A 72,089-nucleotide genomic window follows, 5' to 3' on the forward strand; every position below is an offset into this window, starting at 1 on the left:
CTTCACCGTCAATGGTGAACTAATTACAGTAGAGAATAGAAGATGGGGTAGACGAGTGAAGGGGGAGAGAGAGAGAGAGAGAGAGAGAGAGAGAGAGAGAGAGAGAGAGAGAGAGAGAGAGAGAGAGAGAGAGAGAGAGAGAGAGAGAGAGAGAGAGAGAGAGAGAGAGAGAGAGAGAGAGAGAGAGAGAGAGAGAGAGAGAGAGAGAGAGAGAGAGAGAGAGAGAGAGTGAGTTAGTTAGTTTGTACATATATTGAGAATAACACTAACGTTACAGAAGTGTATCTATTGATCAGCTGCAGCAAGAGAATGCATTCAAACAATGCATGTACTTGTATATAATATAGGTTAGGTAAATAAAAACAAATCTTTATTTCAATTTCTGGCGCTGTCGTCGTGCACCGAAAACGTATATATAGTTAATAATAATAATGTTGGTTTCTTATATAGCGCTTTCCCACTCCGTGCTCAAAGCGCTTTACAATTATTACCCCTGGCTCGGATCAGAATGGCACAACGGCCCTTTAGTCTTCCTCAACTCCCCGGGGAGCATACAATCCATTGCAGCCATTTAAGCGCATAGGATTAAAGCCTTCACATTGCAACCTACATCCTACCAGGTCCCCAGTTATACAGCTGGGTTGACTGAGGCACAGTCGTGGTTCAAATCTTGCCCAAGGACTTTAGCCACTCAGAAACAAACAGCAGGCAGCGACGGGACTCGAACCTGCAACCTGTAGATTCCAAGCCGGTCACGCTAGCCATTCACCCATCATGACTCCACTTATAGTTGTAGTTGTATTGCTAGTACTCACAATGTTCCCAAAGATCCTTTGAAATGTTGTGCAAATTAAACTAATGATAATCAGAAGATTGGTAATCTAACTTATACATTTGCTATTATAATGATAAGCCGAGCAGAGTACCTTAATTACGGGGGTACGGGCGGGAGGGAGGGGGGGGGGGAAAAACACATATTGGAAAAAACAAGAGGGAATATATGTATTCACAATTGTTGTGTTTCCTGTATAATATATATGCAATACTTACACAAAATGCAATGCCATCCCAAGGTAGAGCCCAAAAACAGGGATCAAAACACAGTTGCGCCAAATATCAAACCGCTTTTGTTTCATCTTGTGTTTGTAAGCCTCTTTTGTTGGAAAGTTGTCTATAATTGGGAAGTAAACCACACAATAGATTTAGTATAAAGTAAGTGCAGGTGAGACACTTTAAGAACCACACAGATATAAAACTCTTGAAAAACTTACAACACAAGGAATACACAGTAGTGTTGCAGTTAAGCTATATGAATTTGGAAATGTAATGGTTCAAATCATGAGCAAACATTTCCCCCTTTCAGATCATCAGAATTTTAACTCCACCCCGACATGTTTTCGTACGTCACCTCCACTTTCTAGTCAGCCCCTCTTCGTTAATTCTGCTTTCCCCTTATTTTGCCCCCCGCTACTTGATTTTTTCAGACAAGAAAATCAATATTATAGCATTGAATTGAACTTTTGTTCCAAACACAAATTTGAAAATTTTATCTTTACTAGTTTCGACTGCACGGTTGTCTTTGTCAATAGATTGATCCAATGTGAAAAGTTGTCAAAGACTGAAGTGTGTAGTCGAAAATTTCAAGTAAAATTTTCAAGTTTATGTTTGTAACAAAAGTACATTTCAATACTATGGTTTACCAAAACATATGAATTTGAAAATATTATAGACTATATATCATAGTGTTTTACCCAAATTTAGGAGCAACATATTTCTTTCTTGAAAGGTTTAAAGAGGTACATATAGCGCCGAGTCGTAAATTGTTTTTCAGACAGCAGATCTCTTCTATGGCAGATTTCTAATACATGTGATATAGTTTTAGATGTATCAAGGTCTTAATCCTGGTCTTGGTAGCGAGTCGACCGGTGTTTGGCCGTAGTGGGTAAGGAAAGATAACCAGAGCCGTACTACTGACACCATGTTATTGTCTGTAGACTGACATATTCAGTTGTACACATATACAGACAGGAGTAACGACTTATTACATTATTGTCTATGATATAGTTATATATACATTTCTATTTTATACAGGTCGTGCGATGCAGGGTTGTTGAAATTAACTTGCTAGTCTTGTTTTTGCCCCCCCCCCTTTTAATACAGTGGCATGTCCATGCATGGAAAGCTTTATCCAGTAGTAAAAGTGCTGTACAATCTTACCCATAAATAGGGAAATTCTTGTCAAAAACTCGATAAATACAAAATCCATAGCCAGGTTTCGGAAAACAACGGGTAATCCAAACTTAACAGCTCCTTCTGTCTTGTTAGGTGTCTGTGCCAACATAAGTGACAATGCGATTATCTTGACCGATTCGTACATCAGACGTGTGATAATAGGAAAACCCTGTACAGATAAAGATACAAATGAAACAAGGTTGTCAGTTAAGGTGTGATACTAGACTGATAAAGTCAGGTTTTTGTGATTTTTATAAGCATGCTTTCGAATAAAAACAATTCGTAAACAGTTTTTATAAACGCCGGTGAGATTTTGTGGTCATGCGAGTTTTCTCTTTTTGTTTAAGAAATAAAAACAATTTGATGGTCAAAAAAATCCCCAAAGTCTTAATTTTACCAGTATACTTCACAACCAAATATTTTGTTTGAATTGATCTACACCAATCGGACCACCCATAGCTTTTGTTAGGTATTTTGGTTGGCTTGAGCACACAATTGGCTTTGTTTTGAGGGACTTGGAAAGGCCTTGTTGAAAAAAAATGATGGTCATAATCAAACATGAAACATTGAGTTATTATGTTGGATGCTTTTAATTTATTTGGAATCATCGTTGTTATCAGATTCACGAAAATAATTGATCACAATGTTTACTAGGTTCCTCTTTGACGCGACTGTAAGGGTTTCAATGGTCAATGGTATAACAATAAGCTCCGTGATTTGTTCATAATGAACGCCAGCGATAAAATGAGAGACGCATTTTCAACTAGGTAGCTTATTATTAGATATACTATGATATCGATACTTATTAGGATAGCAATTTGACGGCTACAGTTTACATGTACACAGTTTCTACCAATGAGTGTGGAAGAAATAAATATCTTACCATAATACATGCGATATATTTCATCGTAAAAATCATATTTTTGGCAAAATCTACCCCTTCTTCATCGAACGCGATGAAACACCATTGTAGGAAGATGTTGTCTCCGGCGGCAGCTTCCGCGGCTTTTTGGGTACACTCAGGACAACGCTAAAATTCAAAGAAAGATATTTTTTATTTTGACCGAAATTGTTCACGGTATAAGGTCAAAGGTTATAGCACTATATAACGTTATAACAAAGGTTAGCTTTATGTTATTGTACAATTACTAAATGTATGGATTATAACAATCGACATTTCGCTTAGAAAAATATAACCACGTGGTTTGCAGGTGCAATATGTTATACAAATAATTGGTTATTTGAGTATTCACCGTTGTGATCGGATCGAGTGTGCTTCCCCGAATAAACCAACTTATTTAGGTGAAATAACGAAATCGAAAATCACAACCGTGTTGTACACTGTTACTACTACGAAGAAGTTTGAAACCTGAAAACCAATGACACTATAACGACAGCGTGTACGGTTGTTATTTGTGTATCACATTATATTTTAACTTTAGGAGTGCAAAAGTAATGAGTAGAAAGGTCCTAATAAATAAATTCAATCCGACGTTTCAAATGAATATACTTTTACAAAGGATACCAAGGCAAAATATAAGAAAATCACCGATCACCACCTGACATTATATCTATGTGTTTAAACTTTTCAAACTTTAAATTGGTGCTCCATTCGAGACAAACTTTGGGATCGAACGACACAAAGACGATTTCAGAATGAAACAGTACTCTGAACAGAATGTTTTTTCCTAGCTCTGAACATGGACCGGAAAATGTTATAGCGCTGTCTTCAGTAACCATCCGGTGACCACCGTAACAGTAATCCCAGTAAACTTACAGCTCATTATCTATGGCCTACATATGGGTATAGATAAACAGGCCTACTAGTTGCCAGTGATAAAAACAACATGTAAAATAACATTCTCCTTACCCACTTCCGACCTCTTCTTTTACACATCCTGTTATTTTACTTTTATAGTTCGATACAGCGAATACAGGTACATTCAGGTATGTGAGGTGACGTTATGTGTTCGTACGAAGATCTCTGTTGGACGGATGTAAAGCCAAATTTTGCACAACGAGAAAAGTCCAGTGGTTCCATATACTGCTGATGCAGCACTGTGTTTGTGTTTGTAGAACAATTCCTATGATACCACGTGACAGACGTTCTTTTCTTCCATATGCTCTGCCTCCCATGGGGTGCGTTCACAAATGATGATACGCACAATCTGATGAATTTTCGGCGCGCATTTCGAATAGAATCTCCGGAAACTACTCTCGAATGAGGGTGGTCCGCTGTTAATCCTCCGTGTTTCTACCAGGGGGATATTTGTTTGTGTAAATAAAAAAAAAAACAAGTTGAGTAAAGCAGGATTTTAACCACAAGACAGACATGAATATGAAAAATCGCTACACCAGTCTGTTGGTTAGACAGTTAGACTACCCGTGCATGTTAATGTTTCATAGGCCATAGGGCGTCTACAGATGCATGTGTGACGCTTTTGGATTTAATTAACACCAAACGTTATTCAGCTAGCTATACGCTACATCAAGTTCCACTCGTACCGGGTCACACAAGCACACTGTGAATAGCTCAACATACATAGTCATAGATTTATGGTTCTCTCCAAACAAGATGGTTGCATCTTCTCTTCTAAATCCTTTCTGGCCTTTATAAACCGAACTCTTACTTTTAAGAAAGTTTACATTTCTATTATTAAACAATGATGTCATATCTTATATGCGATTGGATGTAAGTAAACGATGAAGTCATCGGTAATTAACATAACTGACGAAATGCTAACTGACCGTACTCTAAGACCCCATGTTCACATCAATCTACTCTTTAACACTCTATACTTTACACTCAAATGATCACAATATGTCAATGCCTATAGTCCTCTCAGTCTCATCATTCAACCGATAAGAGCCAGGGTTAAAACTATTTGTCTCGTTGCTTAATTCGAGAAGTGAATTTCACAAATTGTTAAGACAATAGAAAGAAATCGCCGAAATAGTAAATATTCAAATATTGGTCAGTGACACATACTGGGCGCAACATAACGATTACTGGAATTTACCCAGTCTGTTTGCAAATCACTTGCATTCGGTCAATTGCAAACAGTTGATAAATTTGTTCATTTTGTTTTGCAATCATTAAGTTACGAATACGGACTTGGGCTACGTTTTGTCCCCTTCACATTGCGGTTTCAAGTTAAAATACACGTTTACTTAATGTTTCATTAACCAAAACCTAATATAAAAAAACAATTTCTCATCTATGGAAACTTTAAAGATACTATTTCAACAACTGTAAAATACAAACTATATTGCAAATTAAGACCAAAATTATTCTAACAAACATGTCGAATTTGTGTAAAGAATTTCTAGACACGGGACAGTACAAAAGTAATGTTAAAGGAGAAGGCAACCCCGCCAGACAAAAGCATTTTCATAAACTTTGGGTTCTGGAAAGTCATTAGGAATCATGAATATTAATTGTTCATCCGATATATATGTATATCTGCTGCTGAATCCCCTGAGGCAACACTGCTAGAACGATGAAAGTGAAAAAGTTAGGTGTATCTTGGCAATCACACACAATTTATGTAATCTTAAATTGTAAAATGATTTTCCAGAAACCAAACTTTCGAAAATGTCTTTATTTCTTGGAGAGGAATTAAGTCTCACCTATACTACAACATACACAATTGCAGTCAACACGATTGAGGTGAAAGCCACGGAGTGTACGGAGAAAGTGCACGTGGTAAGTACTTTTTTAAAATATTTTTTTTTATACATATTACAGTGAACATTAAACAGTTGATTACGCAGTGTACACGCAGACCACTGAATTACGGTTTTATGGACTTTATTCAACGGTTTACAATGTATTAAAAATGAAATGGTGCGATTACGAAATAATTGTACCCCTTGCCCCTACCCTCTTTTATATAACCAATGGAAATGGCGCATTATGCATGGCAGTGGATTATGGGGATATGGTGATTTAGCGGAGACAGTGGAATGTGCCAGAGAGTCTAGAAGATATTCGATTTCTCAAACCTCATCCCAGTGTATGCTACAATACATCGTTGAAGTAAAACATTGATACTTATATGGGTATTGGATGTAAATTCTCATTAAATAGGTATATAACGCCTCATTGAACCTCAGCAGACCACTGAGATTGAACGACGGTGACAACGCAGGCGCAAGCGCAGTTCATATATTAGTTCAATTTGAATGATATACATGTATCGATGCGATTTAATATTCTAAATTAAAATAAAAATAAAATATACGATACACAAGTGATATCTTCACTGGGAAATTATTGATACATATACACAGGGCACGAAAAAGGGACAGTTTCTCTTTTGCTTCAAATTTGACTAACTAAGCATTTCCATGTGTGTTATTAATAGATGATGACGTCATATTCGGGGAAATCCCATGACTTATTGTATATGCCGTATAAAAACACAGGACGTAAAGCCTTTGTTGTCACTGCAGCCACATACATACATACGCACTGTAGTGTCTATTGTCACTGTGTGAAAATACAATCGTTCAAGTTCATATATATATGTTATCATTTGAAGGATTCCAGCTGCAGTGTCTGACCCTATTTTCAATCATTCTTCAAGGTGAGTCTTCTTGCTATTTGTCTCCCTTTAGAGCCCCAGTCACAAATCGCTTACTTTACAGTTAAATGAACCTACTCGGATGATCGCAAATGTACAAAGAACCAAATAACCTTCATATATGTTAACTATGTATCATCAATATATTTTTTCATTAATTTATTGTCATAAGCAACATATGACAGTTTGTCAGATATTAGGTGGTATATATATTATATACATAATTACATATATATATATAATTACACACACACACACACACACACACACACACACACACACACACACACCTACACTGTACCGTACTTGTCAACATGCATATAAAATATCACGAAACTATTACATAAAAAATTAAATATGCGAATTTGTATAATATATCAAATTCGATTTCATTCCAGAAACAGATCATAAGAGAACAGACTGAGAACAGAGACAGATAGTTATATACAGACAGACAGACAGACAGACACACAGACACACAGACATACCCCCCCCCCCCCCCCACACACACACAAATATATATTCCACTGGCACTGGCACTAATGGCACAACAAATAGAGTAAATTATTTTGATCGTACTGAAATTGTAATATTGACACAAACCCAAACACAAGTCATTCTAGTTGTGCATACATTACGACTCCGAGTATCGATCTCTCTTTTACTAGGATTGACTGTCACTTAATTTTTTTCATATTTATAAAATGTAATTAAGTCGAAGAATATTATCTACGAAGATGAATAAGCACTATGCCCAATGGCTGAGCTCATGTTAGCATTTCATATTCAGAGCAACCTTTTTGTTTTTTAGTGATTTTGAGTTATCGATCATGTCTATACGTTAAGGGGCGAGATCAACAGTTCAATGTACGATAAAAAACTGAATTTGTTTAGTTTTGGGTGGGGTGGGGTTTGAAACATTTTAGTTGTCATCCTACAAAAAACCCCGATTTTACTCAAATGTCACTAAATTGAGAATTGGAATTTTCGTTATAGCAAATACATGTACACGCCATTCTAATACTAGTATATAAAGTGTCAATAAAACAACTATTTTTTTCCTCACCTCTTACTGGCTTTGTATTCACAGTACTACATACTTCTACATGCTCACTTGAAATTGATTGTGCGGTCTGAGGCCTAACTAAATAATCTAATTTGTTAATACTAAACTGAACTATTAATCTGGTCCCAATACAAATGTATTCTGTACTGTTTAGATTTGTTAAGCACTCGTTTGATTTGGAATTTGCTATTTCTATTGTCAATACAACTTAAATAACCATTGTAATACCTGAAACAATGTAGATATTTCAGATTTCTTGAGGAAACAATACCACTTTAGTAGGTACCAAATTTTCCTTTTAACTTTCGTTTCTTTCCTGGTAATCAGCCAACATCTTGAAAAACTCCATTTTGTATACGACGTATATTCTGTGATCGTCTGTGAACAACAATAGGTTGTGGATTGCCGTGTAAACACTGCATGGGGTATTGTTTGCGAGTTCTCGGTAAAACGCGATCACCACATTTGTAATTGGTAGTCCGCACAGGTGCTATTTTTATCTCTCTGAGCCTTGTTTTCAAAGAATCGCATAAAGAAAGGGCAAAGCATAAGTGCGTCTTCATGCGCATGCGCAAACTAATTATTGAAAATTGTCGTAAAATCCGTTTCTCAGATAATGTTTCAGTCACAATAACGTGTGTCATTTTCATTAATAGAAATATACACAAACATTGTTATCAGACCATGTCACAATTCATTGTTTGTTTATCACTATACGATCTATCAAAATATGTGTTATCAACAAAAGCATTGTTTCCGCATTCCACGGTGTCTGTTTAGTCTCTACTATGCAATGACCTTAACGAGTTCACAGGTTTAAAGATGTATCGTATTTGTTGACTATAACGATGACACAGCTTAAATACCAGAAAATGCAGACATTGACGGACTACGCAATTCTATGAAACCTGACCGATAAACCCCCCCCCCCCCATTTAACAACACGGGGAAACCTCCACTTATAGTAGAATATGCATGATCATTCATTCTTAGTACATGTATATCTAATCACATCGGTGGAAAATGATCTAAGACTTTGGTGAGCGTAATTTTTTGAGGCATATACTGCGGTTGAATATTTCAGCACAAGATGGGTTTAGACTGTAAGATTCGTCGTTGTGGGCGCTCTATCGTGACTTTAAGCGAGATGAGGACAAAAAGAAAACATTATGTTCACGAGGGAATAATGAAATCCACATTACAACTGGAGCATGATTTCAAGCCTAAAGTTATGACAAAAATTACGGTTGCAGTTCTAAGGATATCGTCCTATTCATACAAAGTGTTATCTCAGGCCTTGTTTTTTTTTGCTATATCACATTAACCTGTAAGTTTGTCTTAGCTTCTCTAAATAAGATAACTCGTCAGCAGACAATATTGTTCCAACCCGAGTATGACTCATGCTAAGGTCAAAGGTTGGTCAAATGTATCACTTCATCGTGTTCTTTCATTTTTGTCAAAAGAGGTTTCCGATAGTGTAATGGTATAACCCAGCACACCCTTTGACATCAGGTTAAATGTGCGAAGCCAAGCGTATTTTCGCTTACTCTGATTTAGTCATATAGGTAATTACCAGTAGACATCTTATCCTTGTTTAGTCTGTTTGGTACAAACAACGCTGATATCCCTGAAAATGAAATTCAATGAATTCTCAATAAAACAGGTGGCTGCTATCCATCATTGGAGCATCATCATATTCGCTTGGTTTCTGGACCAATAAGTTGTCTGACTGGATAAGATGATAACTTAACTTTGTTTTATTATTATTTAGGATACAGGACTTTCCCGTTATCTGACAGCAACAATGGAGGATGAGTTACGTCTCCAGAGATTATTTACATTAGCCCAAGATGTCTTGCTGTTAAAGTAAGCTATATTATTACATTAAATGTGGTTTAAATTTCTCTCTCTCTCTCTCTCTCTCTCTCTCTCTCTCTCTCTCTCTCTCTCTCTCTCTCTCTCTCTCTCTCTCTCTCTCTCTCTCTCTCTCTCTCTCTCTCTCTCTCCCTCTCTCCCCCCCCCTCTCTCTCTCTCTCTCTCTCTCTCTCTCTCAATTCATGTGTCTGTCTGTCTGTCTGTCTGTCTGTCTGTCTGTCTGTCTGTCTGTCTGTCTGTCTGTCTGTCTGTCCCTCTCTCTCTCCCTCCCTCCCTCCCTCTCTCTCTCTCTCTCTCAATTCATGTGTCTGTCTGTCTGTCTGTCTGTCTGTCTGTCTGTCTGTCTGTCTGTCTGTCTGTCTGTCTCTTCTCTCTCTCTCTCTCTCAATTCATGTGTCTGTCTGTCTGTCTGTCTGTCTGTCTGTCTGTCTGTCTCTCTCTCTCTCTCTCTCTCTCTCTCTCTCTCTCTCTCTCTCTCTCTCTCTCTCTCATTTTCAGTGACAAACAGTTGAGTGCTTATATATATCGATGATCACTAACCACATGTTCTCAGTTGATGTGTATATTCTTATATCTGTCCCATGTTTTTATTGGCTTTGATATCTGCTAATCAGAAATGACATTAATCGATAATTGTTATCTCCAAAATTAGCATAACCATACAAAATTGCATCCTACAATAACTATTTCTGTCTTAGACATCCAAATGTATGTAATTACGGAATTGATAACAACGTTTTTTTCCTATTTCCCGGCCCTGTATAGAATGGGAGAGGTACAACGCTGGAAACCGAACGAGGCAAGTATTAGTTGTTGTTGAATACACACGAAAAACATGTACACGTAACTATTATATATCGTAAGCACACGTTATGAACGTAGGCCTATAGTTATTTTGGATTCAAATATACATTCACAGGGAGCCCGGCCAGGAACCGTGTTAAAACAAAAAAACAACAATGCATGGGTGAATGAAATGTCAATTAAACTAATGTACATCTATCTATAAACATGCATATATGGGCCTGTATACTATCGACATAATATACAATGTTTATATATATACTATCAATACAAACAACCGCGTTGGTTGTATAGATAGTATATATAGAAACATTTTATATTATTTTGAGTATACAGGTCCGTATATACATACATTGCTGTCGACAGTAGCGTTAAATCGTCTTTTTAACACTGTTACATTGAGAAATACATGTATATACATTGTATGTTTGAATGACAAATCTATTATCATGTTTCTTTATTTGATTATAGATTGTTAGGTTTTTAGAGGACCTTGATTATAGGATTAAGGAAGAAGGAGATTTCTTCTACTCGGAAGGCTTAATTCCAGTTGCCTGGCGTCTCTATACCGATGCAGCATGGGTTTGCTTCAATGTGAAGGGATCTCTTGGGATTAAAACAACCGAGACATTCGAACACTCACTCCAAATACAACGTGTTAAATGCTATCTTCAAATACAACCAGTGAGTACTTCTTCTTCTTCTACAAGTCCATACACAATTCTGTTCATAATAATTTAAAAGTGAACGTTGGTTTGAAACGTGAATTTGCTTTCAAATTGAAAATTAATTCTATGTAACCGTGAGAATTAGATGACTTAATACTTCCATCATTACTGACGATTTTGTTATCGATCCCAATTCAATTCATTAGGACGCAGATGAACACACGTGGTTTCAAAATCTAAAAGAGGCTTGTAAAGACTGTAACCTTGGTGAGTTGAATAATTATTATATTATATTAAGTTTAAGAGTCATCAGTGACGTTTCGTCGTGACTTGCAGACCACCCTCAAGCGCCGTGAAGACCCCCCCCCCCCAGTTACGCGGATAAGCACGACGATTGTGCACGTTTGGGTAGAATTTTGAAATTTGGCGTGCATGTATAACTTTTGAATGGAAATGTATTCTTCTACAGTGCCACTTCAATAATGCCCTCCTGTGGCCTACAAAACCACACAGTGGTTTATTATATTTTCACATTGTTTCAATTTGTAGTTCTCATGAAGGATCCCCGAAACAGAGACGCCCTTCTATCGGTGGCAAGAATACTCAACTATCTAGGACATGTAAAAATAGCAGTTGCTTATATCAGGAAATGTGAAGGAATATATGGAGTAGTAAGTAATTTTTTTAGGCCTTCTTGTGTGTTCTAATGTGTTCCTTTGTGTGTACATTTGAAGCTTCGGAATGGCCATCAGAATAATTTGTACACAGAAAAAGTACATATTCAGATGAAAGTAGCCACTTTTTAGGTCTCTTTTGCATAATACAATATGAAATACTCATATACAAGATGTATGTGTTACCTGGTGCAAGAAATTGGTCTTCAGTTTTGAAATATATCTAGGAAAGTAAGAAAACATCTTGAAAAAATCTGTGAAGGGTTATTTTTAAGGCATGACAAAAAGTTCTGAGAACATTAGATGAATGGAAACGTATAGTGGTATGATGGGGTTCAGTGACTTTGTACAACACTTTTACAGTGATATCTTTGTGGCTAATAAGTCCTTTTTATTACACCATGCTTGTATTTTGTTGATAGGATGAAGAAATACAGGAAATCAAGGACGAAATAAGTGAAATCTACCAATACAACACAAGGGATATATTGAACTGGGAAACATATGGCAAAGATGTAAAACACAAAGATATCAAAGATACTATAGAATCTAAAATCGAAGAAAATGTAGAAGACGATGAGTTGATAAAACGACATAAATTGATGGTTAGTAGGACCCTCATATCAACATTTAAAATGCTGCTTGGATGGCAATTGAATGTTTGTTAACATCAGACCATATATTTCATGTAATCCGAGTTTGTGTTCGTTGCAATGCCTTTACACGGAGAACGTGTACAGAACTGATACATATTACTAAGGTAATGTTATGTAACGTAACTCGAAAAGCAACCAATGTATTCCATAATTCGACTACATAATGCACTTTGAAATGCATCTTAAATATACATGATTAGTTGTGAGGGATATGGCTCCTGGACAAGTGTCATGTCAATAAACGAAAATATTCTCCTGAATTCTATGTACAGATTGAACATTGCAAAAATGAGGAGGAAAGGAGGGCTGCTCGAGCACGCCGAAAGCAAAAGAATGTGACACCACGTGAAACATCTGCAATCAAAATAAGTAAGTATTGAACTAAGGATGAATACACATGCAAATATTGGAAAGATATAAGCATATTTTTGGGAAGGTCTACATCATCGTTTACTTACAACCAAACCAGTCAAGAGCTGATTGTCTCCTCTAATGATCTGAAGTTTGGCATATCTTCTAATGATATTTTTTTTACAAGACTTGTATTACACTGTAAAGCAAGATAAGGCTCAGCCTTTACATCGAAATATGAAGGAAATATCTCATGGGAAAAGTGGGATACTCAAATGAACTTTCACTAAATATTGTGTTTTGACCATGGTAATAATTCCGAACTAGAGCAGCAACTCGTTGGAAATGAAAGTGGACTTAAAGAGTACGGATATCACAGCACAGGCATTCTACATAATGACATTTCATGATTGTAAAACCTTCCTTACTATTTCTACTCAGCAGTAAAGTTAAATACAAAACATATGTCGTTTAAAATCAGCATTTAACATGGTTAATCAATAGATGTAATCTCGTACATTGTTGCATGAAAACATTTTACATTGAAAAAAGGATGACAGCGAGCAGATCGTTTGCAAGACATTTTGAAAACATAATAAACATGGGCATTCACTTGACTAAGTTTGAGCGCTATAAAACTTAAACAATGGAGAATTTACGACATTATTTGAAAGCATTGGATAGTATTGTATACGTGACTAAGTTGCATACTTCCTATATTAGACATTCCAGCTGATGGAAAGATATGTGATAATTTACCCACGACAGAAGATGACACTTCGGCTGGTGGTGCGTCATCAGCCTCCATTGGTGTGAAGGGTAAGTTGATTACTACAGCACATTTATAGAAAAATAGTGTTTGTTATTATATACACCATTAGTCTGTTTAAACACATGATGTGTGTACTCTTTAAACAACATCTCAAGCTCATGAATCACGCATCTTTTGATGTCTGTCAGTATTCAGAATGAAAATATTGTCAAACTAAGTTCACCATTTATTGTTTCATTTCTGTTTTAGAGAAGAGTTCATTGAATGGTGAAAGCAAGGAAAAAATATACCACAATGGATGTGAATATAAACAACCGCAAGGTACAATTGCTTAAAAACAATATATATCTTCATATTTAAGCACTTCCAATATATATATTATCTTTACAAAATTCATCATTCCATGTTTAATTGTTGATAATTCTGCACTATACGACCTTATTGTGAAATGCGCCTCGATAATAATTGCTGTTACTTTGTTAATGACATCACACCATCATATCCTCAGTTAAAACAAATAAAAAAACTACGGGGTCACTGTACCCATTTTTGAAATAGAGATGAAAACGATATCAAAATTTAATCATTTTAGAGTCCAATATGGCCGCCGAATACTATGTTAACTCTATGGGAATAAAACAAGTTAGCGATTTTATATATCGATAGCAAACATGCATTGTATCCATTCTTTGGTTTGGTAAATTAAACCCAGCTTATTTTGTTCCTGTAGTTGTGAACCGACCTCCATTAAAATCCACACCTGAAAGAATTACGGATATTCTTGTAAAAGCTTCCCCAAAGAAAACCACATCAACTGCAAATGGTCATCCACCATACGAAAGTGCAAATTCTATAAAGAGGTAAAATATCGGAATGTACATTAGAGGACACTTTGTACTGGCTGTGTGCGTGTTATTGATAATAGTATTTGTCAACTTGAATCTCGTACTTTTCATTTCAAACAGTTTAGAATCTGATTTTGACAGAAAAATCAAAATATTTAATGCGGATGTATCTTACAAATTCTATAAATGAGTATGTTGTTCTGATGAGTTGGATACATACATAATTATCTTCAAATCTCTCCCTTATCCGAAGTTTGTAATTACTACGTTTGTTTGTTTGTTTTTGATATGCGTTACAAAATGCTTTGATGAGCAGATCATCCCGGCAGAATTGTCGCAACGTTTGAGAAAACATAATGATGTTTGATGAAATAATCATTGAAGTTACATATAAGTGAAGATTGTCTGCACATATACTTACTGTAACAATGTGTATTTATAGAATAAATGGCAGAAGGGGAGTTCATTCAGTCAAAGGTCGACAACCGTCTCCAAAGAAGCACAGTGATGAGTATGACTCTGACGAAGATGAACCGCCAGAGAACCCATATACTGACGAAGAATTTGATGCATTTGAAAATGAGGACGCCTTGATAAAAGAACTTCCAAGACATGAACTCGAACGACTTTTACGAGAGAGTCCAGATATCTATAAACTCTGTACACTTGAATGTAGAATGCAAGATAAGGATAAGGCAATACCGTGCTGTGAGGACCTCGACTTTGATATACGCATACCAACCAAACTTGACAGAGGTAGAGCACTAAACCTAGATAATGTGGTTATTGAACTGTTGGAAGATGATGCTGATGAAAGGGAGATAGCTCTTGATGATTTAAATGGAAAGAACAATCCATTCAGATATGGTAAAGTTGCTGGTATCATCAGGCGGGCTGAAGAACCACGGATGAAAAAGGTTGCTTGCACTCTTGACGAATACAGCGATAACCTGATGGTCCCCATCAATGGCAACTTTCCAAAGATGATGTGGCTGAAAGGAAAAGGCTGGAAGAAGAGTGATGACAATTACGTTTGCATACCAATGTACAGAGTCAGTAACAAACCAGGACACACTTTTATATTTAAAGAGATGGTGGAGATATCAAATGATGAAAGACAACACATAGTGTTCTTAACACGGTTTCTGAATTGGGATGTGAACAAACGATATCCACTTTGCATAGTGGTAGACGTACTCCAGGGTGTCGAAGATCTCACATCAGGTCTCAAGTATCTCAGAGCTAAGTATGGTGTAAAGGATACGTTTAACGGTGCTTTGGAAAAGCCAGTAGTGGAATCCGTGTCAACAACACATGAGTATGAAGACTGTAGAAACCTACTTACTTTTACAATCGACCCTCCTGAATCGCAAGATTTAGACGATGCTATAAGTATTGAAGAGTTAGCTAATGGTAACTATAGAGTAGGAGTACATATCGCAGACGTAGCGTCACGTGTTCCACAAGATTCTGAGTTGGATAGGGCTGCATTCAAGAGAGGAACGTCCTATTATCCACCAGATGGCAAGCCTATATATATGTTACCGAGCTGGTTAAGTACAGAAACTTGCAGTCTACTGCAAAACAAGGACAGACGTGCACTTTCGTTCTTCATCGAATTGGACATCAACATGAATATAGTGCATCAACATACAGAAGTCAAGAGGACATTGATCAAATCAAAACATCGACTTTCCTATGAAGAAGTACAGGGTGTAATTTCTGAAGACGCCACCCCAAAGACAGAGGTATCTAAAGAATTGGAAAAGAAGCTCAGAATTCTACACAAACTAGCACAAGATAGACGAAGACATAGGCTGGGAAAGGCATACTTCCTAGCTCAACCTTGCAATTATGGTGAGGATACTGATAAAGCGACCGAAGCCCACCACCTTGTGGAAGAAATGATGGTGTTGGCTAATGAAAATGTAGCTGAGTGGTTATTGCTCAGATTTCCAGATTGCACGCCATTGAGAAGACAGTGTAAACCACCTGATGAAGAAATGGAATGGTTTCTTGGACAGTTCGGTCAGTTCCTTCGTTGTAGTGTCAACATGTCGGCAAAGCTTACCTCCAGTGAAAATAGGCCTGGTAGACAATCTTCTGGAAACATACGAATTTTGAGTTCAGTGTTTGATAAATTGGTGAGTGACAGAGAATGCAGGGATCAACAGATGCTAAGGCAACTTGTTTGTGATGATAACAACCATCCAGAACTATTTGTTATGTTGATGAATTATTACAAAATTCAAGAAAGGGCAGAGTATACCTGTTCTGATCCACAGAAGCAGAGTGAACATTTTGGGCTGAAGGCTAATGGGTATGTCAGATGCACCTCACCAATCAGACGTTATATAGATCTCGTCATTCAGAGGTTCATCATTGCTGGCATACAAAACGCACCATCCCCATACGACAAGGACGAGATCAGTAGGCTGTGCTCTATGTGTAACCAGACGGAAGACAAACAACGTTGCTTTGCCCAAGATTGCAAGAAGTTATCCCTGGCTCTGAAGTTACAGCAAAATCCCGTAAAGGCTTATGCTGTTGTGGAGAAAGCAAATGAGAAGGCTCTGAATTTCCAGATTATGCACATGACAAAGCTATCTGCTGATGATAGGAAGTTAACTCTGTCAATGCTGAAGGTTTGCGACAAACCACATGAGGATTTGGAAAAGCAGCAGTTGAAGTTGAAATGGAGTGAACACATGTACGACTGCCAAGTTGATGAATCTGACTTTACGTTGGTAGGTGCACAAAGGAAGGTGCTTTCTCTTAACAAAGATCAATGCTGTGTTACTATTACTTCACGGAAATGGGAAAAATTAGCATCAGCTGTACTTTACTGTCGTGAAAAGAAGACCCAGAAATCGTTTCAAGACTTGAATGAAGTGAAAACTAAATTGTCAATGACTAAACCACAACGAATCACATCTGAAGTGCGAGACAACAAAAGAAACAGAATTGATCCATGCCAGTTCGAGCGAAGCTTTGAATTAGGAGATATGCTGCAAATTCAGCTTGGTATGAAGTTCCATAAGGGTTTCATGACTCCTGTTATTGACCTACTTCAAGTGGCAGAAGGATTCGATATATGCTGTATTCATAGACGTGATCCTATACATTGTTTCTCTGAAGTTGCCGAGGATAAAGTACCGAGTCTCTCATCAAGAAAAGAATGGGAAGTAGGCGAATACCAACAAACATGGCTACCATTGCTCTCTATGTCCTCAGCCGATGCCGCTGTTCGGCATTATGATAACTATTCGATTAAGAATGTGGATATTGAATGGTCTTCACAAGGAAGTGGAATCGAAGGAAGATTCACTTTGACCAGAGGCTTCTGTGACAGCAGGGATATCAAAATATATGCGAAAACACAGTATGGGGACGATTATGTGTGTGTAAGATACCAGCAATCTTCCGATGAAACAGTGGCAACGACCTCGAACTGGAGGGACAATCTTTTCGTCGACCAAACCTTCCGATGGATTGGCCACTGTGTTGTTACAAAAGTAGACGAAAGAGGGCATAATAAGACCCGCGGCGATGAGAATATGGTTATCCATCTGAGACTGAAAGACAACAAGGAGTTTCTTCGCCAACGATTAAGATCACACAATCACTGCACTAAAGGTTGTGTGGTTGAAATCGTTCAAAAGTCAATACCTTACAGGTAACTATTTGTTTCTCCCCTTGTGTTCTTTAAATGAATACGGATGGCAATCTGGCATATTTGAATGATAAAATACATGTTTGCATTATCAAAATCAACCGCCTAAAACGAAGTGTGGTTTCAGTGAAAGCATTCCAGAAAAATGATTTGCAAAATGAATTCGAAATGAAGCAACAACACTATATAATTCTTTTTAACGTATTTTAAGCGTGCTGTTTCCGTTAATTGATAGACGCTTAAAATTTTATTGCAAGATGTTTTTTGTGTTAATCAAATATGATTCATATTTTATGTCACAGACCGGGCTTGATTCCCCTGGCCCTCTCCATTGCAATTACTGAAGGCTCCCTTATATTCTACTAAACTAAGACAGTATAATATTATTACAGGAGAATGGAAGAAGCTGTTCTCAACTTGGATGATGCCTCAGAGCTCGTTGTCGACACGTGTCTCGGAAGGGTGGACTCAAATTCAGGTATACACTAATTTCAGATTCATGGGGTGAATCTGAACAAATATATATATATATATATATATATATATATATATATATATATATATATATATATATATATATATATATATATATATATACACATGTATGTATATATGTGTATATATTATATATAGTAGTAGTTTTTGAGATGAATGATGATTATTATATACCTTTAATTGCCAAATAATGACGACGACAGAAATCATTGTTGCACCATATCGATGATAACCAATATTCTCAACACCATGTTATAATCATAATGTTCATGAACTGAGCGACGGTTGTCATATCGTATTACTTATAAGTGTTTTAACTACTTTGTTTTATCGTATTGTTATTATTTGACAGTTGTGCGTGAGCAAAGTGTGAGGCAAATCCTTCTTTCAGTTGTTTCGAAGAGAGGGGATGGGTTACCATCTCTAAATCCAGATCAGGCGTCGGCAATAAAAAAAGCGTTGGAACAAAAGATCACTGTCATTCAAGGTCCACCAGGTAAGGTTTAATTTAGTTGTGATCGTTAAAGTAGTTTAGACTAAGACCTTCACTAACTAGTTCATGTAAATACGTCTACACAAAGTCAAAGATTACGAATTCAGTTATTGTCCATAGTGATAAATTGATCACATCAATATTCAGTTATCATCGATAGTGTTAAATTGACCACATCAATGAGAGGATATAGTAATCTTGTCAACATAGCTATATCCCTAACAGTATAAGCTTAACGTTTATTATACCCTTCAGCTGTCAAAATGTTGACTCTATAGTTTTTGACATGTACAGGATTAGCAGTCCTCTAACGTAACTTATATTTTTACATACATGCTAATTATAGGTACTGGGAAATCGTATACAGCTGCTAATCTGGGAAATGCCTTTGTTAAAACAAACAAGGGAGACGGTAAAAATGGTGGAAGGGTACTATATTGTGCGCCTTCAAATAAGGCAGTTGATGTTGCTGCAGGTTAGTTTATTAGTCTTTGTGTATCACATGTGTATGTTGTGCTGTGCGTCAGTGTATGTGATTTAAAAAATCCTTATTTTCACATTTCTATTTTCCAAATGTACTTTTATGACAACTTGGAAGACCGTACAACAGCATACTGAAATCATGAGCGACTGAATTTACCTGAGCTTACTCACGCAAACAGATTACTTAAAGAGATTCGATTTGAAAATTGTTCGTATGTACAGCAAGAACATCGAAAACAAAGATTTCCCGCTGCCAGGATGGAGTGGTAATTTACATAGTAGACCTCGGCACAGTGTTGAAAGCAATCCAGCTCACGGCAATATAGCTCTCCATCATCTGATTCGAACATCTACTTCGTATGGTAAACGGATTAGAGATATGGAAAAACAGTTCAGAAAAAATCGTGGATCGATATCACGAAGTGATTACAAGGCATACAGAGGGTTAATTTCCAAAGCAGAGAAAGACATCCTGGGCAACTGCGATGTCATATTATGTACGTGTTCTGAAGCAGCAAGTAAGAGACTTACGGATATCAACATATCGCAATGTATAATCGACGAAGCCGGTATGTGTACAGAACCAGAGACACTGGTACCGTTGGTTAGATCAAATCCGAAGCAAATTGTTCTGATTGGTGACCACCGTCAACTTCAACCAATCGTGCCTCACAACTTATCGAAGCAACTTGGCCTAGCAATATCTCTATTGGAACGGTACTGTTTTGAAAAACGATTCGAAATGTTGAAGATACAGTATAGAATGGTAAGTGTTAGAAATAGTTATGGAGTTCTTTAGCTCCAGTGTAATTACTGAGAATTACCACTGTACATGGATATAAAGCACTACACTGTAAAATCTGGCGTTTTGTATTGTTGTACTATGGAGGGCGCACAAAAAGACTGATAGACCTCTCGACGAAATTGAAGTTACCATCAAACACATACACACCCACACACACTGACATACACAGACACATATATAAAACTTATATCAGAATGGAAAAAATAAAGTTCCAGTGGCAACATTCCTCAGATTTATGATGCAATCAAAAAGTAAACATCATGCGAAGATACCATTTCTTTAAACAGATCACCGTACTGAGAAGAAAGTAACATCAACTCTAATTGTGCTCTATTTGGTTGTTTTCAGCATCCATGCATCTGTATTTTTCCAAGCAAACAGTTTTATGACAATGAACTTCAAACTGATGATAGAGTCCGCAGTAGAAAGAGCATTCCTAAACTAAATAGTATCTGGCCGGGTGGACCACAGCATCCAGTGGTATTTTGCCACAGTGTTGGCAGGGAAGAAACCCTGACTGTATCAACAGAGGAAGGTAGTGAACAGTCAAAGAAAAACATGCAAGAAATTCAAGATGTTGTAAGTATCGCCTAATATAGGTTGTAGGAATGTTTTGGAAGTTATCGCAAAATTTGTAACATAAAATCGAAAAATAGTGTGCTTCCAATAACTCGGCCGACCCTTAACATTTTTATGCATGCAGAAAGGTAAAATGGCAACAATTAAGTTCTATTTCCGCGTACACGTCACCTTCATGCTTTTATCGCCACTGTGGTCACTTCTTCCAGAGGGAAATCAGGTCTTCTAGACTATAATAGTACAGTCTGCATAACGTGTTCATCTACGTAAACGAAAAATTGTCTTCATTATATTTACTTCTTTACTCTCACGGAAGTAATTGTGACCGACGAGTATTTTATATTTGGGTCGGATTTATAAAAGAAATTAAATTAAATTAAAATTCTGAGCAAACTACCCTATTTTCTGAAGATATGTTATCGGAAACAAATATTTCATTTTGCCTTACATGGATTTATAAATAAACAAATCTATCTATCTTAACAGGTTCGTATTTTGACATCATTGACGTCAGATTATGGGATATATGGCAGCCATATACAAGTATTGTCTCAGTACCAGGCACAATGTTCTCAAATCAAGAAGGAACTGAAAAGCAAAGAAAGACTCAAGGATGTTGATGTCAGTTCAGTTATAGGATCTCAAGGTAAGAACTAAACTTCAGCATCAACCCCCGTTGTATGTGGAATATTCGGTAACGAGTTTCCCTAAAGGACACGTTTGAGAGCCCCAAATATGTCAAACTGACAACTCGGAGAATCTACAAGATCATATGTATAACAATCGGAAGGCAGTTGCCTCTAAATACTCACATGTACTGTGCTTTGAAGTCTGTTCACGCGACTTATGCCACAGTATCGTTTTGTCATGATGAAAGTACTGTATTGAATTCAGACTGCGGGAAATGTTTAAGAATTGCACTTGTGTATACAAGTAAAAAGTTATTCAAGAAATTAGAAGGTGTAGAGGATAAGACGGGAGGAATTTATTCCCAGTTTAACAGTTTAAGTTTGATGACTTAGTTCACTCTCTTTATGGTTTATCAGGGAGTGAGAAAGACTACGTTGTATTGAGCACGGTACGTTCATTACCGAGGAGAGAGATCGAAGAATCGCCTACTAAAGGATGGCTGAACAAGAATTTAGGATTCGTGACTGATGACCATCAAATCAATGTTGCAATCACTAGGGCTCGAAAAGGTCTTATTATTGTTGGTAAGCACTTTAATGGAAATACCCAAGTCCTGTAAATTCAGGATCGAATGGCTACAACATCAAGTAATTTGTGAGTAAATGGCGGAATTTGAGTTATGATCTTACCATTGAAAACAATCAACACAACAATACTTGTCAACTTTCAGCACCAAAGTGTGATAATGCTTCCATGTAAGTGTATACAAGAAACGCATGATTAAAAAAATGGTGAATGTAAATGGCGCAAATCTGTTCTTGTTAAAGTTCAAAATTAAAGATGCGATACCTGTATGTCCTTTGCATCACCGACGATATAATGGCAGTCCCAACATATCTTTTGCTTAGCACTGGATCGTATTAAGACGCTGAAAATAATTACAAAATTAACGATTGAAAAAATTCAATTAATTTACAGGTAATAAGAACCTCCTGAGGACTGACAAGACGTGGAGGAAGCTATTACAAGACTACGATCGACAAAAGTGTGTTGTGTACGCTCGCGAATTTCTACTGACACGGGCACGCCAACACAGACGCTGAACACTTTATTTGCGTTTTTCGACAGCGCATTACCAGGAGAAGTTCCCATACCAACGCAAGGGGGACTAACGAGCGATTTTGTCAAGTTAGCGTGACCAGAACGCATACTAATAATACTATCATTAGATTTTGTATAGCAACTCAGAAACGATTACAATTTTGTTGTCATTCAAATGTGTCATTCAAATGTGATGACGTCATTCAAATGTGATGACAGTTTTCATCAATAACATTGAAACCTTTAAGGTCCTATGTTATGAATAATTTCTATGTAAGAATGGTTTAATAAGATTTAAATTGGTTTTAGTTGTTCATTCCTACCTTTACAAGCTGATGGTATATGAAAAGACGTGTACTATCACTCTAAACTAGTCAATTCATAACCATAAATGATATAATTATTTCACTTCTGGCGACATTTGTATCCACACTTCTTATTCTTGCCAAGAAAATGTTTATTATAGAATCAATTAACTCTTGTATATACCCAAGGAAATATTTCACTGTTTTTTTTTAAAGTTTTGATAAAAAAGAATGTAATTTTATTATTAAGAAATACTATATATATTGTAATAATGTATGACTACTGTGCCGTCCATCTCGAGGAAAATGATTTCATACATTCCACAAATGTAAGTATCTATAGCAACCACTGTTTTGTGGACCAAGCCGACTGTACGTTGCAAATAATATAAGTATCATATGTAAATATTTATTAATATCACCAAAACAAGTTATATAGTATGGGTACTTTGTAAAGTGATTTAAATTTAGTTTAGTCATCGTATGCTCGGCCTAGCTTCTTACCCACGGGTATATAATCCAGAATTGTTTATACACAGTGGCAAACATAAGGTTTAACTACAAGATTTGTACAATTTTAAGTATAACATTTTATATCATTGTAATTCATTAGTGAACACAATTAATAAAGAATGACATATCACATAAATGCTCCTTGCAGTGTGAAATGTTTTATTTGAAGTATGGCAGCGAGAGTTTGAATAAACATAAACTACTAAACGAAATTGTTCATTGACAAAAGTAATAATTTTGAAGCACAACTTATTTAGCTGAGAGGTATTTACATTTAAATCAGCGAATTCTTTTTTCTTCAAATTTTATGAAATATGCCCTTCGTTAAAACGATACAAGGTGGCAATGTGCTTTAGAAGGGCTTCAAAAAGATTTGCCGTATTAATTTCCCATAGCGTTATCTGTAGATGAGCAATCGAATCGTTAGATACATTTTAAAACAGACCTTTGGATGCTACATACCTTTTCACACGCATATTTAAATTAAGAAAAACTTATCATCGAAATTTTATTTTTTATAAACCCATATTATTTATATTAGATATTATTTATTCTGCTACACTATTAAACACCACGTCTCTAGTTAATTATTAGCTCTCAATTCTCTAACTTTTAATATGTATTTCTCTTTTACACTGTATGGAGAAAACGGTGAGTGCTTTTTTCACTGGTTATAGTGAAAATAAACAGTTGATTACGCAGTGTACACGCAGACAACTTTATTTCAACGTTTTACAGTTTATTAACAATGAAATGGTGCGATGATGAAATAAAAGTACCCCTTGGCTATCCTCTTTTATGTAACCACGGGAATGGCGCATCATACATGACACGGGATTATGGTGATTTATAATTAGTGGAGACAGCGGAATGTGCCAGAGAGTCTAAAAGAGTTTAGCTTACTCAAACCCCACTCCATTCTCGCAAACCAGAGTTGCTATTTCTTCCGCGACACTGCGGTGTGGCTTGGATGGTGCCGTAAAACAGGCTGTTGTTTACGACGATGACCCCCACACCACTGTGTATGCTTCAATACGTCATTGAGGTAAACATTCATATTTATAAGGGTACCGGCTGTAAATTCTAAACTTGAATACTAGTAGGTACTTAACCTCAGCAGGTCACTAAGATTGAACGATGGTCACAACGCACGCGCAGATCATATATTAACTCAATTTGAATGGTATCAAATACGATTTAATATATAGTTTGAAATGCAATAAAATTCGATAAAAACGATACACAAGTGATATTTTCACTGGGAAAATTATTAGAACACATACACAGGGTACGACAAAGGGGTAGTTTCTCTTTTGCATCAAATTGACTAACTATTGTAAGCATTTCTACAGTGTTATTTATAGATGATGACATCTTCGGGAAAATCCGTAACCGATTGTATCATGCCCCAAACATAGAACGTAACGCCTTTGTTGTCACCAAAGCTACAAACATAAACACTAGTACTGCAGTGTGTATTGTCGTTCTGTGAAAATATAATCGTTCAAGTTTATATATATATTAGCAAATGAAGGATTTTACTTTGTGACCATATTTTGCAATCAGTCGTCAAGGTAAGTATTTCACTTTTCTCCTTTTAGAGCCGCCGTCACAAATCGTTTACATTGCAGTTAAATTGACCTACTCGGATCAGTGGCGCAAATGTACAAAGAACCAAACAATATTCAGACTTAGTGCAACTTTTTTTTCGATGATGTCTATACGTTAAGGGGCGAGATCATTTGTTCAATCTAGGATAAAAAACTGAATTTGTTTAGGGGGGGGGGGTTTGAACCATTTTAGTTCTAATCCTAAAAAAACCCCGATTTTACTTTTAATGGAGTCTGTTTTGACCCCTTAAAAATGTCAGTAAATTGGGAATTGGAATTTTCGTTATACTAAAATACAATACAGTGTAAATAAAACAACTTTTTTTTCCACACCACTTACTGGCTTTATATTCACAGTACTGCAGGTACATACCTTCTACATACTAATCTGAAATTGATTGTGCGATGTGATGCTGCCTGAAACAATTTTTAAATGTTGGCCAATTTAATTAGAAGGGAGTGGAGATGGGGTCTGAGGCCTAAATGAAGAATCTGATTTGTCATACTACACTGAACTTCTGATCTCGCCCCAATACAGATGTAGAGTTCTGTAGATTTGTATTACTTTGCTTTATTTTGAGACCAATTGCTGTGTGGTTCAGCACTCGTTAACAAACAGAAGACAAAATCTGGAATTTACTATTGTCAATACAACTTGAAGAACCATTATAATACTTAAAACAATGTGAATATTTCAGATTTCTTAAGAAAAAAATACCACTGTAGTAGGTACCCAATTTTCCTATTAACTTTCGTTTCTTTCCTGGTAATCAGCCAACATCTTGAATAACCCCATTTTATATATGATCTATTCTGTGACCGTCTGTGAACTAACAACAATAGGCTGTGGCATTTCTATGGACACATTGTCGTGTAAACACCGTAGAGCCCATGCATGGGCTGTATTGTTTGTGAGTTCTCGGTAAAACGCAGTCATTACAGTTAGTCCGCACACACATGCTATTTTCCTCTCACCGAGCCTTGTTTTCAAAGAATCGCATAAAGAAAGTGCAAAGCATAAGTGTGTCTTCATGCGCATGCGCAAGTTAATCATTGGAAATTGTCGTAAAATCAACAGCACACCAGAATTTCAGGAGAATGCTGAAAGTGCTGTTCATTTTCATGCGTATCCTCTGGGATATCTTAAGTAAACTCTACAAATACATCAAAGTGAATATATTGAACTGGGAAACAGATGGTTTAGAAGATGAGTTGGTAAAACGACATAGACTGATGGTGAGTGGAAACTTGTACTCAAGTTGGACAATCATATCAACATTTAGAGTAAATGTCGCTTGGATGACACATTGAAAGTTTGTTAAAACATACATTTCATGTAATCCAAGTTTGTGTTGGTTGCAATGCCTTTACACGGAGAACATATACAGAGCTGATACATATTACTAAGGTAATGTTATATATGGTTATTAAACGTAACTCGAAAAGCACTCAATGTAATGAGTATTCCATAATTCGACTGCATAATGCACTTTGAAATGCACCTTAAAATACATAATTAGTTGTGAGAGATATGGCTCCTGGACAAATGTAACGTCAATAAACGAAAACATTCTCCTGAATTCTATGTACAGAGTGAACATTGCAAAAATGAGGAGGAAAGGAGGGCTGCTCGAGCACGCCCAAAGCAAAAGAATGTGACACCACGTGAAACATCTGCAATCAAAATAAGTAAGTATTGAACTAAGGATGAATACACATGCAAATATTGCAAAGACAGTTATATTGTATATTGTATCATATTGTTTGGGAAGGTCTACATCATCGTTTTGAGACGTGTATTTAGAACGAAAACCAATAAAGAGCAGATAGTCTAATGATCTTAAGTTTAGCATATCTTCTAATGATTATTTACAAGGCTTGCATTATACTGCACAGCAAGTTAAGTCTCAGCCTTTTCATCGAAATATGAAGGAAATATCTAAAAAATAGTGACATGCCCGGATTAGCTGGAGGTTAGTGAACTTTCAAAAAATGTGTTTTGAACATGGTAATAACTCTGTTTAAAATCAGAGTTTAAATTGGTTAATCGGTAGATGTAATCTCGTACATTGTTGCATGGAAATTTTTTACATTTATTTAATTTGAAAAAAAAAGTACGTCGATCGCAATCTAAACAGCGAATGGATCGCTTGCAAGTCATTTTAAAAACATAACAAACATGGGCATTCACTAGTTTGAGGTCAGTCCTATAAAACGCAAACAAGGAGAATTATTTGAAAGCATTGGATAGTATTGTATACGTGACTAAGTTACATAATTCCTATCTTAGACATTCCAGCTGATGGAAAGATATGTGATAATTTACCAACAACAGAAGATGACACTTCGACTGGTGGTGCGTCATCAGCCTCCATTGGTGTGAAGGGTAAGTTGACTTACTAGTACTACAGCAAATTTATAGAAAATAGTGCTCGTTATTATATACACCACTAGTCTGTTTCAACACATGATGTGTGTACTCTTTAAACAACATCTCAAGCTCATGAATCACGCGAAAAGTGTTATCTTTTGATGTCTGTCAGTGTTCACAATATATTGAAATTATTCAAAATGTTGTCGTTGTATTAATCATGGTGAAATAACAGTCGTTAAGTTAGCAGTAGCTTGTATCCAAAGTGTAAATCAATACACTGCTTGTGTTCATATATTGGACAAGATTATATTCACATGCCATCGTTCAAATATTTCCTATTACGTCAGATCAAGACACATCAAGTGACAAACCCTTTCTATTCAACATTTAGACAGTGACATATGTTGTCGTTATCATTTCGTCTCCCTGTGGAAATGGATGATGAGGGTGCCCACAACGGCCGATCTTTCAGTTTTTCAGTCTATTCAACATTGTGACCAAATTATCTTTTCAGTTTTTCATCTGATGTACTTATTTCGAGCCCAGTTCACCATTTATTGTTTCATTTCTGTTTTAGAGAATAGTTCATTGAATGGTGAAAGCAAGGAAAGAATATACCGCAAAAGATGTGAATATAAACAACTACAAGGTACAATATCTTAAACACAATATATATCTTCATAATTTAGTACTTCCAATATATGTATTATCTTTACAAAATTTGTCATACCATGTTTAATTCATGACAATTATGCCCTACACGACCTTATTGTGAAAAGCGCCTCGGAAATAATTACTGTTACTTTGTTAATAAAAACACCATCATATTCTCACTTAAAACCAATAAAAAACTCCGGTGGTCATGAACACTGTAGTCAGTTTTGAAATAGAGGTGAAAATGTTATCAAACCTTAGTCATTTTAGAATCCAGTATGGTGGCCTTTTAGAATTCAATATGGTGGCCATATATACTTTGTTAACTCTATGGGAAAATAAATATTGATGATTTCATTTATCGATAGCAAACATACATTGTATCCAGTCTTTGATTTGATGAATTAAACCCAGTTTATTTTGTTCCGATCCTGTAGTGGTGAATGGACCCCCATTAAAATCCACACCTGAACGAATTACGGATATTCTTGGAAAAGCTTCCCCAAGGAAAACCAAATCAACTACAAATGGTCATCCACCACACGAAAGTACAAATTCTATAAAGAGGTAAAATGTCGGATTGCTACTTAGAGACTGTTTTGTATTGGCCGTTTGAGTGCTATTGATAATAGTATTTTCCTACTTGAATGTCGTACTTTTCATTTTAATTTTTTTTTATAAAAATAGAAAAATCTGATGCGGATGTATCATACAAAGTCTATAAATGAGTATAACATTTGGTCTGATCAGTTGGATACATACATCATTAACTTCAAATATCTCCTGTATCTGAAGTTTGCAATTACTACGTTTGTTTGTTTTTTTATATGGCTTACACAATGTTTTGATGAGCAGATCACCCCGGTAGAATTGTCACAACCTTTGAGAAAACATAGTGATGTTTGATGAAATAATAATAATTGAATTTACACTTATAAGTGAAGAATTTCTGCATGGATACTTACTGCAACAATGCGTATTTACAGAATAAATGGCAGAAGGGGAGTTCATTCGGTCAAAGGTCGACAAACGTCTCCAAAGAAGCACAGTGATGAGTATAACTCTGACGAAGATGAACCGCCAGACAACCCATATACTGACGAAGAATTTGATGCATTTGAAAATGAGGACGCCTTGATAAAAGAACTTCCAAGAAATGAACTCGAACGACTTTTACGAGAGAGTCCAGATATCTATAAACTTTGTACACTGGAATGCAGAATGCAAGATAAGGATAAGGCAATACCGTGCTGTGAGGACCTCGACTTTGATATACGCATACCAACCAAACTTGACAGAGGTAGAGCACTAAACCTAGATAATGTGGTTATTGAACTGCTGGAAGATGATGCTGATGAAAGGGAGATAGCTCTTGATGATTTAAATGGAAAGAACAATCCATTCAGATACGGTAAAGTTGCGGGTATAATCAGACGGGCTGAAGAACCATGGATGAAGAAAGTTGCTTGCACTCTTGACGAATACAGTGATAATCTGATGGTCCCCATTAATGGCAACTTTCCAAAGATGATGTGGCTGAAAGGAAAAGGCTGGAAGAAGAGTGATGACAATTACGTTTGCATACCAATGTACAGAGTCAGTAACAAACCAGGACACACTTTTATCTTGAAAATGATGGTGGAGATATCAAATGATGAAAGACAACACATAGTGTTCTTAACACGGTTTCTGAATTGGGATGTGAACAAACGATATCCACTGTGCATAGTGGTAGACGTACTCCAGGGTGTCGAAGATCTCACATCAGGTCTCAAGTATCTCAGAGCTAAGTATGGTGTAAAGGATACGTTTAACGGTGCTTTGGAAAAGCCAGTAGTGCAATCCGTGCCAACAACACATGAGTATGAAGACTGCAGAAACCTACTTACTTTTACAATCGACCCTCCTGAATCGCAAGATTTAGACGATGCTATAAGTATTGAAGAGTTAGATAATGGTAACTATAGAGTAGGAGTACATATTGCAGACGTAGCGTCACGTGTTCCACAAGATTCTGAGTTGGATAGGGCTGCATTCAAGAGAGGAACGTCCTATTATCCACCAGATGGCAAGCCTATATATATGTTACCGAGCTGGTTAAGTACAGAAACTTGCAGTCTACTGCAAAACAAGGACAGACGTGCACTTTCGTTCTTCTTCGAATTGGACATCAACATGAATGTAGTGCATCAACATACAGAAGTCAAGAGGACATTGATCAAATCAAAACATCGACTTTCCTATGAAGAAGTACAGGGTGTAATTTCTGAAGACTCTACCCCAAAGACAGAGTTATCTAAAGAATTGGAAAAGAAGCTCAGAATTCTACACAAACTAGCACAAGATAGACGAAGACATAGGCTGGGAAAGGCATACTTCCTAGCTCAACCTTGCAATTATGGCGGGGATACTGATAAAGCGACCGAAGCCCATCACCTTGTGGAAGAAATGATGGTGTTGGCTAATGAAAATGTAGCTGAATGGTTATTGCTAAGATTTCCAGATTGCACGCCATTGAGAAGGCAGTGTAAACCACGTGAGGAAGAAATGGAGTGGTTTCTTAGACAGTTCGGTCAGTTCCTTCGTTGCAGTGTCAACATGTCGGCAAAGCTTATCTCCAATGAAAATGGGCCTGGTAGACAATCTTCTGGTAACATACGAATTTTGAGTTCCCTGTTAGATAAATTGGTGAGTGACAGAGAATGCAGTGATCAAGAGATGCTAAGGCAACTTGTTTGTGATGATAACAACCACCCAGAGCTATTTATTATGTTGATGAATTATTACAAAATTCAAGAAAGGGCAGAGTATACCTGTTCTGATCCACAGAAACAGAGTGAACATTTTGGGCTGAAGACTAATGGGTATGTCAGATGCACCTCACCAATCAGACGTTACATAGATCTCGTCATTCAGAGGTTTGTCATTGCTGGCATTCAAAACGCACAAGCCCCATACGACAAGGACGAGGTCAGTAGACTGTGCTCTATGTGTAACCAGACAGAAGACAAACAACGTTGCTTTGCCCAAGATTGCAAGAAGTTATCATTGGCTCTGAAGTTACAGCAAAATCCCGTAAAGGCTTATGCTGTTGTGGAGAAAGCAAATGAGAAGGCTCTGAATTTCCAGATTATGCACATGACAAAGCTATCTGCTGATGATAGGAAGTTAACTCTGTCAATGCTGAAGGTTTGCGACAAACCGCATGAGGATTTGGAAAAGCAGCAGTTGAAGTTGAAATGGAGTGAACACATGTACGACTGCCAAGTTGATGTATCTGACTTTACGTTAGTAGGTGCACAAAGGAAGGTGCTTTCTCTCAACAAAGATCAATACTGTGTTACTATTACTTCACGGAAATGGGAAAAAGTAACATCAACTGTACTTTACTGTCGCGAAAAGAACACCCAGAAATCTTTCCAAGATTTGGATGAACTGAAAACTAAATTGCCAATGACTAAACCACAACGAATCACGTCTGAAGTGCAAGACAACAAGAGAAACAGAATTGATCCATGCCAGTTCGAGCGAAGCTTTGGATTAGGAGACACGCTGCAAATTCAGCTTGGTATGAAGTTCCGTAAGGGTTTCATGACTCCTGGTATTGACCTACTTCAAGTGGCAGAAGGATTCGATATCTGCTGTATTCATAGACGTGATCCTATACATTGTTTCTCTGAAGTTGCCGAGGATAAAGTACCGAGTCTCTCATCAAGAAAAGAATGGGAAGTAGGCGAATACCAACAAACATGGCTACCATTGCTCTCTATGTCCTCAGCCGATGCCGCTGTTCGGCATTATGATAACTATTCGATTAAGAATGTGGATATTGAATGGTCTTCACAAGGAAGTGGAATCGAGGGAAGATTCACTTTGACCAGAGGCTTCTGTGACAGCAGGGATATCAAAATATATGCGAAAACACAGTATGGGGACGATTATGTGTGTGTAAGATACCAGCAATCTTCCGATGAAACAGTGGCAACGACCTCGAACTGGAGGGACAATCTTTTCGTCGACCAAACCTTCCGATGGATTGGCCACTGTGTTGTTACAAAAGTAGACGAAAGAGGGCATAATAAGACCTGCGGCGATGAGAATATGGTTATCCATGTAAGACTGAAAGACAACAAGGAGTTTCTTCGCCAACGGTTAAGATCACAAATTCACTGCACTAAGGGCTGTGTGGTTGAAATCGTTCAAAAGTCAATACCATACAGGTAATTATTTGTTTTTCTCCTTGTGTTCCTTAAATGAATACGAATGGCAATCTAGCACATTTGAATGATAAAATACGTGTTTGTATTATCACAATCAACCGGTTTCATTGAAAGTATTCCAGGAAAATGATTCTCAAAATGAATTCGAAATGAAGCAACAACATTATAATTTTTTTAAAGTATTTTATTCCTGCTGTTTTCTTTCATTGATAGACGCTTAACATTTTATTGCAGGATTGTTTCTATCAAATATGATTCACATTTTATGTCACAGACCGGGCTTGATTTCCCCTGGCCCTCCCCATTGCAATTACTGAAGGCTCTCTTATATGCTACTAAAGTAAGACAGTATGATGTGATTACAGGAGAATGGAAGAAGCTGTTCTCAACCTGGATGATGCTTCAGAGCTCGTTGTCGACACGTGTCTCGGAAGAATGGACTCAAATTCAGGTATACACTAATTTCAGACTCATGGGGGGAATCTGAACATTATATATAATATATATATATATATATATATATATATATATATATATATATATATATATATATATATATATATATATATATATATATATATATATATAGTTTTGGTAGTTCTGGAACTCTTTCAATATTATATATATATATTATATATATATATATATACATATAAAAACATATATATATATATATATATATATATATATATATATATATATATATATATATATATATAACTCGGTGAGTATCAATCTGCTACTTGGTGAGTATCAATCTGATATATATAATATATATATATATATATATATATATATATATATATATATATATGTGTGTGTGTGTGTATGTATGTGTGTGTGTGTATGCCATATACATTAGTTGTTTTTGAGATGAATGATAATTACTTTATACCTTTAATTGCCAATTAAACATATTGTCAGAAATCGATGATAACCAATATTCTCATCACCGTTGTATAATCATAATGTTCGTGAGCTTAGAAGCCACAATTGTTTAACTACTTATTATTGTTTGACAGTTGTGCGTGAGCAAAGTGTGAGGCAAATCCTTCTTTCAGTTGTTTCGAAGAGAGGGGATGGGTTACCATCTCTAAATCCAGATCAGGCGTCGGCAATAAAAAAAGCGTTGGAACAAAAGATCACTGTCATTCAAGGTCCACCAGGTAAGGATTAATTTAGTTGTGATCGTTAAAGTAGTTTAGACTAAGACCTTCACTAACTAGTGCATGTAAATACGTCTACACAAAGTCAAAGATTACGAATTCAGTTATCATCAAGTGTTAAATTGACCACATCAATGAGAGGACATAACAATCTTGTCAACATAGCTTTCTCCCTAATAGCATAAGCTTAGAGTTTATTGTATCCTTTAGCTGTCAAAATGTTGACCTAATGTTTGCCTCTAACTTATCTTATATTTTTACATACATGTTATTGATAGGTACTGGGAAATCGTATACAGCTGCTAATCTGGGAAATGCCTTTGTTAAAACAAACAAGAGAGACGGTAAAAATGATGGACGGGTACTACACTGTGCGCCTTCAAATAAAGCAGTTGATGTTGCTGCAGGTTAGTTTATTGGTCTTTGTGTATCACATGTGTATGTTATGTTGTGTTGTGCTTCAGTTTATGTGATTTATCAAATTCTTATTTTCGCGTTTCTATTTTCCAAAAGCACTTCCATGACAACCTGGAACTAAATTTACGTGAGCTTAAAAAGTACAATTGCCCTATGCAATGAAACAACCTTTATATTAACAGATTACTTAAAGAGATTCGACTTGAAAATTATTCGTATGTACAGCAAGAACATCGAAGCCAAAGATTTCCCGCTGCCAGGATGGAGAGGTAATTTACATAGTAGACCTCGCCACAGTGTTGAAAGCAATCCAGCTCACGGCAATATAGCTCTCCATCATCTGATTCGAACATCTGCTTCGTATGGTAAACGGATTACAGATATGGAAAAACAGTTCAGAAAAAATGGTGGATCGATATCACGAAGTGATTACAAGGCATACAGAGGGTTAATTTTCAAAGCAGAAAAAGCCATCCTAGGCAACTGTGATGTCATATTATGTACGTGTTCGGAAGCAGCAAGTAAGAGACTTGCTGGTATCAACATATCGCAATGTATAATCGACGAAGCCGGTATGTGTACAGAACCAGAGACACTGGTGCCGTTGGTTAGATCAAATCCGAAGCAAATTGTTCTGATTGGTGACCACCGTCAACTTCAACCAATCGTACCTCACAACTTATCGAAACAACTTGGCCTAGCAATATCTCTATTGGAACGGTACTGTTTTGAAAAACGATTCGAAATGTTGAAGATACAGTATAGAATGGTAAGTGTTAGAAATAGTTATGGAGTTCTTTAGCTCCAGTGCAATTACTGAGAGTTACATGGATATTTAGTACTACACTGTAAAAACGTGCGTATTGTATTTATGTACTATGGAGGGCGCACTACAAGACTGTTAGACCTCGCGACGAAATTGAAGTTATCATCAAACACAAATACACACACACACACACACACACACACACACACACACACACACACTTATATACGCACAGAGACACACATACACATACACAGACACAGACACAGACACAGACATATATAAATATTACATTAGAACGAAACAAAAATAAATTTAAAGTTCTAGTTGCAACTTTCCCCAAAAGTACAGATCATGCGAAGATAACATTTTCAGATCACCGTACTGAGAATAAAATAACATGAACACTAATTGTGCTCTATTTGGTTGTTTTCAGCATCCATGCATCTGTAATTTTCCAAGCAAACAGTTTTATGACAATGAACTTCAAACTGATGATAGAGTCCGCAGTAGAAGGACCATTCCTAAACTAAACAGTATTTGGCCGGGTGGACCACAGCATCCAGTGGTATTTTGCCACAGTGTTGGAAGAGAAGAAACCCTGACTGTATCAACAGAGGAAGGTAGTGAACAGTCAAAGAAAAACATGCAAGAAATTCAAGATGTTGTAAGTAGCGCATGTTAAAAGACTAAAAACCAAATATAGGTTGTTGGAATGTTTGGAAGTTAACGCAAAATTCATAACATAAAATTGCTTCGTATGATATCGTTTAGAGTCATTTCGTGTCGTGTCGTGTCGTGTCGTGCTACATGCATGTTGTCATGTTATATCCTCTTGTATCAAATGACATTGTATATCATGTGACGTCATATCTTATCTTTCATTAATCTTGTCACATCACACTTGTTTACTAAACCAGTTCGCATCACCTGCTATAACTTATTATAACAACAGAAATACTATTAAAAGGCCTGGGATTACACCAGACTACAGATCTACATCACTAAATACAACATACACATACTCTCTGAAAAGAATGTCTTCCATCATATATCATCGACGCAGGTATGGTACACCAATATTACATCACTCCATATCATATCATATCATATCATTTCAAATCAAATCAAATCATTTCAATTCAAATTGTAACATCGTATTACTGTAACATCAAACACGTCACTTCAAATCACTTGCTATAATAGAATATCGTACCCAAGCAAAACATTGGTCATTATGCCACATTAAAAAATAGTGTGCTTCCAATAACCCGACCGACCCTAGTTGAAGGCCCAACCATAAACATATTTTTGCATGCAAAAAGGTAAAATGGTAACAACTTACTTCTATTTCTGTGTAAACCTTCATGCCTTTGTCTCATCTGTAGTCACTTCTTCTAGAGAGAAGCCAGGTCTTTTAGACTATAATAATAGTACAGTCTGCATAACGTGTTCATGTACCTAACGAAAAATTGTCTTCATTATATTTACTTCTTTACTCTTCTGGAAAGATTGTGACTGACGAGTATCTTATATTTGGGTCGAAGGGATTTATATAAAAAAATTAAATTAAATTAAATTAAAATTCTGATCTAACTACCCTATTTTCTGAAGACATGTTATCAGAAACAAAGTTACATTTGTTTTAAATTTTGCCTTGCATGGATTTATAAACAAATCTATCTATCTTAACAGGTTCGTATTTTGACATCATTGACGTCAGATTATGGGATATATGGCAGCCATATACAAGTATTGTCTCAGTACCAGGCACAATGTTCTCAAATCAAGAAGGAACTGAAAAGCAAAGTAAGACTCAAGGATATTGATGTCAGTTCAGTTATAGGATCTCAAGGTAAGAACTAAACTTCAACATCAACCCCCATTGATGGCATTGTCTGTGGAATATTCGGTAACGAGTTTCCCTAAAAGGACGCGTTTTGAGAGCTCCAAATGTCAAACTGACAACTCGGAGAATCTACAATATCATATGTATACAAATCGGAAGGCATTTGCCTTTAAATACTCATATGTACGGTGCTTTGAAGTTTTTGCACGCGACTTATGTCACAGTATCGTTTTGTCATGATGAAAGTCCTGTATTGAATTCAGACTGCGGGAAATTTGTAAGACTTGCACTTGTGAATTCAAGAAATCACACACAGCTACCTTTCAAAAGTTGGTTTTCCATGGCAACCGATGAATATGACACTTCTATCTGTTTGAAAAAAGTTCTGAATGCAACACTATTTTAATCTAGTACATGTGTGTTGAACTCTTACATTTAAAATCATATGCCAAGATACTTTGATAAAGCGAAAACAAGTCAATATATTACGTCTATATGACGTAGACTCCCTACTGTGTTAGTATGTGTACAGTGGGAATGCTTCTTACATCGAATTCAGCGACATTTCACTTACCAAGTGTTACAACTAATACACACTTTATATACTATTATTAAGGCTAAGGGTCTAACTATGGTAGTCTACTTCAACTGATAAAGCTTAGTGTAGATGACCAGTTCAATCTAAGTGTAGGATTATTGGAGGAATTATAGATTATGTCATATTTATCTCTCTCAAAAATGTATTACTGATATTTTATGACGATGTCGTATATTATTTATGTACATATGGATTGTCTTCTTTAGATACACATAGCCGCTAGGCGTATATTTTTTATCTGCTCAGAGTGCCACATTGAAACTTGATAACATAGATTTTCTTGACTACGTTTTGGTTGCTAAGTAACCATACTAAAAGTTGTAGGGAATGTATCAGCTTAGGGCCAGAAGGAAAATGTGCTAAGTATATGTGACTGTAGAAGCAGTTTGAACATAATGTTTTCACCACAAAATTTAAACCTACACGAGCTGCAAATGAGATATTTTATTATCAAATAACTAACGAGCTATTCACTAAATATTGTTCAATTATTTATAAAAAGACATTGTATTTGTTAACTAATTGTCTATATTATCTGTAGGTAGTGCAGTTGCAAGTTTAAATCTTGAGCGAAAACGCTTGATTTTGAATCTGTCATCATGCATGTTAAAACTATATTGGTGTAACTGCAGAATCGTTTTTCGATCACCAATAATTAGACATTGTACAAGTCAGCCAGTAGACGATATTATCCATAAGCTGTAGAGAAACGGGTTCAAATCGTGAACGCCGTTGAGGGCGCCGATGTTTGGGTGCGGACCCAAAAATCAATTTGATTTGATTTATCGTGTATTAAGCCACAAAAATACGTTTATCCACAGGTGATGCGATATTGTTCACAATGTAAGGTGTTACGAGTAAGTTACTGTACCTAACCAAACATATAAAACCCCGTTCCATCCAGCTGGCAGTGCAGCTTTGAGAAAAAACGTTATTCAAGAAATTATAAGTTGTAGAGGATAAGACAGGAGGAATGTATTCCCAGTTTAACATTTTAAGTTTGATGACTTAGTTCACTCTCTTTATGGTTTATCAGGGAGTGAGAAAGACTACGTTGTATTGAGCACGGTACGTTCATTACCAAGGAGAGAGATCGAGGAATCGCCTACTAAAGGATGGCTGAACAAGAATTTAGGATTCGTGACTGATGACCATCAAATCAATGTTGCAATCACTAGGGCTCGAAGAGGTCTTATTATTGTTGGTAAGCACTATAATGGAAATACCCAAGTCCTGTGAATTCAGGATTGAAAGGCTACAACATCAAGTAATTTGTGAGTAAAGGGCAGAATATGAGTTGCGATCTTACCATTGTCATTGAAAACAATCAACACAACATAATTTGTCAACTTTCTGCACCAAAGTGTGATAATGCTTCCATTTTTTTTTCAAGAAACGCATGACTAAACCAATGGCAATGCTCAACGTAGATGGCGCATATCTGTTCCTGTTACGTTAGAGTTCAAAATTGTTAGGGATGTGATACCTGTATGTCCATTGCATCACCGACTATATAATAACAGTCTCAACAGTCGTATCCTTTGTGTAGCAGGAGATCGTATTAAGAGGCTGAAAATAATTACAAAATTAACGGAAAAAATTCAATTAATTTACAGGTAATAAGAACCTCCTGAGGACTGACAAGACGTGGAGGAAGCTATTGCAAGACTACGAACGACAAAAGTGTGTTGTGTACGCTCGAGAATTTCTACCGACAAGGGCACACCAATACAGACGCTGAACACTGAATTTGCGTTTTTTCGACAGAGCATTACCAAGAGAAGTTCCCATACGAACGCAAGGGGGCTAACGCAGAACGCATAGAGTAACTCAGTAGGGATTACAATTTTGATGTCATTCAAATGTGATGATGACGTCATTCAAATGTCATTCAAATTTTATGACTTCATTCAAATATGATGATGACGTCATTAAAATCATCAGTGATGATAATGACGTCATTCAAATGTGGTGATCGTTTTCATCAATAACATTGAAACCTTTAAGGTTCTATGTTAAGGTTCTATGTTATCAATAATCAATGTAAGAATGATTTAATACGATTTAAAATGGTTTTAGTTGTTCATTCGTACCTTTACAAACTGATGATAGATATGAAAAGACGTGTACTATCACTCTAAACTAGTCAATTCAATACCACAAATAATGAAATTATTTCACTTCTGGCGACATTTGAATTCATGATTTATATTCTCGCCAAGACAGCATCAATTAACTCTTGTGTATACCCGAGGAAATATTTCACTCTGTTTTTTAAGTTTGATAAAAAAGCATGTAACTTTACTAAGAAACACTATATATATTTGTAATAATATTTGAGTACTATGACGTCCATCTCGAGGAAAATGATTTCATACATTCCACTAATATAAGTGTTTATAGCTAACACTGTTTTGTACACCAAGCCGACTGTACATTGTAAATAATATAAGTAGCATGGTTCCAGAGACTAAGTCAAGATGTTTAATTCTAAAAAAGGTTTGATATTAGTTGGTCATTAATTCTTTTATATAAGACCTAATAAAAATATTGTTTGCTTCCGGTTACCCGACCCTAAACTTTCTTTTAACGTATTCTAGAAAAAATAAAATCGCGAAAATTGTGAAAAAAGTCTCGCACGAAATATGGATGCGGAAACTGGCATCATTTTAAAAAGACAATATACAACTGTTCTTTCAATCTGTAATGGCTGTACATCTGATGTGAAGAAATCAATAACCCAGAGACCATATGGAAAACAACGGAACACATAACTACCTGAACTAGATACTCGCATATGAAATATATATACATATATAAAAACATCTACCTACCCCACCTATTCAAAAACTGAGCGTAATCGGAACCACAATTTTTTTTGTTAGGCCTAAGAATAAAAGCATTCACTCGTGTGTGTGTGTGTGTGTGTGTGTGTGTGTGTGTGTGTGTGTGTGTCATTCCTATCATCTACATTCTCTGTACATTTACAGTTATAAGATATACTTTTCTGTATCATTTTCTATACCTGTCAGTGACTAGAAATAAATATATAAGGCAAACAACAACAAGTCCAGTAGGATAGATTATAATAACTTCGTTATTAACTTCATACCTGGATGATTGAGAGGATTCATAGACATATAAGGCAAATGATCACGGTATATATATATATATATATATATATATATATATATATATATATATATATATATATATATATATATATATATATATATCAGCGTTTGTTTCATATACACTACTGATGCCGAGTTTTGTTAAATAGCTAATTATCATTTATAGGCAAAAAAAAAGTATAGAATTATTTCTGATCAGCGCGCGTATCTTATAAATACTCTCGCGTCGGTCTTGTTTTGCTTGTGTTTGACCAGCCTATGCAGTATGTAGATGCGTTGGGAAAACACAAAAATAACCCTCCCTATTTCAGTTAAGACAACTGCAGAGCCAATGATGAACAAGCAAATGTCATCTGCCTCACATAGTTACACACTTGCTCAAAAGTACTAAATAAAAATAACAGTAGCTAAATAGTAGACTGAGTGACATGTTTGTTCAGAATTAAAAAAAATCCGTCGTCGCACCATTTCAGACATCCTGATCAGAAATAATTCTATTTTTTGGGCCTTACCACATTACTCATTATTATCACCATGATATAGTGTGTGTACTTTGTAAAGGGATTTCAATTTAGTTTAGTCATCGTATGCTCGGCCTTCTTACCTACGGGTATATAATCCGGAATCATAATACACAGTGGCTGACATAAGGCTTATTTACTAAGAGAATGACATTTTATAACATTGTAATACATAGAGAACACAATTAATAAAGAATCATATCACCTAAATGCTCCTTGCAGTGTTAAAAGTTTTATTTGAAGAATGGGGGACGATAGATCGAATAAAATACTAAACGAAATTGTTTTTAGAAGTAGTAATTTTAAATTGAAGGGCAACTTAACTGGTTGAGAGGTATTTACATTTAAATCACATCTAAATGAACGAATTCTTCTTTCCAAATTTAAGAAATATATTCTTCGTTAAACTGATACATACACGGTGGCAATGTGCTTCAGAAAAGTTTTTAAAAAAAATCGCCGTTTTCCCCATGCATAGTCATAGTGTTATATGTAGCTGAACGCAATCTTAAGATATCTTTTAAAGCAGACTTTTTGTATGCTTCATACCTTTCTACACTAACATTGAAATTATGAAACATTTATCATCGAAATTCGAACTGTTTTATAAACCCATTTGGATGTTAGGTATTCTGCTATACCATTAAATGTCACGTCCCTATTACATGCACGATGTTACTTAGCAGTAAAGCACTAAATGATCAATACGATTGTATAGTGTACTAGTCGCTATATGTCATGTATGTATTATATATTGCACTGCCACAAAAGGTACGTAGAAGCTGTGCCCTCAGGTTGATGAACAATAGTTACCAACGGTATATTGGCTCTGTGGTTCAAAGTCTGTAAAACCAAACACATGCTGAACAGTAATCTGCGAAGTATCCTTTAAAAAAACACTGAATCGATTTGAAATTTATTTCCCACAAGAAAGAAATACTATACAAATAGCTTGAGATGATAACAAGTACTGAAAATACAATGGAGTGGGCGACTAAACAACTAACAACCTTAATCTTGACTTATAATCCAGTATATTGATTTTTAAATCTATCCCTTTCAGGAATGCTTCTTTTATTAAACTGTATTCATTTCCAAATTACTTAAGCTATACTGACTATCTTCATAGACCCCATCACGGTCAATCGGTGGCGTTACTATATGACAACGGAATTTCTTTCGGAAACTGCTGACGAGGATAGTATGGCAATTTTCATGCCCTTCCAAGTCAGATTTCGACACCAAATCTGACTATTGTAGCGGCTAAGTATGCATTTTAAAGACTAGGGTTTTAATCATAAAGGAATACATATCCAGGTGAAAAAATTATACCTGCGATTTTGTTGATGTTGAGAGATGCAATTGCAAAAAGTAAGTTCATAATACACAAACTGTCCTTGGAAATAAAGGACTGTACTTGCCATGAAAGCCTTGGAAGACTGCTGTACGTACACATATGTTATCATACAATTTATTAGACAGTTTATTTACATTACTCAAGACATGCAACCTATATAGACTAACAAAGTACGTCATAATAAGTCGGTCCCTCGGGGAACCATCTTCAGGTTTTCGGCCTCTGCTGACCTCCGAATGTTGTACCGTTATACCTGCCACGAACTGAAATAAATTCCAGGTTGACGTCTGTCGCCCTTGGCGGGAGTTACTGCCGTACATTATTCATTGTTGTAATTCTGAATCTCCATGGATTAACTTCGAAACTTGAAACCCTAATCCATAGATAAGTGGAGGCGGCATGATTCACCTTTGATGAATAGTGCATGTTAGGCGGATATTACTGGTTAGGTTTCGCAGAATGTTTCGTCTTCATACATTCAATCTTCAACAATAGGTCTAATAAACGTAATACATGAAAATAGTCGTATATAATATCAACAAAAAGTACAAACAAGTTCAAAATTAATTCTAAAGTGTATTTGAATTTGTCAGACATTAGAATTTCCTCTCGAATGTTAAATCGTCACAGTCAAGCATGTACAAGTATTTCAATAAATTAAATGTGCGTTACTTTTTTTTTCAAATTCCGTTTTTGAATTTCACTTTTTATGTCAAACTTTCAACTAGTACTATTTGGCAAGGAGGATGTAAACGTTTGGTTTAGTATTTTAAAACATTGCTATCGCAATTCTAAATAATCTTTTAGTCACATTGGAACTATTATCACGCGAGAAGATTTCTCGGCAAATATAGCATTCTAGAGGTTCTAGATATGTGGCGAGAAGGCTATATTGGTCGTTGGTTATTTCGTAAAAATAGTCAAAGCTGAAATTATTTTTTGCAAGATACTGTAATATTATATAGAACATATACATTCCCCATCATATCAACATCCCAAATACGGACGCTTCCACCTTTAAACTATTTGAGATTACTGAACAGTCAGAATACTTTAATTGAAGCCTGTTTATCACCGACTGTAATCAGCAGGGATAGCAAATATATGGCTGTTGTCCTTAGAGATTGTTTTTGACTTGTAATTGACAGTGTTTGGGTTTTAGGCTTCTTTCAGTATAACCTTTCCTTTCATTTGTTCATGTTACCTAGACTGTCTCTTGTGTTTTTGTCGTATTTCACTTTGTCTTTTGTATGTGTTTTATATTTTATTTTTCATGAGCATGTTCTCGAAGTAAATAAAAATAAACTAAACTAAGTGCCCTCCTCACGTCTAGTGGATAATCATACGATCCCGTGGTGCTAATGCCTATATTGGGGGCGGTAACACAGTAAATAACATGACGTACACGTCGCTTTGACGCAGTGTTGATTGAAAGGTGGAAATTGATATATGCAATGTCTAAATATCACTGTCTGAGAAAGATTGTCAGACAGTTTTTTGCTTGTAGCACAGTATCATTAACGTGATTGGTTCCAAAAATAACGACGCTGTGGATATGTAATTATAGTGTGTAAATGACATACTGACTTAAAGCGTAGACCCTACACTTGTAGGGTCTACGCTTAAAGGTCCATGTCAAGTACACATTCATGACGGCGTCTTGAGTATTGGAGATGTCACTTAATGTCTCACAACATTTTCTAGCCTTTAGCAGGGGTTGTCACCAATATTGACAAGGCCAAGCTCAAGCGTACGGATTTTGCATAATAATGACGTCAATTTAATAGTAGGTTTTGCCGAAACTGAAAACCTTTGATTATACGGCGAAAGGAAGGCCAAGCAAGACTTTTAGTGCTTGAATTTGAGTATCATTCATATTAAGAAGAAGGCGCGATAGAATTCAGAGTTCGACAGAAAACTGAATATGCACGTATCCGTTGTATTGATCTTATGTTACATTTCTAGTGAAAGTAATTAAACATTCTATCAGCAAGTATTTTATCCAAATCAATATACAAGGTCAAGTTCGTACTCTCCCCTCATTTGCATACACTTGTAGTTAAAATAATTCTGACATACCACTTTATGATACGTGTACTTTATGTAATCTGTAATTCCGATCATTTACCATATCTGATTCCAACCAAAAAGCTTAAGCCTTTTTATCTAGGGGGATTGATACAAGCTGAGTTTATAAGCTTTTTACTCAAATGAAAATACTTGCATAAAGCCTTGATTACACTATTCTAATATAATGTTATTGCCGCTTCTTGCCTTCTATTTTGTGTTTCTTGTCTTCTTGCATTGTTAGAACAGTCTTTTGCATAGTAGGGATTTTTATAAGTAAGATAAATTACTTCATTTGATCGTTAATAAACCGCACGAACTCAGTTAATAGAAAGCAATTATTTATTTCCGCATTCTGCGCGGCAATTGCATACTGGGTGATGATGGTTGTACAGTAGTCTACATCCTGTTAGGTGACGCCAACCAAAATTAAAAAAACTTCGTTATCGAACTCCGATTTATGGACAAATAACATACTTTCAGAAGCCATAGTTTTGTTAAATCAAATTTGGGTTAGCTTTTTTCATCAAGATACAAAATCGCACTTAACGGCTGTTTGAATTTAATACAGTTACATTTGAGAGGAAAGAAAAATGTGTTCTTGTCGTTGAAATCTGAATCAAAGTATATACTGAACAACTCACGGTCCAGACTATCTAGTTCAAGACTCTCTCGTGTTTGTCATGACCCTAATAAAATTGTTATTTTATTATAACCCTCGGTACAAGTATGTTATTCATTTAGCTATTCCCTCATATTACATTATTTTATGTGCCAGGGGTAACCCATTCCTCCTCCAGCAAATGAAAGTTGTCGTAAAACCCGGATTTATTGCTGTATTAGTTTTATTGCTCGTGTCACTTTTTTTACTGAATGAGGCTATATTTGTTGTAAAAATAATGATTTATAGCATAACTAAAAAAACTGTCGCAACAATACATAGAGACCTACCCTCATATTGTCAGGTGAGAATTTGTGTCAATACCTTGACCTTTGACTTCAAAATCAAGCTATTTCTTGCACATCACAGACCTTACTAGTACTTGAATGTGACCATTTAAAAAGAAAGTCTTGGGCAAGGGCAATAAAGACCATGGGAAATAAAATTTGCTGTATAAATCAACTATACAATGAACCATGGCCAAGAACCGTAAGAAATACAAATTTCATTCAAGTGCCTACGTGTGTATGATAAGATGCAACCTTTCTTCTGGTGTCATTATATGTGACCTTGACCGTTACGGAAAAATCACTGAACTGTATCAATTCATATTTGAGGCACAAAGTAACCTTTTCCTGCATAACTCAGCAACACTATACGATACACAGATTCCCCATTCAAGAGTCAACCCTGTATTAATGTTTATATAAGATGCAAATTTCTTTTAAGACCGTGATCCTGACTATTTCCTACTGCCTTTCCCCTTCATGGTATCCAAGTGTGATAATGTTTTCCCTTCAAATCTTCTGTACAGGTGATTCAGAATTAGAGACGCAAACATCTTAATCATGTTACCGTGTATATCACTTTTTACTAAACGGTGGCCATATTTTGTGTAAAAATCTACAATTTGTACATTAGCTAAGTTACAAAAAGATATACACACTTAATTCAAGTATTATCTCCAAGTTACCTGACATGGCCTTTCTGTAGCTTTATATTGGATCTTGACTTTTTTACCCACTGGAGCCAAATTAATTCATTTCGTTCATTAATCACACACCTTGTCTTGCTGTCTATTTATATTCCTGAAAATTGTGCTACCCCTGTTTGTAAATAATTACCGGTGGTTTTGTTAATAGTTTTACTCAATTACATAGGGTTTAATTAGGGTTGTCGGTGGCCGAGTGGTTAAGGCACTTGCCTCTTACGACTGCGGTCGGGGTTCGATCAGATCATCGATTATATTTACCACGCTGTAAGTAAGAATAGTGTCGTTCAGTTTGACTCTACCGAACAACGCAGGTTTTCCCCGGGTACTTCGGTTTCCTCCTGCATTAACACTGAACCCGTGAGGGATGGCCCTTACTGGACTTCTTGGGAGACAAGCGTTTATATGCTTAAAGAACTATCCAGTACAAATATAAATATAAATAAAGATAAATAAAGATAAACATGTGTGTAACTTTTGAAGTTTTCATAAGATAGGATTACAACACACATGCTGGTATAAAGTTACTAGTAAAAGGTATTGCGTATGACAACGAGGGAGAAACAGATAAGAAACATTCCCTGTACTAAATACAGACAGTGTGCTACTAGCATTTGCCAGTGGGTCTACTTATTGGAAAGTTGGGCTCACCAAAAGCGAATTAATCCTTTGACATTGATTGACGTTTACCTCGAGCGCTATTTAACACGGACATAATAGTCACGCTAACTATTGATTTGTAAATGAACATAAGTTCAACAGCGGCATGCAATTGTCAGATGGACCAGATCAGACTTATATATAGACTCCTGAGGCAATATCTAACGAGACAAATGAATGCATTTGAGAAGGTAGTCAGCTTTGCTTTTTTTCTCACTGAATAGCATGTACAATTCTAGTTGTTGGAAGACAATTTATTAAATCCAAGTTTGGCAGAAGTTCTTTTTTTTAAATTATTTCTGAAATGAAAATATAGATAGATATTTAGCACTATTGTCAAAGACCAAGCATAAAATGAACAAAAAACCCAGAGGTAATGGTGGCAGCTTCGGCTTTACTAGTGTTACTTTTGATCTTCGCGCACAGCTGAGAGACCAAGTAACTACACTCGAATCCCTCTCATATCTCATATCAACTTCTGTGTGTACCGGGATCTCACTTGAATCTTAGGGAATTAGCTCAGACTACACACAGTTTGTGTTTAAAAGTCTACACTGGAAACCAAGGCAAGCACCTAGCCTTGCTCATTGACTTCCCCTGAAGCCAAGTGCCCCTGCGAAGTGAAGTGCCTGCCAGTCCCAAGTGTTCTTTATTGTGACGTCATTAAAGTCTAAATTTACATAACGCATGGCCAATGGCCAAATAATTAATGCAATCCATATTAAGGTCTGCAGGAGGCGTTAACATGCTCTAAAAAGTATTCTCAAAACATTGATGAATGATCACTATGAATCCTAGCTATCTATGAAATGCAGACTGTCGTCTCATGTACTCGAGTACGCTTGCAATCTTGTGGTCTGATATCCTTGAGACAGTCTGTTGACCTTTCAGTCAAACTAGGACATGCGATGTTGTTAAAATATTGAGTTTACTGAAAATATGAATATGTCATCTGTGACACTAGATACAGTCAGCCAGACGGTTTAATTCAACGTGCTATTGGCATGGATTGGAGAGGCTCCAGGCCGCCAAAGAACTCGTTATCGACTGTATTACACCATAGCCTCTCTTTTCAACCACGATGTGTAGACAAGTTGATACATTACAAGCAGAGCAAAAGGTTTTGTAGATGAACTAGTGTAATTGCTACTGACAAAACTAAAACAATGCCGAATGGCCAGTACCATACACAACACACTTATACAATATCCCATTCTAAGACATGCCAATACTCCTCCTAGGCATGCAAAAAGCAACCAGCAAAGATGATCTGGTCTTTCTCATTGTATGACACAATGTCAATGATCTACAGAAGCATAGAGCGTACTAAAGAAACATCAGACTTGTTCAGACATTTTGTATTGGTGACTACCATATGATGAGGTTGTTGACAAGCTATACGTCGTCGTCTAGATGTGTACCTGCCATGGCAGATGAGAAACAAATTCGTTTATTTTTAGCTTCATAACCAAAGGATCAAATTGAGTTGGTTTTCGACGTGCCACGCGGGAAGACGGGTACGATGTTCGGTAAATATCAGTTAATACATTTGCTCAGTTGGTCAATACAGTTGATTAGAATGCAAGGGATTTGGCATTGTTCCTACATTTGTGTGATTCAATTGTTTTTTGTCAATTTCGGATCACCTCAAATATACGTTAGATGTTACCACAAACTTACGTACATTCTTTGTAGTATGGGTAAATAACGTAAAGATGTAAACACTAGATGAACTTCATTTATAGAACACGCAAGTCATATTATTACGAAATTCGTGTTCATGGGCATATGATCAACAATATCGGCCATTTCTTTATCTTTATCTTTCTATAGGTTGAATTCTGATGGCTTCTTCGTGTCACAATAAACAAATGATTTAAAAAGTTGATACAATGTATAAACATGATATTGTGTAAAGTATATTGAATATTTGACATGCAAAATGATGTATTATAATATGATTTCCGGTACTTGTAAACCTTTCTGAGATTTGTTACTGATGGTGGATTGCAAAGCACTTGATGAAAAAAACAAGCAATGATACAGGCTTTATAACCAAATCAGAATGCGAGATTTGTAGCGGGTAGATGAGGCGAGGATGTAATTTCTGTCACGGTTTAGTCAATTCGCTAAACAATGTAGTTGTACCTTTATAGCTAACATACTTTCGGACATTCAAGCGTTACTATGAGAAATGAAAAACACAACGTGTGTCGTAGCTAGAGAAAATAATCCATTCGACTAAACCATTGCAGTAATTTCCACAGACAAATATGTAACGGTAATGGACTTCAGTAAGTGCATTCTTTTCAAAAGAGGAAAAGAAACACTTAGCAAACACGACCGAGAAATACATAGTGATAACGATTCCTAACACGTGTGTACGTGTCTCTCTCACCTAAATTCTTGCATTTGATGTCATGTGACACATGGAATATGCTGTCAAAAAGTGAGTATACACAGAGGTGTTGACTTGGCGTGATATCAAACAATTGAATACTGGTTTTCGGCGGATGATCTGCATTTCGGTATTGACCACAGCGTATAACTATTATGTTGAACAACATTTTTCCATTCAGAGAAAATAGAAAATGAGCCTTGAGAAATTTCGATTGATTTGTTTCAAATTCAAGCGTAAGTCATGATGCCTTGGCTACCACTATGTTAAGTTTCATAATTTCGTGATTGACTAGGAATCAAGTTCACCTATTGTATTACAAGTTGGCCGATGGTATTACCTGTTTTAATAAACGGAATTAAGATATACTTCACAGCGGAAACAATTAAACACAAACTATGAAAAACAGGACGATATAATTACATTAAAGACACACACACTATTGCAGATATACGACTATACATGTTAGAATATTGCAATACTAAATTATATGCGAAGGGAATATTACTAGACTAAATCAAATATCTTATTACTAATCAAATTATCTTGATTACTAGTCAAATATCTATCATTTTAATATCTTATATTCCGGTTTGATGTCATGAACGCCAATCTGTCTAGACATGTCGTGTGGTATTATAATAAGTATGTTCTAACGATTACGTACTTTCAAAATGAGCGTGTTTATTCTAGACTAAAAATACATTCATCCATAAGCTCTTTACTTTAATATTTTGAGTACTTAGATTATGATATTACACGTAAAATATACGCACTTCACTACTTATTAACCGCCTTCATTCTGAGAAAAATATAACATGCATAAAAGGGGACGAAATATATCACGACATTAGTAAGTCCATTGTAGTACGTGCTTTTGCAATGCAACGGAAGATAATTACTTAATGGTTTGAGCGCTCCAAGCTATGTGTTAGTACGTAGGCTTTACTTCCCTAGACTTCTTAAACCCACGGCATCGTTGGCAAGCAATTAGAGATATATTTCCAATCTGCATTCACACTCATGAATTGAAGTCGAGACATGTATTCGCTAAGCCTCTAAATTCTCCTAAAATGTTGACGATGAACTCGTGTGTTACATTCTCTATCACAACGTCATATCAGATGAAGTCGTGTGTTACATTCCCTATCACAACGTCATATCAGATGACATTTTCAATTAGAAATAACACTAGATTGACGAATTGTAATGTTCTCTTAGTGAACTCTAGTATTTATAAAATAAACAACATTACAACAATTAACATAGAGGATAGAGGTGTATAAAACCTAGTCTCAACGGGACACCGTAAATCTCCATATAAATTCCATACCAATTTATATCATTACAATGGTGCAGTATAAAGGTAACGACAACCTAATACACCCAGGCATTGCATTGGCACCAGCTGTAGATTATTAGATTATATATATATATATATATATATATATATATATATATATATATATATATATATATATATATATATATATATATATATATATATATATATTCATTTTTCCAGCTGCCTTGACTCTCTATGTCAATCTTCACAGCCACATTGTGATGTCTTTGGAAAATATTGTTTGTGTACCTACGATCATCGATTGTCAATCGATGTGTTCGAATCCCTAAGGTTGCACATGTAACTATCTTAAGACCTTTCAATGTATACCTCACCGAAAAATGAGTTTGTCATGTTGAAATGTTATTGTTATTCAACCTTTCCCCTTATTGGAAGCCCTGAAGACGGTAAACTCTGAATGCCGGGGATTAACTTTCACCCCACGGTTACTTTCTAATTTAGTATTCACCCTGTGTTTCGTAAATGACAGTTTGATAAACCTACTTTGATATCATATCATAAAAAGAATTGATATAGACTGGCTGGTAGCTCTACATTTAGACAATCTAAGCCAGATTTGAATGAGGATCAATCTGGTTTGTTTACGCCACAAGCATAGATAAAGCTATGTATCAAATGTATCTGTTCAGTGCTATGAAACCAAATGCTGCTATAAATTGAAACTCATTAAAATGATGTGAGGCTTACGCTTAATACTTTATGTCAAGGGAATATGCATCGAATGATGATTGACACGTATCATTAGATTCATTATCTCAAGATTGTTAACCTTAGGCTTATTATACTTTCCCCCTTCTGAACATTTACATCTTCTTTGTCAGTAGCTATCAGTACTTCTACCCAAGTTATTCCATTTTCTTACGGCAAGGTAAATAAAATGACATCGAATGTATTACAACAGACAGTTCTCATAGACATCCATTTTGACACTAACAATGTCTTCCTCACTGGTCACTTCGAAACATATATCTTCATATGGTAGATTCCTTATGATCAAAGATAGTATGAACTATTCAAATCAGTTTGGATAAAGGTCTTTTCACTTTCATGTCTTCTGTATGTCTATCAATCATATGGCTTTTGGCGGGATAAAATGATGTTTTCACTGTCGATATTTTTATTTATATGATATTGAAGCTAAGTTATTGTCTTTGAATAGAAACTATGTATTATATACCCTGGTCGTACTACGTCACGACAACCCGTGTCTACGTCATTGGTTTTGCAGTGTTCGAAAGCGTTCCACAGTTTTCATAAATAATGATTGAGAATGTATTTTTATATTATTCCCCAATATTTTTCTCCATTCCCTGGAAAATACTCGCTACCTAAGGGTTTGTCGACGAAGCTCCCTTAGGCCACTCGTATTTTCCTCAACTGAACGAAGGAAAATATTGGGGAATAATATTTGATTATGCATACGTAGGTAGACAACTCGATTTTTAATGCCTATGTATATTAGACAAAGTTGACAATGAATATCTGCCACAACATGGAGTGTTAATATACTTGTGGCCTGCTCTGTAGCCGATGGTGGTGGTGGTGGTGGTGGTGATGGTGATGATGGTGATGATGATGATGATGATGATGGTGGTGGTGGTGGAGGTGCGGTGGTGGTTATGATGATGATGATGACGGTGGTGGTGGTGGTGATGATATAGGCAGAAGGAAAACAAAAATCAAATATCGAAGGCTAGTATTGATAATATATCTAGACAATGTTATTTAACATTTTCAAAATAAATAAGGTACTCAGATATAATGTTTTTCCACAAGGAAGTCTTATTAGCCCGATTGAAGTCATAAAATTACTTTGTCGGCTTTTACGGTCTGTAGGATACATCCAATATTACACCTGGGGAATAAAGAAATATGATATACTATGATGAAAATAAATTTATCCCTGTCCATAAATGGCAATATCGCAAAATATAACCCATAACGAGACGTTTGGAGGCAAAATTAATGTAAGTACTCTATTTGATTCGTAAGTACGAGCATCAATTTTCACAACATCATCTGTCTATCAGGGCGTCAAGCTGTAAAATAATCTTGCCGATTACTTGAAACAACTCTGCATATTATAAAGGCCACATATAAAATAGTACACAAACATTTTTCTCAAAAAACTATTAAAAGATGACAAGGTTCGTCTACGCCTAACAAGCGTGGTACGTAGGTCTTGCAAGAACATAGTTTCAGGATGTATCATGGACGTTACTGCAAACTTTCAAAACTTAAATTTAATAATTACTTACAAACAGCCATTTTATCTAATGTTTCAATTAGGAATCTTATCCACAGGGTAACGGACTTTGTGTAAAATACGACGGATATTGCTGTAAAGCCTGGGCCCGGAACAGAAGTAACCCGATAGTTTTACCTGTGCGGTAGTGCTAAGGAACATTAATTATATCTGTCAGGCGGGAGACATAGAATACTCCTTCTAGTGAACCAGACAGGGTTAGCAATATAATTACTTCAGTACTGTTGACATCATGGAAAAAGTGAGCTCTGTGAATATTCATGCACATTTTTTGCCCTGTTGGAGGTATATAAGTAAACTTACACGGTATAAAGAGGCATGATAATGCGTTAACAAGGTAGTCGGATTTGACTAGGAAAAGAGACAATTTGACGTCCTCAGCTTTCACTTTTCCCTTGGGGTTTTCTTGAAATGTGCACGTATTTGTTTCTAGCGACTTCAATAAATGTTAGATCAAAGGGCATATGTATTCCGTGTAGTTTCACTTGAATCCACCTATCCCTTACTTTATTGTAAGAATGGCAGCGAAGATGAACTCAAAAGTTTAATTCCAACTCCCATAGCAAAATTGTGAAAAAAGAAAATACTATAGATATCATATCTGATGTGTGTGTGTATTTTTCTTCAAATAATGATACGCAAAGATTTACAATAGCACAAGCAGGGATTGAAGAAAAAGTATATTATATGTATTATGTATGTATATGTATATATATAACTCCTCATTAAAATACCGTCAAAATGAAGAAGGGTGACTGAGCTATGATGGGTCTCTACCATATGTGCTCTCCCAGCATTGTCTGTACCAAGGTCAACAGCTGGCTTCACCATGTCTCTTTGAGACCAACTCCTCTAGATCTCCGCACATGTTAGCTACCCTTTCATTGCATGTTTATCAACAACGATATCAACTGTATGACAGCGGTGTTAAAGGTGTGAGAGGTCAAATTAGATAACGGAATTTCTCATTGTATATACGCCCTCCCCCAAGAGTCAATTTGTATACTCTGACCCACCCAAAGTCCCCCGCCTCTCCCCAATTGTAATTACTGAAGGTTTCCAAAGAGGCCATTGTTAACCTTTCGGCAACCTAGAACTAAATGTTTTATGCACACACTTATAAAGCAAAACAAAATAAAATACAACAAATGTGTGTTTTTGGTAAACCGACCGACCTTAGTTTAAACCGCTAATCCTAAACACATATATACATTTAAAACGATAATTAAGTTTTTGTCTTCTTGACCTTCACGCATGTCTGTTCTCTTTCCCTAGTGATGCCTATACATATTCATCAAACTATCACACAAGGGGTATTGTGACCGACATTTTGCTTGGATTTGGGTCGAAGCAATATTTTTCAAAAATTATGAAATTAAAAAGTAAAATAAAATAAAATGAAATCCGACATACCAACCCTATTCTCTAAAGCCATGTTATCGGAAATATGAGATCAGTTTTTCAAACTCTCTATGCACGCTGACAAAATACTTTTTAAAAGGTCATCTGCAAATGTTTGCACAGACAAAGATGACACTTTTGGAGGTTACAACGGTATATTCCCAGTCAAAGCATAACCGAAATCTTTTAATAGGAACGGGAGAATGATTATGGTCGAAGTACAGTGCCGACAAAGTTGAGTAGACTACCATAACTTCAACAACAGCTGTTTCACTAGAGTCGTTGCAAGAAACAGCAAAATGTCGTTGGTCTCCTACACAATTATAGACATGAACATTCGAGGTAGTTACCATGTTTATAATATTCTTATTATACGGTGTAAAGGTCTTGTGATAAAAATGGTGATGAATGTGTTTTCAAGTAATCCAAACCTTAGTATAAACAAAACAGCAGTGGCAGCAACAAAAACAAAAACAAAAACAACAACAGAACAAAAACAAAAACAACAACAGACGAAGAATGAAACAATGATAAAAAACAATAACAACACAACAAAAGAATGAAAGAAACAATGATAACAACAACAACAATAACAACAACAATTATTATTACTATTACTATAGCAACACCAACGATCAGCAGTCCGTTTACTGAGATGTCTACATACATACATACATACGTACGTACATACATACATACATACATACATACATACATACATACATACATACATACATACATATGACGAAGTAGAAAGGGCTATTGGTGAACCTTATTATAATACTGCAGTTAATGCTAAAAACAACGAAATGGAAATACCCTTGTGTTGAGGTACTAACGCCATTTTTGAAAATTGAGTTGGCAAATTGCCTGCAAGTTACAATTCCTTGTCAAGAAATAGTCAATGATGTGAGAGCATGTTAACTGTCGAATCATGGTTAGCTGGGTGCATTGTCACTTAGACACGTTTATGCCCTTGGATATAATCTTTCTCGGAGACGATCCAGTCTACTTTGGTGTTAATATAATGACGTGATTGAGCGATAAGCGTTTTACGAAAGTAAACAACATTTTTTCTAGGTTTGGATATGACATATTTATACATGTTGAATTTCTATTACTTTATACCCTTGGGATTTGTTCTGAAGACCCAAGAGGTGTTAATTTCAATTATAATACGATCAATGTGAATGGTTAACAAGCTATTCAACGTTTCCATTGAAATAGCTATATTTAAAGAGTAAACTACGACGGAATACTGTAGTGTTTAACTCATCACATTATAGGGCTAGCATGAGGGTAGATGTTGCACAATTCATCACAGCGTATTAACCAATCAAATTGCATGTATCATTTTAATTATGTAATAATTTAAAATTAACAATGCTGGGATCTTCATGACAAATACTAGGGTACGCAGTAATAGAATGTATCTTTCTTACAAACAGTTCCTGAAGAGATAAGACAAACAGACATTCAAGTATTAAGACTACTTTTCAACGTTTCATCACATTATGTGATTAGTCGACTATTCGATCACTCTTCAATGTTGTCTTCTTTTAGTATATAATGTTTTCTGTTGTAATATGTATGTCTATATAGGTTTTGTAGCATTTAAACCGCTATGCTCAATGTATTGATGATACACTCATCGTAATTAAAACGTCGTTTCCATGGTTTTTTTCACGTACGTGGCCCGCTGCAGCGTGGTTTGCACACATTAGTAAGAGGTGCGGCTGGTCACACTTGCAGTTAATATTAACAGACGTCAACGGAGTCCACCAGTTTTGACTCTATTACTTAACATTATGATTGTCTGTATCTTCCTTTGTTTAAAATTTTATGGATGATACAGTAAGAAAAGAAATAAACAGAAAGATGATTCTTGGAAAAAAAATGATCAAAAAGATACATAATCTATTGTGAATTTTAATGAAAAACAAACAATTACAATGTAGATCGCAAAAAACCAACAAACTATATGCGCCCGTACAAAGGTTAAACAAATTACGGCTAACCATACCACTGAAAGAATTAACGTACTCGCAGACAAAAAAGCATGTACGACGTCACATTAATGAATTCAATATTGCAGATTCACCTTGGACTAACCTAACACAAGTGCGGAATTTAAGTAGAACTGGATTACTAAGATACGGCAAAGGTATTGCCATTAGCTGCTTTATTGTCACAACATACAGTATCAGATTACATTTATTTTTATACTAGAAATGGATTAGATAAATAGAAAGATATGATGTGTAACTTACCAACTAGTGAAGATGAAAACCATTCTTTTTGACAACTGACAAAAACACACATCAAGCACATATCAATATCCGCAACAGTGCTTTCTTCGTCAAAAAGAGACAGTTAGACACTTTATTGGAATTTGATCTTTTAAAACGGAAAAACCGCTTTTAATAATAAATTGAGTTCGCTGTTACAACTGATTACAACCAGAGAACAAAGTATGCAACTTCATTGAGCACTACGAATACTTTGCATGACAGGAGCCGCTAGTAAGGATATACTACTTGAAGGAAACCCTTTTAAGTGTTTTCAGTAGTTTAGCGTTAGAATTATACTGTTTGACAAAGTAGTCATTCATCGATCAGCTATTCAATATTGAAAAGTAAGCCGATTCTCTGTCGCCAGTCTGACTCGCCCTGGTTACATCATTTGTACATCATCATCATCATCATCATCATCATCATCATCATCATCATCATCATCATCATCATCATCATCATAATGCAGAATTTCCCACCAGGATAACCATAAATCGGACTAGCGCTAATAAGGTTTTAGGATATGATAGAATTCGCACAGTTCATGATGTTCCGGACAGCGGGGATGATCGACCCCTTACTAATACAACTACTTCCACATATAATAAGAGAAATTATAATCAAGGGCATTTATTCAATAACCATGTGGTTATTCTACTGCCCGTACGTTTACACAATAAAAGCGAAGGGAAAGGGGTTACGAATGAAACCTTTAAACAATAAATGCCAAGCAACTATTATCAGTTTCTTTTATTCAAGTGTGAATGCATTTAAATGCATTTCGTACTTACTACGACATTTGAAACACCATGGACTCTACTGGGGACGAATATGTTTTTTAATGAGCCATAAATTTAAACATGGCATCACATATTTCATGTCCTAAGATGTAACAAGGCAAGTGGATGTGACATTGTTATGAACTCCGACCAGTCATCCCTACTGAGAGATATAAGCGTAGCGCACACACACACGCCCACTGTCAAGCACTAGACATACACACACCTATTAAAGTATTGGTAAGTATAGGACATACAAGGAGGAGGAGCGTCAGTTAGTACTGGCTCCTTTTGTGTTGACAAATTGATGATATATTCTCACTACAACATGCATATTAACATGTACACTTGCATTGTCATTCAAACAAGGACAAAATTATGGCATCATGGTATTAAACACGCAAAACAACAAAGTTTCTGCTAGAATTTCTTTGCTAAAGGTAGTTTGAGTTTTAGAATGTTAAACACAATTGGGTGATCTGTTTTACCTATACTTCATGAGTTGCTCTGTTTAAGTCCTGGTGCTTGACTCTGTGTGTGCTACCATTTGTATCACAGTGGGGATGCCAGGTCAGCTTTGATAAAGATCATCACATATCAGTTAATATTTCTAATGATATTTTATCTACGTATCTGGCCCCAGTAGAGTATCCATGGTGTTTCACATTCTGTAATATTTTTACAAACACTTTATTTTACTTGAATACTTTAGCTAGCTATGTTGCACTTGTCAATTCCGCCCTATTATATACAATTAACATGGCTTCCAATAGCAAATGCTACATTCATCTATAAACTCAATTGGCTTTCCAAGACAAGCGTCGTGTATTCGTACGTCATCCCATGCTGCTTTTCGCGTTATATATATAGAGTTACCTATGACAACATCTGATCACTACCATAAGGTTCATTTATCGCAAACTAGACAGAGTGGTGCGTACTGGAAAATATCCCCGCTGATACATTTTTAATCTACTGATTACCCATACCACTACACCAGGTAGAGTCTAAGTTGTTGTCCGTCAATATTTTCTATGCCTTGTTCGTTCGTGAGCAGAATTTAATATTTCGCTTTTCACAATTTCTAACATTCATCGAACATTTGCCTGTAACTAGGACGGACTTGAAACATTCAGTTTAGTCAGGAGACTGTAAAACGATTTAGTCTTTAGTTACCAGTACGCAGCTCATTGTTCTCATATCAATGTAACCGACCAATACGAATCTCCACACGGAAGATTTGAACGGTGTGCATTATTTTAGTACGACATACATTTTAAAATGCCAGGAATAACAGTTAATAATGAGACGAATGGAAACTTAACGGCGGCTTTGTCTGACATTCAAGATGATTTTCCATCACTCTTTGAGAGACTTTATGATGATGACTTTGGAGAAGGAGACTACCTTCCCGAGGTACACATAGCCGCTAAAATCATCATTGCTGTTATATTTGGACTCATCTTCGTTGTTTGCGGATTTGGAAACACATTGCTATGTTTTACAATCTTTAGACTAAAGAGACTACGAACTGTAACCAATCTCTTCATTGCAAGTCTTGCAATATCCGATGCCTTAGTGGCCATAGTTTGTGCACCGTTTTGTCTTTACTATTACATAATGCAGAATTGGATTTTTGGAAGAACTCTGTGTTCTATAGTCAGCACTGTCAACCTGGTCTCATTACATGTTTCCGTGAATACCTTACTGACTATAGCCGTTGAAAGGTAAGGAACTCGTTATTGACTAAGTATTGTACTTCTTCTGTTAATGTAGATTTGTATATTTTCTAGGTTGTATGCTAAATCTAACTATCGTTTTCAGGAAGAGGATTGCGAACTCTTTTCTAAATTCCCCACAAAAGCTGCTTAAGAGCAGTAGTATTGATATTTCATTTTGACTTGTAACTTGTATTCATTTCGAAGTTGATTCAATGAAGTTTGAAACCATCAGTAGATTTTAATGACACATCTAAACGATACATAACAACACTACTTTCAAAGTGTGTAAGAGTCATTGAAAACAATCAAGTTTTACAGTACTAGTACTGTAATAGGATTCATCATTGTTAATGCAAGACCACATGGAACCTAGACAGTTAACTCAGACCAATGAGATAACACTATAAATATTCTATCGAATGAAATGTCGTATTACACATTTAGATATATATTCCACAGCACGGGGGAAGAAAGGTGTCAAAATATTAGTGTTGAAAGTCGTAACATTACGTTTTTGTGTCCTGATCTTTACAAGTACCATTTATATTACATGTGTTAGAGAACACGATAATATACAATTGAACACAAGGGAGGATTGTTAAGATGTGTGTTTCTCCACTTAAGTCTTTATTTGAATACATTAGGCTTAATACAGACAACATGCCTTGATGGATGTAACTATTTGAGCATGCTTATACATAGGGAGAAAGTGTACCTTGGTATAATGTTATCCTATTTCAATTCACAACATTTCCTCATCATTTGCGTTGCTTGATTGATTTTGTGTAAAAGCAAACACTTGTAGGTTCAAATGATGAGTTCACCTTTAGGTTTTCAAAGGTTGCAATATTCGTCATATGCGAGCTTTCGTTGACAATTTACTTCTAGTTTTAAATGCGGATAACATTTGCAACATCACAGAACTTCAAGTATTCTGCATGACTGTAGTTTTTCGATGGATATAAACAACATCTTACACATGTTTGAATCTCTTATTTACTAATTAGGTAATATTGTGAAGGGGAAACTCGACATTTAAAGAACACAATTGGTCTGATTATAGGAGCTAACAGAGCAAACCGCACATATCCTAATTTTGTGAATATATCTAACAAGACATGATCGCTTTTTCGCCTCCCGGCATTGTAGCTGAATACTGATTCATTTGGACGTAAAGAAGTCAAAGAACTGTATCTCAAATCCGGTTTTGTCTTTCGTTTCCTTAAGCTAATACCTAGCAATCCACAACGCAGAACGGTTAAGCCTGCTTAGACGCCTTCCCTGCACCATCTGCTCATATTCGTCTTTTGTAAAATCCCAATCTTTAGTCTTTATCCTTACCATATGTGGAAATGATACGCATAAAATGCCATTTTTATTTTCTATCGATGAACATTAAAATTGAGCAGTAAGGAAGTATGTTAAAGGCTGAGAACATAAGTATAATGGCGGTCTGCGCTTGAAATATGTTTACAAAACTAGATGCTTTTGAAAAGGCAACACATACATTTACAGATAAACAAACATAATTGTCTTTTGTAAAATCTCAATCTGTAATCTTCATCCTTACCATATGTGGAAGTGGTACAAATAAAATGATATTTTTATTTTCTATTGATGAGCACTAACATTGAGAGGAAAGGAAATGTGTTAAAGGCTGGGAACATACGTAAAATGGTGATCGCTATTGAAATATATGTTTATAAAATTAGATACTTTGAAAAGGCAACACATAGTTTTACAGACAAACAGACGTAAATTTTGTGCGGGATGGAATAAGCCTTCTGTCCAAGAAACAAGTTCTATATTTTGATACGCACTTCATAAAGAACCTTCATCTAAGCTTCGGGTGAATACTTTAAATATCTTCCTGTAGCGAACTTTAAAACGCCTTATCATGCCAATGAAAATGTAGTACTTTCATTTCATTTATTTTGTTTCCAATTTAAAGTGTGTATGGATATATATATATATATATATATATATATATATATATATATATATATATATATATATATATATATATATATATATATATATATATATAGTGTGTGTGTGTGTGTGTGTGCGTGCGCTCGTTCGTGTGTCCATTCATTGCTTTTCTCATTTCTGAGAAGATTGAAGCATTGACGAAAATTCTCTCGGGTGTTTTAGGACTTAAGTTACCATCTCCGCTAGTCTCGAAACAAATCAGATTTCGTGTAGGTTTTAAAACACCTGCTATGCTATAATGAAAGGCGTGTTTTTAAAACGACATTTCATCTCATACTCTGACTCAGAATAAATATAATTTCGTGTCAATTGTATTGAAATAACTACATTCAGTATTTCGCATGCAGTTAACATTATTTGTACTAGTCTTAGATACTGACTGATAGTTTCTTAAGAACTCATTGCACATAACAACACTTTGGGTTACACATCACCATAAACACGGTATCGTTTGCCAGCGTTCGTGGTGCCGATACATTGAACATTCTTCGTGTGTTTTGTGACCGAGTCTCTTCTTTCATCCTTGATATTTTACTTTTTTCCTCCTGAAATGCACAGTGATAGTAATGTTTTGATGTAGGTTGGGAGATTGTACTCCATAGTAACCTTTAGACAATCACAACTTGGCTTCAGGACATTATTGGTCGCTAGAGAAGAACTTAAAGGTAAAACCAATCACACTATTGCACCGTGATGCCCGATTACATCTCTACAATGCCGATTAACAATGATTAGGATAATCATTACCACATTTCGACATATCCGTTTTTTGTTTCCTGTTTCAGTAATTTAAAATCATTCTAACACAGAAATTGAACTTTGTGCTATGTGGCATGTATACACACACACACACACTATTTCATTTATTGAATTTATAAAATACAACGGATTCTAGGAATCGCCAAATTCAACATGCAGACAGTTGTAGATTGCGTTTAATGCTACATACTTGACGTCAGTCTCGTCTCTAGTTGATATTACTACAGTACTCTTAACACGTGTGGAACACCTATCAGTGACATCCATCATAAAGAAAAACATTGATATCCACGACACAATGTATTTATTACACATTAAGCAATTGTATACATTTGAAACCTTAACATTATCGAAAGATATGAATATGATTATTTCAAACAATATTGCACTTTTACAAAACTAGACTAACGCGTAATTCAAAGTACTGCATTAAAGATTAAATTTAACACCAAGTCAACACACTTTTAATTGTAAGTATAACTTACTTTGGAATTCCCTTCCAAAAGTCTTTAAGAACAATGGTTGCCAAATTGTAGTCAAATTTAAATGTTAAATAGATATTGTAATTTACTGTTTAAATTGCTTAATCAAAAAATGCAAGTATTAACAATCAGGTTAGTATGTTTTGCTCAATTGTTGTACACTTAAATTTGGAAGATTAGTGACGTAATGTTTTATTCAAGAGGGCGTGATATTCTCAGTAGGGTGACCCTATATGTCTCTCATTACCTTTTCATGACAACTATGGGTCGATCAGTCGAGTTAAAAAAAAATGAAGAAATAAAAACCATGTTCTTCATATTTGTCTGCCTCTCCTTTTCCTCCTCCTGTCTATCTTCTTTTATTCGATTTCTGGTAAAAAGTCATTTCCCAGTTTCTCTACACAATTGACATGTTTTCAGCTTCTCCCCCCCCCCCCACTTAAAAAAATCTTCATTTTATGAAAGAAATCCTAATTCGTGAACAAGTGTCGTCGTAACCACCATGACTGTAGATGACGTCGACAGCCCATACAATTTCTGTTTTCTTGCCAGAGAGGGTGCTGTTCTGCAAAATATTAAGGTCGGGCGAAAATAATTTTATTTTATTTTGATGTCGAAGCTGACAATTTGGATTGATCGGGTAATGAGAAACAGAAAAAATAGGGTCACCCTATCTGTGTTAGAGCTATTATTTGTTGTGTTCTTCACTATGTTACACTATGATACTTCTAGTGTTTGTACAAAACACAATTATTTATTCATACATTGATGAAAATAAAGCAATAACGCGATACGATACAATACAATACGACACAATATAATGAAATACAATGCAATACAATACACATATGACCCACACACTTTACAGGCAGAAAATGCGAAAATGTATATTTTTGTACGGTTAGCTAAAATGGTAATATCAAGCGTAAACTCTTCTAGTTCCTGGTCGTCAGACATGTTCTACTTGCGCTCTGACGTAGGTTCCATTCTGTGCCCTAAGCGTATTGGGTACGTATGTTTAATAACGTCAGTTAGTTTCATTGTTATTCTCTCCTGACATCATTATACACCTGATACCAAGATATTCCTATCACGATTGATATAAACACAGTCTGTATTACTTGTCTGTGATGTACGTAAACTGTGCAAATTACGTCATTTCTGTCTCTGCTTATAACTGTGACTGGTGCCACAGCTAAACATTATATTAATTATAGGGTGTTCACTTGAGTAATTGACAAACCAAGATAATTGTTTTTTGATATGCTTTGAATAAGGAAGATAATTAACTGCCGTTGTATAAGATTCTAAATGAAAACAAAACAGATCAAACACGGCAAATTTATGTCACGAACACTTTCAATATGCAGGAGAACGCTTAAGGACATCTTAAATTTTAAAAAATATATAAACGAGAAGGGTGTTATGTGCGTGTATTGTTTCAAAAGCTTTACTTTGCTAAACTTCCTAGGGAAACAGCTTTTAAATTAATAGAGTAGTAAAACAAATTATGTCATAGTCGTAGAATTCCGGAGGGGCACTTACTCGTATTGACAATGAGGATAGGATTTGTGAAATATGTTTAGAAGGTATCGAAGACGAATATCAGGGTGTCTCCTTACAAATTACTGTAGACGTTTTCCAAGCCGTGTTAAATTCTATAATTTACTGAGGTCTAATCCAACAATTGTGCTGTTGAATCTTGGTACATTTGTATATAAGGCTATGGATTTAAGAAATGAATGTTGTATGGCCGTTTGATATTGCTTGATAGGTTAGGTTAATAAGTGTCTACAATATTTTGTAATCTGTTATACTGTATTCTGTCTTTCATTAAATTAAGTAATTGTCATTTTCGCCTATCGCCTTAGGACGAATAAGCAATCTCGATAGTATGATAAGCCTAATGTTAAGCCTAATATTGTGTGATAAAAAAATGTTTGCTTGTTAGAAATATACAAAACAACAACAACAACAACAACAACAACAACAACAACAACAACAACAACAAATACAGCACAGACAGGTTATTTACAAAAGATGGTAAATCAACCCAGTTTTCGTCAAGTCTAATACAATCTCTGTCAACACTTCCACCACTTCTATGAAAGTAAAACGGAATCGATTAAATCTGTCAAAAACTGACTCAAAATATCTTTCGGATTGAGCATCATCTTGTGAGTAACTAATGTAACTACACACCGAATACTTTTTGCCAGTTACAACGGCACCCCATATACTCTCAGGGTTTTTACCTAGCCGTACTTTCACTTGATGAATTAAACACATATATTGCTACACATGATTGAACGTACCGCGATTATACATTATGTAAGCTAAAGTTGATAAATGGAAAACTGAGGTCCTAAAATGGTATAAAGATGGAAATCATTACTTGTTATCAATGATTGACATTTCAATTTTAAAGAAGGTTGGAAGGGTCATTGCTAGATATATAATTTCCCCAGCTGCTTATACATAGAACACACTGAACGAAATTCATATACAAATCAAATGTCTTATATTACAAAAATACTCCTGTCCCTTGATACACTGCCGTTCTTTCATTTTCTATCACCAGGCTATGAGCAGCTCTAAATCTACAAAGAGTTCTATATAAAGGCAAAAAAATATCATCGACATTTAAATGAACAAAGACCTGAAAATGTCAAATTCTTGTTTCTATATTATGTAAACCACAAGAAATCTATCACATTTCATCTCCGATAATGCTTAAATCATATATCCTCAAACTCATATGATCACCAAACTCAAGAGTATCATCGTGCTCTCCGATAAAGAATTACAATCCAACATTTACATTAGGGTTCTTCCTCATGTAAATGTAGCATTAATATTTGATATCGTATGATGGCAAGTCAGTATTCCATTTGTACCCCCAAAAGAATAACAGTCGTTACGTTTAGGCAGCAATAACTGACAATTTTTTTCGCTTTCCGTTTACGTTGAACTTTGATAGATTACTTGCTATTATGGAAATTGATGTCACGGTTTCTGTCATTTTCGATATTTACATGAGCAGTGAAATTACTCACAAGAAGCTATTTTTTGTCCTACTTTCATAGCAAGATTTCCCAGTTCTACAGAAAATATATTAAATCCCATCATATAAGGTATCTTGTAATTTCAAATTGGTAGAAGTGATTATGCCTACGTGTGTGTATAATCTGTGAGTACCGACTTATTTTCAGTTGTTCTGGGCAACGTGAAGATCATTTGTTCTGTGTATCGTGACGATCATAGTGGAATAACACATCACACTTAACCATGGTTCCAGGTACATATAACTAGTTTATATCGTACGTTTAAATCATATCTTAATGATATTTCTTTCGTTCAAAAACGGATTGTGCGTACATCATCCAGTAATTGTGATTCTCACAGTGCTCCTTTATTCAAGAAACTTAAAATTCTGGATATACACAATCAGTTCAAGTTACAAGTTGCTATTTTCGTTCATGACGCACTCCATGCCAGAGTCTCCTCGCATTTTAAGTCATATTTCTTCCCTTCAGAGCATGTTTATTGTACTCTGTCAAAAGATAAAAATATTCTTCATCACCATAAATTTAAAAGTAAATTACGCCAGACGTCAATCAAATTTCTTGGTCCTATGATGTGGAACAGTATCCCAGAAAACACTAGAAATATTCACTTAAGATACAGATTTAAAAATGAATTGAAAAATTATTTATTACAATGGTTATAATTTTGTTTCTTGATTCTATTACATTTTTATGTGTGTTATTACAATGTGTTATTTTTCAACGAAAGTGTAGATCATTTCAAGTGCAGTGTATATCAGTGTTCCCTGGAGTGAAGCAAGCCTATGTTTTAGCTACCATGAGCACTCTGCTCGTGTACATAATGACTCAAAACGTTCTAATGCAATGTTCCTGCAATTTCATGATTACTGACGAACGAAATGGTTTCCACAGATACAAAATTATTATGAAAAACAAAAGACGTTTATTGAGACAGACTGAAGTCTCTGAGTATGCGATTTTAATCTTCATTTGGAGATTTACTGTGGGTGTATATTACTGGATTTCATTAGCCCTTGTGTTTCAAAGAACGAAATAAAAAAAACCATTGTAGCATTTATATTTTATATTTATCATTCTGAGGTTTCTTCTTACCAAATTGCAATATATAAAAGATTACATCTCAATGTTAATAACGAGCTAGTTTAGGGACCGGCCAATTTAATAGTCGTGGATGAACGTTTTTTTTTTTGTTTTATAATGAGATGGACTATCATTTTAAGCTTGACTTATCATAGGATGATTCTGAAATTGATTAATTAAAAACATTTTCTCATAAGCTCGGCTATATCATCCAACATATGATTGGTAGAGTTATCAAATAAGCGGCAATCCCTTATATTACTATCATTCGAACGACAAAACAAACCAGCCCATCAAGAATTCATTACAGTCTTTTCAAAGGAGCCGATTGTACTTAAAATATACAAAGGTTGATGTCAATAAATCTCAGTTTGTAGTTACATCCGCACTTCGTTAAATATATTACGGCTACATGTTTGAAGTCATTGGGGTTTTAAGTTCATTGTGTTTCATTTCAATCATATCCCCGTAATGACTTATCTATTAATGATGTATGCAATACACATAGAGTGAATACAGTATGCTATATAATGGACAGTTACATCGTGGATAATGGTTGGATGGAATTAATGTACATTCACATTTTTTTACACCAGTGTCGACATCCATATTATACATTGTCTTTTTCTCTCATGTATTTCAAAGCATGGGAATAACCATGCACGGGAGAGTATCAATCCCACTGCTGGGGGATCATCATATCTGTGATGTGAATATAAGCTTCTGAAAGATTCCAGCAATAAAATGAATAATTAATTGTTACTGTTACATTGCCATTGAGGTGTATGGCGGACGATCGTTCCGAATATTCAAAAGATTTACTTGAAATTTTCACAACAAGCAACCTTACATATGTTATAGTTCACAAGTGGCTTGGTACAATGTATGTAACACCACCGTTATCATAGCAATTTCTCTAACAAGTATATCACTGCAATTGATAATCTGTTTCACTTAGGAGTGATAAGTGTTGTTTTCGCTTAGTAAAATTGGGCATTTAATCGTAATGTCGAAATGTCGAATCTAAAATAGGCATGCTCTGCATAATTTGACCACATACATTGCACAGGTGAGTGTACAAGCACATATTATCAACGACGTCTTTGCCTGCAGGCATTAGTCAGGTTATGTCAGAACCACGTGCTTTTGTAAAAGGTTCTCCAGTCGTTAACAGTTATTTGGCTTCAGTTACTTGTATAGCAAAGAACATTCTTAGATGTAGCCTAATAACGGAAAATCACTAATTATGTAAATTACTCTATAAAACTAACAGTTTCACCAATAAGCTTGATGAGACACGTGTGCCCTGGTATAGAAGTTGGGGTTTGCACTCTTCAGATATAACCTAATTATTGACAATCATTAATTATATATGCAAATGACTCATCAAAACTAAAAGCTACACCAACAAGCTTTTTAGAACCCGCGTGTTGTGTTATGGTTGATGTATTTACTAAATTATATTGGACTTGAAGCTTGCACTCTTCAGATATAGCGTAAATAATGATTAATTAATTATGCAAATCACCATTGAAACTAAAAGCTATATCAACAAGCTTTTCAGGAAGTACTTTGTTATGCTTGAAGTATGTACCAAATTATATTCATTTTGAAGCATGCATGAAAGCATAAACGCATGAAAGCATGAAAATAGCTCAGGGTGTTGTTCGTTGGGAATGTAACCACACATTCTTTTGTATCCATCATTCCTCTTTTTGTGTGCACATGGCTTTCAATTCCTCCAGACTCTTTTGAATGTGTAAACCAAGAGGTTTGCGTTTGTCAAAAACTTTTTTTTTGAAATTTTCTAATCTGTTGACTTTAATTGGTGGCAGACCTGAACAATATAGATATTTATCGATTGTCTCTTCAGGGATTTATGAGTACTACAAAATAAAAGCGGTATTGTAGATGCGTAACCGAGAGGAATAGTTGAAAGAAACATTTCATAAAGTATGGGTTCTGGAGAGTCATTTCATGATTTTGCACCACCTATAATTATTACTTATGATTTCATGGAAACATCAAGATCATCTTGTGCCTTCAGTTACACGTATGTTTGCTGTGGGCTAGACATTGCCCAATGGGAATAAGCAGAAATGATTATTCATGGTTGAACAATGAATATTCATGACGGCATTTATTCGGTTGCATTTTGGTAATACTATTGAAATGTAAACTTTGATACATTATCTCTGCTATTGTATAATTATATTCTACCAGTCATGTGGGGTATTGAAGTTGGGAGGGTCACTATTTTTCATGCATGGATGTTTGGGAAGCACTTAGGGAAGGTCAATGATTTTCATTTCTCAAACTTTTGAAAAGCACTGGCCCTTCCTTCTGTAATTCTGTCCAATCCCTATCTACATATGTTTTTTCCCCTACAAGTGTCATGTTAGATCCAAACTGAGCCGTACTGTAGAATTAACAGTATTATGACCATTACATTTGGTATGGCTGTATTAAATCAATTGTGCAAATGCATTATTCGTACAATCATGGAAGAAGAAATATTCTAAAATATTTGATATACTTTGTTTTTGTTTTGTATTTTCAACAGGTATTACGTAATATTTCATCCACTAACTCCACGACTTCAGAAAAGAGCTGTTGTTATTATCATTGGGGCAATCTGGATAATATCTTTCATTGTGTCGTTACCAACACCAATGTTTATTGAAGTATCCGATTGGAACGATGAGAGAGATGGCAATAAGATATACTACTGTGGCGAATATTGGAGTGATAGTGTCGCACAAAAGGCGTATATTGTGTTCTTGATGGTGGCTGAATATCTGATACCGATGCTTATCATGACAATGGCCTATCTCGGCATTGTTCGCAAAGTATGGTTTCATCGCTCACCAGGGGATACATATTCCTCTCATAGGCAACGAGAGATGATAATAGATCATAAGAAAAAGACGATCCAAATGCTAATAATTGTTGTGATATCCTTTGGGGTTTGTTGGGGTCCTTATCATGGTTACAATATCAAAGTAAATTTTTATAGAGACACTTTGTACCACGGAAGCTACAACATGACACTTTTCTATGTTGTTGAAAGCATAGCTATGTTTAATTCCCTCGTAAATACAGTTGTTTACTTCTTAATGAATGAATGCTATCGGAAAGAAGTTTGGGTCGTATTGACAGCCGTATTTGGCAAACGACGTCGAATACCGGTTGCAAGTTTTGTAACACGAAGCTCAGCTCGAAGTACTGTCATAACACGTGGCAGTCGTCTCAATAAAATTGACAGAGGTTGAAAATATATTAAGCAAATTCATACAATGGGGAATGTTTATTGAATATCAGTTAGGTCATATACTTGTGTATATTGCAGTACTAATGTGAGGTTAAACGAGCAGAGTCACGTGATTCGTCACGTACGAAAGGTAATGAAATGTAATGTTGGTGATAGCAGCAAATACTAACATTTGTACACACTTTATTCTATTGAAATTTACATACTTAACTTATTGTACACACTTTATCTGTATTGAAATTTACATACTTAACTTATTGTACACACTTTATCTATATTGAAATTTACATAATTAACTTATTGTACACACTTTATCTGTATTGAAATTTATATACTTAACTTATTGTACACACTTTATTTATATTGAAATTTACATAATTAACTTATTGTACACACTTTATGTCTATTGAAATTTACATAATTAACTTATTGTACACACTTTATCTCTATTGAAATTTACATACCTAACTTATTGTACACACTTTATTTCTATTGAAGTTTAACATTCATCAAATAGAAAATGTTTTGAAAAGTATAATATAATGATTGAAAGCATTATTTACACATAACGTGAACGGGTAGATGAACGGTTTGGTTGCGGTTTTAGTAATTAACATTTCCGGTCTCTGAATGTCTTCTCAGTTCTTTATATTGTTAGCCCCCAGGAGGCCAGGGGCTATTACAGTGGACTTCGTCCTTCCGTAAAAAGTCATTTCTCTGAAATGCAATGTCCAATTCAAACCTGGCACAACGGGAACATCATATGGGGCATATGCACGTCATTTTTTTATGGCGAGAGAAAATATTTACTGTATACATTAAACACTATAAACAGACAGCAATTAAGTGTTTACCTAAATTATTACGTGCAAGTTTTCATGATGTAATTTATAGTGTTATCGGCCGACACAGCTTTTGTAAGCCATAGACGTTGTTTCTCTCAAACGTCTATGTCTAAACTCAATAAAATACCCCCCCCCCCAAAAAAAAAAAAAGAAAAAAAGAAAAAAAAGACGAACAACAGTGACCAGGATGATGTCTGATGGAATTTTAATCTCAAATAAAACTATGTAGTGTATCTTGACGCATAAAATTTACCCAAATAATTTGGTTTCTCGTCGTAGGGAAAATTAAAAAGTGATGGAGTGACGCGGTATTCTTTTTTTCTAAGCTCAATTAATTTTAACAGTCCTTGTCGTTCACGAATAACTTGATCGTTTATGGATGGCGTTAATCAAACCTATTTTATAGAACTTAGAGACGCAAAATATTGAGAAAAAAAATGTGTTTCATATTATGTTTGTGTTGTAACGTTTGACTGTTACTTGATTATGAACTTGTTATTTAAGTAATATTATTTGGTTAATATAGTGATATTCACAATGTAGAATGTTTTTTGGGATGACTCACCCAGCACGTATGAATTTGGCTTAGTGTACACTTTTGACATGCTTTTGTCTGAGACCACTTACATTTACAAGTTCAACATATTAGGAATTAATTTTGATGTGAAATGAACGTTACGGATATATTCTGGTGAAACGGACCGTAGCGTAAATTCATAATGTAATATCATACTCGTCTTCGTTCATTTTTATGTATGATATGCTCTCCAAGGTGATTGAGCACTCACTGAGTGAATGAAACACTATTATCGAAAATACTTTTTACTTAGTAGATTATCATGTAAATATTTTACGTAGAATTTATGTGTATATGTCTATACTGAAAAGTTATATGCTGCTAATGCATTTTAGAAGAATCATAAAATGAATACCTACGATCGTAAGATTTATATTGTGTATTGTACAGTATGTTCACTTGAAATATTACACTTGTTAGATTCAGTTAGTCACCCTAACAATCGATAAGATCATCATTTAGAATTGTTTTTTTACGTACTATATGTAGAGGTTGATATTCTCTTAGCCTTAGTTGTGGATGGCATTTACAAAGAGCTCTTTTAAGTATTGTATGGTTACATGATATATGACTATTAATGCGATGGCGCAGGTGCATTTAGTTATTTAAGACATATGCTTTGTTCATTTGCGTTGATGAACAACACTAAAAGTCTACAAATTTGTTATCAGCTAGAAATATCAGCACACTATAGCACTATTGACAGCAACCGAATCTGGTTTATCCCATGCGATAAGAACATTTGATAAGTAATCAATAAACCCTGCTCATGTCGCAGAATTTAGATTGGTTTTGGTAAGACGAGAACTGTGAAAAACACATTATTGAATTTGAATGGTAATGAATACCGAGTATTAGCCTTTTGTTTCTTTTGATAGAATATAGCATTTGAAGTGTACACTTGAAAAGGGGTTCCCTAAATTAATTGTTAGGTTTCGCCGTTCTTTTCAATGACTGAGGAGAAAAGGCATGTGATGTAAATAAAGTATAAAATGGCAAGCTTATGAACCGTCTAGATAATTTGTGACTTGTATTGATACGTTATAAAGCATTATTGATATAATTAACACATTTGTCAATGTATACCTTTACTCTATTGGTGAAATTAAACTTAAGCAGATAAAAAACCTCGACTTTGCATA

The 72,089-nt window shown here is 35.5% G+C and overlaps 3 protein-coding genes across 3 annotated transcripts; all 3 read left to right on the forward strand.

Moving 5' to 3' along the window:
• The first annotated feature begins 10,525 nt into the window (after positions 1-10,525).
• LOC144439330 (3'-5' exoribonuclease HELZ2-like) lies at positions 10,526-23,730 on the forward strand. The gene is made up of 18 exons (XM_078128611.1): positions 10,526-10,534; positions 11,035-11,247; positions 11,438-11,498; positions 11,781-11,902; positions 12,328-12,510; positions 12,834-12,930; positions 13,636-13,731; positions 13,934-14,005; positions 14,415-14,544; positions 14,972-18,205; positions 18,595-18,680; positions 19,050-19,193; positions 19,537-19,665; positions 19,853-20,439; positions 20,827-21,057; positions 21,544-21,703; positions 22,104-22,271; positions 22,666-23,730. Exons 1-18 carry the CDS (start codon positions 10,526-10,528, stop codon positions 22,788-22,790), a joined length of 5,847 nt encoding a protein of 1,948 aa, XP_077984737.1. The 3' UTR covers positions 22,791-23,730.
• A 2,719-nt stretch (positions 23,731-26,449) lies between these two features.
• LOC144439331 (3'-5' exoribonuclease HELZ2-like) lies at positions 26,450-39,525 on the forward strand. The gene is made up of 14 exons (XM_078128612.1): positions 26,450-26,500; positions 26,809-26,905; positions 27,507-27,602; positions 28,168-28,239; positions 28,682-28,811; positions 29,231-32,464; positions 32,830-32,915; positions 33,487-33,630; positions 33,909-34,037; positions 34,230-34,816; positions 35,250-35,480; positions 36,509-36,668; positions 38,297-38,464; positions 38,877-39,525. The coding sequence occupies exons 1-14, from the start codon at positions 26,450-26,452 to the stop codon at positions 38,999-39,001; spliced, it is 5,310 nt and encodes a 1,769-aa protein (XP_077984738.1). The 3' UTR covers positions 39,002-39,525.
• Positions 39,526-58,433: 18,908 nt separating this feature from the next.
• LOC144439332 (prokineticin receptor 2-like) lies at positions 58,434-69,526 on the forward strand. The gene is made up of 2 exons (XM_078128614.1): positions 58,434-58,879; positions 68,818-69,526. The coding sequence occupies exons 1-2, from the start codon at positions 58,434-58,436 to the stop codon at positions 69,524-69,526; spliced, it is 1,155 nt and encodes a 384-aa protein (XP_077984740.1).
• Positions 69,527-72,089: the final 2,563 nt, after the last annotated feature.

This window comes from Glandiceps talaboti, chromosome 8, assembly GCF_964340395.1.
Source record: "Glandiceps talaboti chromosome 8, keGlaTala1.1, whole genome shotgun sequence".
Taxonomy (NCBI): domain Eukaryota; kingdom Metazoa; phylum Hemichordata; class Enteropneusta; family Spengelidae; genus Glandiceps; species Glandiceps talaboti.

Bases quoted from the DNA above. Each gene is read 5' to 3' on its own strand.
- LOC144439330 (XM_078128611.1), top strand. The intron at 12,511-12,833 runs GTTAGTAGGACC...TTCTATGTACAG, and splicing joins TAAAACGACATAAATTGATG to ATTGAACATTGCAAAAATGA. The intron at 19,194-19,536 runs GTAAGGTTTAAT...TGCTAATTATAG, and splicing joins TGTCATTCAAGGTCCACCAG to GTACTGGGAAATCGTATACA.
- LOC144439331 (XM_078128612.1), top strand. From the start codon at position 26,450: ATGGTGAGTGGAAACTTGTACTCAAGTTGGACAATCATATCAACATTT. The intron at 28,812-29,230 runs GTAAAATGTCGG...GCGTATTTACAG, and splicing joins AGTACAAATTCTATAAAGAG to AATAAATGGCAGAAGGGGAG. The intron at 35,481-36,508 runs GTAAGTAGCGCA...CTATCTTAACAG, and splicing joins TGCAAGAAATTCAAGATGTT to GTTCGTATTTTGACATCATT.
- LOC144439332 (XM_078128614.1), top strand. From the start codon at position 58,434: ATGCCAGGAATAACAGTTAATAATGAGACGAATGGAAACTTAACGGCG. The intron at 58,880-68,817 runs GTAAGGAACTCG...TATTTTCAACAG, and splicing joins CTGACTATAGCCGTTGAAAG to GTATTACGTAATATTTCATC.